The 70,025-nt window shown below is 32.1% G+C and overlaps 7 protein-coding genes, 1 long non-coding RNA gene and 1 other non-coding gene across 13 annotated transcripts; 6 read left to right on the top strand and 3 right to left on the bottom strand.

The window, feature by feature from the left end:
* Nucleotides 1-5,116: 5,116 nt before the first annotated feature.
* LOC110617331 (phosphatidylinositol 4-kinase gamma 7) lies at nt 5,117-8,451 on the top strand. The gene is made up of 2 exons (XM_021760057.2): nt 5,117-5,461; nt 5,988-8,451. The coding sequence occupies exon 2, from the start codon at nt 6,204-6,206 to the stop codon at nt 8,145-8,147; it is 1,944 nt and encodes a 647-aa protein (XP_021615749.1). The 5' UTR covers nt 5,117-5,461; nt 5,988-6,203; the 3' UTR covers nt 8,148-8,451.
* A 3,287-nt stretch (nt 8,452-11,738) lies between these two features.
* On the bottom strand, nt 11,739-13,691 carry LOC110618096 (DNA-3-methyladenine glycosylase). The gene is made up of 5 exons (XM_021761142.2): nt 13,212-13,691; nt 12,843-12,900; nt 12,617-12,700; nt 12,404-12,545; nt 11,739-12,311 (listed from the first exon to the last, which is right to left on the bottom strand). The coding sequence occupies exons 1-5, from the start codon at nt 13,594-13,596 to the stop codon at nt 12,033-12,035; spliced, it is 948 nt and encodes a 315-aa protein (XP_021616834.1). The 5' UTR covers nt 13,597-13,691; the 3' UTR covers nt 11,739-12,032.
* Nucleotides 13,692-16,986: 3,295 nt separating this feature from the next.
* On the bottom strand, nt 16,987-17,906 carry LOC110616537 (protein GOLVEN 7). Of its 2 annotated transcripts, XM_021758931.2 has the most exons (4): nt 17,834-17,906; nt 17,616-17,707; nt 17,482-17,516; nt 16,987-17,389 (listed from the first exon to the last, which is right to left on the bottom strand). In XM_021758931.2, exons 2-4 carry the CDS (start codon nt 17,701-17,703, stop codon nt 17,111-17,113), a joined length of 402 nt encoding a protein of 133 aa, XP_021614623.1. In that variant the 5' UTR covers nt 17,704-17,707; nt 17,834-17,906; the 3' UTR covers nt 16,987-17,110. The 2 variants fall into 2 exon arrangements, with proteins under 2 accessions (XP_021614623.1, XP_021614622.1); XM_021758930.1 differs by lacking the exon at nt 17,834-17,906 and having other exon boundaries at nt 17,616-17,804.
* Nucleotides 17,907-20,418: 2,512 nt separating this feature from the next.
* LOC110618161 (alpha/beta hydrolase domain-containing protein 17B) lies at nt 20,419-22,623 on the top strand. Its single transcript, XM_021761243.2, has 6 exons — nt 20,419-20,921; nt 21,010-21,046; nt 21,166-21,402; nt 21,489-21,536; nt 21,623-22,041; nt 22,140-22,623. Exons 1-6 carry the CDS (start codon nt 20,620-20,622, stop codon nt 22,210-22,212), a joined length of 1,116 nt encoding a protein of 371 aa, XP_021616935.1. The 5' UTR covers nt 20,419-20,619; the 3' UTR covers nt 22,213-22,623.
* Nucleotides 22,624-23,503: 880 nt separating this feature from the next.
* LOC110617327 (heat shock protein 90-5, chloroplastic) lies at nt 23,504-30,563 on the top strand. The gene is made up of 18 exons (XM_021760051.1): nt 23,504-23,928; nt 24,116-24,189; nt 24,467-24,592; nt 24,680-24,773; nt 24,862-24,945; nt 25,091-25,234; nt 25,472-25,588; nt 25,866-25,913; nt 26,004-26,078; nt 26,288-26,392; nt 26,477-26,617; nt 26,934-27,104; nt 27,190-27,444; nt 28,432-28,534; nt 28,669-28,843; nt 28,944-29,049; nt 29,896-29,985; nt 30,083-30,563. The coding sequence occupies exons 1-18, from the start codon at nt 23,653-23,655 to the stop codon at nt 30,287-30,289; spliced, it is 2,391 nt and encodes a 796-aa protein (XP_021615743.1). The 5' UTR covers nt 23,504-23,652; the 3' UTR covers nt 30,290-30,563.
* Nucleotides 30,564-31,124: 561 nt separating this feature from the next.
* On the bottom strand, nt 31,125-36,215 carry LOC110617584 (transcription factor bHLH49). 2 transcript variants are annotated; one of them, XM_021760480.2, is made up of 9 exons: nt 35,971-36,215; nt 34,047-35,058; nt 33,748-33,972; nt 33,597-33,662; nt 33,455-33,523; nt 33,079-33,150; nt 32,719-32,919; nt 31,832-31,919; nt 31,125-31,739 (listed from the first exon to the last, which is right to left on the bottom strand). In XM_021760480.2, exons 2-9 carry the CDS (start codon nt 34,977-34,979, stop codon nt 31,702-31,704), a joined length of 1,692 nt encoding a protein of 563 aa, XP_021616172.1. In that variant the 5' UTR covers nt 34,980-35,058; nt 35,971-36,215; the 3' UTR covers nt 31,125-31,701. The 2 variants fall into 2 exon arrangements, with proteins under 2 accessions (XP_021616172.1, XP_021616171.1); XM_021760479.2 differs by having other exon boundaries at nt 35,648-36,214.
* Nucleotides 36,216-41,765: 5,550 nt separating this feature from the next.
* On the top strand, nt 41,766-49,392 carry LOC110617286 (WPP domain-interacting tail-anchored protein 2). Of its 3 annotated transcripts, none has more exons than XM_021759981.2 (5): nt 41,766-42,126; nt 44,925-45,459; nt 45,548-46,683; nt 47,286-47,477; nt 49,011-49,392. In XM_021759981.2, exons 2-5 carry the CDS (start codon nt 44,946-44,948, stop codon nt 49,236-49,238), a joined length of 2,070 nt encoding a protein of 689 aa, XP_021615673.1. In that variant the 5' UTR covers nt 41,766-42,126; nt 44,925-44,945; the 3' UTR covers nt 49,239-49,392. The 3 variants fall into 3 exon arrangements, with proteins under 3 accessions (XP_021615673.1, XP_021615672.1, XP_021615674.1); XM_021759980.2 differs by having other exon boundaries at nt 41,783-42,126; nt 44,859-45,459; XM_021759982.2 differs by having other exon boundaries at nt 41,784-42,126; nt 44,859-45,459; nt 47,286-47,481.
* Nucleotides 49,393-58,689: 9,297 nt separating this feature from the next.
* On the top strand, nt 58,690-59,436 carry LOC122723896. Its single transcript, XR_006351070.1, has 2 exons — nt 58,690-59,302; nt 59,369-59,436. It is a non-coding gene; the product is annotated as an uncharacterized LOC122723896 (long non-coding RNA).
* A 172-nt stretch (nt 59,437-59,608) lies between these two features.
* On the top strand, nt 59,609-59,688 carry LOC122723923. The gene has a single exon (XR_006351118.1). It is a non-coding gene; the product is annotated as a small nucleolar RNA R160 (small nucleolar RNA).
* Nucleotides 59,689-70,025: the final 10,337 nt, after the last annotated feature.

Here is a 70,025-nt window from a genome sequence, read left to right as displayed (position 1 = left end):
TATATAAAATTTATTAATATATTATTTTTTATTATTCATATATTATTATTTCATTATTCATATATCATTATTTATTTTTATTTAAATATATAATTTATATTAAATTATTTTATTGTATAAAAAATATTATACATATAATATAAATATAAAATATTACATAATATAAAATATTACATAAAATAAATATATTAATATAAGTATAATCAATTTAAATTATATAATTATATATATACATTATATTCAAATTTTATCAATAAAATTATGAATAGAATTATACTGATTTATATTTAAATTATATAAAAATTTTAATTTATAAAATTAAGCGAATAATATTAAATAGAAAAATAATTTTATAAATATATATATAAATATATGAAAATAATAATAATAGTTTTTAAGAGATTTAATAATTTAAAAGGATTTAATAGTTTGAAAAGAGTGTATTTATAATAAAAAATAAATATATAAATTAATAATATAGTTATATAATTAAGAAATTAAAATATAAAAATTAATAATATATATGGTAAATAGATTAAGTGAAAGAAATGTAATCGAATTCGGTCTACTTTTTTAATGAATCCGTTCGATGAGCATATTAATGAGTTTATTCACGAGTTTTGTTATTCATGAGTCTCTTAATTAATCCGTTCACGAATTTTTTAATGAGTTCATTCATAAATTTTTTTATGAGTTAACTTATGAACTTTAATGAATTGAATGCTATAAAATTTAAATTTAACTCATTTATTAAATAAATTTAAAATTAAATTTAAAATTTATTTTTTTATAAATTAAATAAAATTTAATTAAATTTTTATGAAATTAAATATCAAATAAGTTAGTAATATAAATTATGTAATTTTCAAAAAAAATATTTGGCATTTGTAGATAACTGAATTGCTCGTCATGAAATGATTAAAGTTAAAAGAATTATTCCTGGAAAGATTGGACGTATTCAAAACCTGTGGGCACATAGCACAAGGAAAATTTATTTATTTATTTATTTTCAGGAACGGAAAAGGAATAAAATGCCAAATGACACGAGTGTCGATAATATTGATAAAGAGTCACCATCACGTGCTCAGGTCATGTGATCTGGTTGACTTCCCCTTGTTAAATAAAAATAAATTTCAAATTAAATTTTCTGTAAAATACATCGTATTAAAATTCAATTTGTTCAGAGAGAAAAAAAAAGGGACAAATTAGATTAGGTGAGTCAGCTCTGAGAGCACAAACGGCGACCGGCTGACCGCCCTGCATGTCTCTTGTGACAGCTCATGCCGACCTTCACGTACTTACCCACATAAGTATTTTATTATTGATATTTCGTTCATTGAAGTCCTAAAAATCATCCTTTAAATACTTCTTACGTTCTATAAAAATATAGTTATGTTTCTTGTTTATTTGTTTCATATTATATACAATATTATAATAAATTATTTATTATATAATGTACTTCTATTTAATATCTATAAAATAAAATTTATTACTTTTAATGATAATTTAATAATAAAAAATATGAGAAAAATATATAGAACAATAATCATAAATTTAATATTTTTTTCCGTATTTTTTATTTATTTTACTTTCATACATTTTAAATTATAATTTTTTATTAAATTTCTAATTATATTCTTTTCATACATTTTGAAATATAATTTTTTAGTAAATTTCTAATTATACTCACATTTAATACTAAAAGATGATTTGAATATTTATTTTAAAAAATAAATAAAAAATCATATTAAAAATAAAATAAAATTAAATATAATTATAATAGTTGATTTTTATATTAATTATAATATAAAAAAAATAAATAATATATTTAAATGAATAAAAATAAAAAGGTGAATAAAAATTATCATATGAAGGTAGTATTTAATTATATTTTTTTAATCATATAAAAATAATTATATGTTTACAAGATGGAGATGGTCCATAGCTTATATGTAGAAGCAAATAATGAAGTAGTTAATTAATTAAAATTAATATAAGTCATATAAGTATATGAAAGTGAAAGGAGTTATCCAGCGTCACAACGTAGCTGTAATTAAGGTAAGTTTAAAAATTATACTCCACTAAATAATTTACGAACACACATATTTATATAGATCAAGAAAAATATCAAAGAAGTTAAATGATTCACCAAACAAATCAAGCATGCAAGATAGAATAAAATATTGCTAATTTCATAAAGATCATGGGCATATTACAGAAAAATGCAGGCAACTAAAGGATAAGATTGAAATATTTATTAAAGATTGAATTTTGAGGAGGTTTGCTATATAGGAAAAGTGGTCAGAACCTAAGGTAATAGTACCAAATAATCCTGATAAAAATAAATCCATAGGGTTTATTCACATAATTACAGGAGGATCAAGTGGTAACAGATACAACATCACGGATATTTAATTTATGAGTCAGATCCTACGCTTTAAAGGAGGTGATTCAGTCCTTAAATGATCCAATGTAACTAGAGAAACGACCAGGTCTAGTGAGTTGGGCGAGAACTGAAAAGGATCATGGAGGGCCTCCACAATTACTTCGTCATGTTACTTATAAATTGGTCAAGTTAGATGACCAAATATTGTTCAATTATTATTAAAAGAATGTTTGTAATTTATGAAGATATTATCAATAAAACTATGATGTATTTTTTATTTTTTTTTGGTATTTAAATCAGAAAAGATGGATTGATAAAAGTTAGGAGGCGACAAAAAGCACAAGACTCATGACCGGGCTAAAACCACGAGGTGGGTATCCGCCAAACTCATGACCGGGCGTTAGTCCTATTAGCAATATTATCTAAGGCATTTCATGTCAAAGCTACAGGGCAAGTATCCGCCAAACTCATGATCGGATGTTAGTCTTGTTATCAATATTATCTTAAGGTATTTCATGCAAAAACTACAAGGTGAGTATCCACTAGATTCATGACCGAGTGTTAGTCCCATTAACAATATTATTTAATGCATTTCATGCCACAGCCACGAGACGGATCTCCACCAAACTCATAATCGAGTGTTAATCTCGTTAGCAATATCATATAAGGTATTTTGGGCCAAAGTCACGAGTCGGGTATCCACCAAACTCATGATCGGATATTAGTCCTGTTAATAAATTATTTAAGGCATTTTATGTCAAAACCACAAAACGGGTATCCACCGATATCATGACTGGATATTAGTCCCGTTGATTAGCAATATTATCTAAGGTATTTCATGCCAAAACTACAAGACGAGTATCCGCCAGGTTCATGATCGGGTGTTAGTCCCGTTAGCAATATTATTTAAGGCATTTTATACCAAAGCGACGAGGTCGGTATCCATTAGGCTTATGATTGGGTGTTAGTCTTACAAGATGGGTATCTGCCAGACTCATGATCGGGTATTAGTCTCGTTAGCAATATTATTTAAATTTTATGCCAAAGTTATGAGACGGATATCTGCTAGACTCATAACCAAGTATTAATCCTATTAGAATTATTATCTAAGAAATTTTTTTATAATAAAAGGTGAGTACCGCTAAACATTCGACTGGGTGTTAGTTCCGTTAATATAATTATCTAAATTATTTAAGTTTTTGGCTTTTGATTTGTAAAAATAACTAGACGAGAGTTCTGGTTATGTTTATTTTTGATGGAGTACCAATTCTACAATACTTGGTAAAAATAAAGATAAAATGGAAAGCCTACTCGTACATGCCATGTATCCAAGATCGGAAAGGCAACTGCCATCTTTGAATCTGAAGAGTCAAAGATCGATGGGGGACCTCTGATATAGCATAATAATCGTTCAAAGAAAGTCATGAGTTGTCACCATAAAACAGGGTCATGTGACATGTGACAATAATTTAATAAGCTGACACGCGATCGCAGATAGTCTCATCCATAAAAAGGAAGAACATAACACTATAATACTCGGTATTTCACAAAAACTCGCCCTCTCTATCGTTAGTGGATATAATCTAACAAATCTCTACTATATCTATAAATACGAAATCTCTTATCCACTATTCGGTATCAATCAGATTTTCAGGAGATTTGATAACTAATTTCATACTCTTACCGTATAAAAATAAATATACATTGAGATAAATATACACATTTTTATACACTCATTTTAAATTCAAAATAATTTATTATATTCATCAATTTTATTATTTTCTTGATTTGAACATTACAATTGTTGCTCATAAACACCCACCATCTGACATTTTCTCTTTTATTAATTAACCAATTACACTTCAGGCCACATCAAATAACCATACTACTATCTGTATCTTATAAATAAATTTTTCTTTATACTTTTGTAATGCATATATCATTTCACCATTATATTTTTAGAATTTTAATATAAATTATTATTTAATTCATATATTTATATTTTTACCTATTAATTTTGTAATTATTTATAATTTATATATATTAATTTTATCTCTTTATATCTCTCATATGTTAAATAATAGAGATAGAAGAGAGTAACAGATAATAGAGGGAACACAACGGATAAGTATAAAGAATAAAATTATAACTAATTATGAAATTAAATACGAAACTTTAGACTAATTTTCATAATGAAAAATTAAATAGTAAATTTATTTTAAAAAATAATATCAATGTGTAAATAAATGTGTCATGAAAGTGAAAATAAATAGTAAATAATTTTTTTTTTCAAAAATAAATTGTAAATTTTACAACAAACACATATATACAATTGTAATTTTACCTGCAAACTAATCTTATTCCCACTAATAAATGGAAGAGAAAAAAAAAAAAACTTCAGGATACTTCCGTACTTCAAAGAAGCAAGCAGCGTCAAATAATCGGCGTTTATTGAGACGAGAAATTGCAAAAGGACAAAAAAAATCGTCTGACTCCGAAATCCGATTCGCTGACACTTCATGTTTTGCCGGTGTCTCCGCCACGTCATCTCCCAATCGCTTATATCCACATCACCTCCGTCCCTCTTCCTCCATATGTTTCCCATCCAGCGGCCTCGATCTCTCACCGCCACAACAATCCAACGGCTCCCACTCCATGTCTAGAGTCTTCCAAATCCCCCAGACAGCAACCTATACAGAGAAAGAGAGAGAATGGAGTGAACAAGTAACCATGGTTAACCCCAGGCTTCACATCTAGTTAGTGAAAGAACGTTCCTAGAAAGATTAGGGCAAGAGAGAGAAATAGGCAGAGACCCGATACAAATAAAGAAATAGAGGAAGGGTTTTTCATTCCCTGTCATCGGCTTTGGGTAATTTCTGAGTCAACTCGAGCGATTCCATTCTTTCTTTCCCTCCTCCTTAGGACCTTCAAAATCGCCTGAATCTGGACGCTTTTTCTTAGAGCATACCGTTCTGGTGATTCTTTTTCCCAATTTTATTCCTCTTTTCAGTTTATTCGTACGGCTCTGTTTCCCTCGCGATTCTGTGCGAGGGTTTCCCAGATCTTGCAATCTCGGTGAGTTATTTGCTGCCATTAAACTTCTTAATGGTTTTCTAATTTTCCATTTACTTGTTATTAGTTGTTTTGGGTTTATGGCGGCTAATGTGTGCTAGTGTGCAAGAGGTTTGGTAGATTAATGTTTGGATTTTCTCTGATTTCTTCAGGCTTAACGTGCTAAACTGAGTCTGTGGTTACTTGTCTAGATTCAATTAAGTTTTGCTTTATCAGGGACCTTTTCTTTTTTTCCTCTGCTAATGCTTATTAGGAATGTTAATTTAAAGAATCTGAATGGATAGAAGCATTCCCGTGAGCAGTGTCATTCTTTGTGAGAAGTAAGGAAATGGATTTCCGATCTTGAGTTAAATTTAGCTACTGCTTTGTAGTCTTTAGACCTGACTTTTTAGTATTTACTATGTAACATCTCCCTATGAGCTAATTGTCACTTTTGTTCCAGTCTTTTCTTTTCTCTTTTTTTTTTTTTTTCTTTTTTTCTCAGATACTTCTGAAAATGGCTTCTTATGGCTTGATCTCTTGTTTGCAGCGACTGCTTTTTTGGTGATGGATACTGCTTTTTGAACTTCTGGTAGAGTTTGAGGCTATCAATTTAATGATTGGTTGCGAATTCTACTATTTTTGGCTACAAGTTCAGTTGCAACCGGCTTTGGTGCTTGGCGCTTTCTTGGGAGGGAAGAAGCACTCTTCCTTCTTTGACGCCTCTGTCCCAGGCTCGTAGACCACAGGATTCTCATTCCATTCCATGTCTCGTAAGTTAGATAGCCCAGTTCAAACCCAGATGGCAGTGGCAATCTTCAAGAGCCCACTCGGTGGGGAATATCACGGGAACAGGAGAATGGAGGGGAAACAACCTGCTGGGAGGAGACGGGTTTTTGTGCAGACTGAGACTGGTTGTGTCTTGGGGATGGAATTGGATCGTGGTGATAATGCACATACAGTGAAAAGAAGGTTGCAAATTGCTCTTGAAGTCCCCACTGAGGAGAGTTGCTTGACTTTTGGGGATATGGTACTGAATAATGACCTTAGTGCTGTTCGTAACGATTCTCCTCTTCTTTTAACACGAAATTGTCTGCATAGAAGCTCATCTACTCCTTGTCTTTCACCTACCAGCAAGGAAGTCCAACAGAGGGATCAGAGTGGTCTTGTTGAGATATTGGGGCAGTCAAATAGCTTTTCCAAAATGAAAAAGTTGGTCAAGGATACTGTCAAGGCGATTAAGATGGGTGTTGATCCAATTCCAGTTCATAGTGGGCTTGGAGGTGCATATTATTTTAGGAACAGCAGAGGTGAGAGTGTTGCAATTGTGAAGCCAACAGATGAAGAACCTTTTGCACCTAACAACCCAAAAGGCTTTGTTGGTAAAGCACTTGGGCAACCAGGTCTGAAACGGTCAGTGCGGGTTGGGGAAACAGGGTTCAGGGAAGTGGCTGCTTACCTTCTTGACTATGATCACTTTGCAAATGTGCCTCCTACAGCCTTGGTGAAAATCACACACTCAATCTTTAATATCAGTGATGGGGTGAATTGCAACAAACCTCACAAGAAGAAGCCGGTGAGCAAGATTGCATCTTTCCAACAATTTATACCACATGATTTTGATGCAAGTGATCATGGGACATCCAGCTTCCCAGTCTCTGCAGTGCATCGTATTGGGATCTTAGATATTAGGATTTTTAACACAGATAGGCATGCTGGCAACCTTTTAGTAAGGAAGCTAGACGGTGTTGGGAGGTTCAGGCAAGTGGAGCTAATTCCAATTGATCATGGTCTTTGCTTGCCAGAAACATTGGAGGACCCATATTTTGAGTGGATTCATTGGCCTCAAGCTTCAATCCCATTCTTAGATGATGAGCTTGAGTATATACAAAAACTTAATCCTGGAAGAGATTGTGATATGCTGCGAAGGGAGCTTCCTATGATTCGAGAAGCTTGTCTGCGGGTCTTGGTTCTCTGCACAATTTTCCTCAAGGAAGCTGCTGCTGCTGGTCTCTGTCTTGCTGAAATTGGTGAGATGATGAGCAGGGAATTTCGTGCTGGAGAGGAGGAACCCAGTGAGCTTGAGGTTGTGTGTATGGAGGCAAGGAGGTTGATTACAGAGGGGGAGGTGCGGTCTCCGCTGTCTGACTTGGAAGACGAGGAATTCCAGTTTGATATAGACTGTGAAGAAATTAAATATGATTTCATTCCTAAGACCATAACAGAAGACTATATGGCTAGAACACCCTCCCAATTTGGAACCGTGACTGCGAATGGTTGTTTCCCTCTTTCAAAACTAGAGGAAAGCATAGAGGAGGAGGAGGAGGAGGAAGAGGAAAAGGCAAGCATTGGAAATGATGTGGGAAAAGTGGGGTTAGCTGTTCTGCCCATTCCTGAAAGGTTAACAACCATGTCAAAGCTTTCTACGTCACTTAAGAATAGCACATTATGTGACAAGAAACAGAAATCCCAGAAATTAGCAAAAGCAGAAAATGGCTACTTTGCTAATACATCTTCCGGACATAGGAGTGCTAATGAGCAGCTTCCTCCAAGCATGACTTTCGTGAAGCTGGCTGACATGAGTGAGCAGGAATGGACTCTATTTTTGGACAAATTTCAGGAACTGCTGTACCCGGCATTTAGCAAACGGAAATCTGTGACCCTTGGTCAGAGGCAGATACAAAGGCTGGGTACCTCTTGCCAGTTTTGAGATTAAGATACCAGCAAAAGGATGAATGAGGATTCTAGGTTTGTGAGTGATGGATAATTAGGATGGATTCAGTTTAGTGGGTTTTCTCCCTGGAAGGTACTGTAGTTGGGATCAACAGTAGGAGGGAACGGCTGTAAATATTGATGGCATTAGCTGAGGACTAAGGAGCCGAGTTTGGTTGTACTTTTTTATGTCTGCTTTTTTTGCATTTAATTTTTTTTCCTCCACTCCTTATGGAGCTGTTTGATAAATAATTTGTAGACCGAAATCCTTAAAAAAAAAAAGGGAAAAAGAATTTGTTGTATATACTTATCACCTGGGTTTTTTTGACCTTGCATTGAATTTGATTATTTCTGTTTTCCTGTTCTGGTGCGTCAATGGCGTAACCACCGAGTTCAAATGAATTATGAGTTTTGAACGTCTTTGCAAAAGGAAATTCATTTTGTAGCCTTGGAAAATACAAGGAAGATGTCAGCATCGTCTATCTGTTATACAACCAACATCTGGCGGCCATCCATAGATTAAGTGGGTGACCAATTACTTTTTGGTGTTGCGCTGACTGAATTTAGGGGATATCATTATTAAGATATGGAGAAAGACATTAGTGTTGTTATGTCATTGTTGTATTAAGGCAGGAGATTTGCAAGGAAATTTGTCCATGCTCACGATACAAAGCAAGAAAAGATACCAACGAACCAGGCACATCAAAATTACTTGTTTGGGGTCCCATTATTATTGGCCATGGTTTGAAGTTGGATAGTAATTGAGAAAAACTTGAATGGGACTGCCGGATTCCAATTTTTTTTATGGTTCTGATTTAATTTAGTCTCAAAATTGTTCTTTTTTAATTTTAGATTAAGAAAAAAATTAGAATGTATTATTATCAAACATTAAGACTGCTTTTTATGAGAACTTTCATTTTGTTGATTAAATTTGATAACTACATATTTAAAATGTCAGATTTTAGTTTCATATTTGTTTGGGAGCTTAATATTCCTCTTCATCCAAGTAAATATGTCAACTCAATTTTGACTCTGCAAATAGTTCATTAATTACGTTGGATAAATAATAGCCTGCGGTTAACCGGTTTGATTTGTCTAAGAGTGAGTAAATTAGTTTGCCTTTAAATTATTTATTGGTTCTTCCCTTTTTGATGATGAAGGGTTGTTGCCCTTTCAAGTTATTAATCGGCCGGGCCAATCACAAACATTGTGTGTAGCATCTCTTTCCCTTTTTCTCTGATAAGAAGCTAGCAATTCTACTTGTCAATTAAGCTCATTCTGGAATTCAAAGCCCTTTTCTTTTGGTTTCAAGTAATTAAATTCTTTTACTATAAATATTTGATACATAAGCTAACCTCAACTTCCTAAAATTATTAGGTAAATTTGAAGATTAAGTGTTTTTTTTAATAATCTAGTTAAAAATGTTCCCATTTAGGCACTTCAATTTTACATGGAACTGCTAATCTAACAACTTTGACAATATTCCTTTTGCACTTTTTTCTTTAAAGCAATGAGAATTTGAGTACCTTGAAGAATCCTAGCTTGAATTGAACAATCCTGCTTTGGAGAAGAGAACTCTGCCACTAAAGTTTTGCAATCCACGGTGGTGGGTCTATGAAGGGGTCACACTGGTTCACTACATTATCAGATACATTTTCTTGCAAGATTTTATGATAGTGATTTCGCAAAATTCACCCTTTGGTTAAGCAAACAGTAAATATAAAATTTATGAATTATTCCAAAAAAAAGATCATTGACTAGCGTTTAAATATCTAAAGGAGATTAAGAAACTATAACAAAAAAAGAATGATAATCAAGTAATGAGTTTAAAAAAGGATTGGAGTTGAAGATAAAATGATGGGTCAATAGAAGAAAGCAAAAAGACACAGGAAAAAGTGGACCAAAATCCTAAGTTTTTGTCTGGCTGTCCCCTTGGTAATCATCCTGAATCAGTAGTATAAAGATTTGGTCGTGGGAGTTGTTAAAAAAGACATCTGACCATGTAAAGCAAAAGCTAATTATTCCATGTTAAATTAGCTAATACATCATCTGTATCGAGAAATGAATTTGCCTCCATCATTGAACTCAATTGCTAGATTTTCTGTAATGTGTTTGGTACAATGAGGTTTTTAAGACCCGGCCAACTCATATGTGAGAATGAGTGGGAGGAAAGCAAAAGAAAGGAAAGGAAAGCTTATATTTAGCACAGTGATAGATAATTATTAGGGTAAGATTCTATGTTTTAATAAGAATTATAAAAATTACATTTGTCTCACATTCTTTTTCTTGATGTTTGAATCTTTAACCTATAGTGATTATATATAAAATTTAATTACATCAAAATTTTACTACATATTTCATTACAGTATTATAAATTATCATGTGAGACGAGTTAAAACATTTTAAAAGTATGATTAGAAGTATCAAATTTATAAAAATGATTAAAACACCTACATATTTGGATTGTTGGCATCACATCAGACCGTATGATGCTTTAAATACTCACGCTTTAACTGGTTAAATTTTTCTTGTGTAAAAACATAAATATAGACTTGATCGACTTAGTATTAAATGAATCAGTTGCTTAACATTAATGAACTAATTAAAAAATCTTTATCAAACGTATAATTATTTAATATAAAAACATATAAACCAAATACATCATATATAAATACAAGTATAAAAAGTCTAACTTTTTTCAAAAACATAACTTTTAATTTGTTTTTTTTTAATCTCAGAACTCTTCACGTAATTATATATATATAAATTTGCCCTTGATATCAATTTTTTGCTACATACGTTCATAATTATAATTGCATTGGTATCAATTTTTTGCTTGTAAAACTAAAAAAAAAAATAATTAATGAAATATATATATATTCTAAAATTTAAAAATTTATTTATAGTATTATTATTAAAATTTATTAAAATTAGAGTAGGATGATAAAAGCCATCATCAAATGGATTGGATTTTCTGGGCTTTTTAATGGCGCCGGCATGTTTAGGAGGCTGAGCCAATGAGGTTAGCCCATAATCCTGCTATGTTGGATCCTTTAGTTTTATGGCCCTTGCTTGCTTTGTCTTCTTCTCTATGTATCCACCATTTCAATGAGCTCAAGCCTGCCTTTTAGTGGAAATGTCAGTTTACTTGTTAAAATTGTTTAATTGAATTATTTTTAATTTTTTTATTTAAATTAATTCCATAATCTTAATTTATGATCTCAGAAAATAAAGAGAATTAATACATTTAAATTTTTATTTTTTTGTTAAATTAAGAAATCATGAAATTTAATGCAAAATTTTAATTTTTAAATTAAAATGAAATTTATATGTTAAGCTTGACAAAATTTTGATATAATTAATTTAATCAATTTTCTAACTTATTACTCATTTCTTAAAAAAAGTTTTAATATTGAAAAAAATAATTATATTAGTAAGATTTGGACTATGAAGCCTCATAATCTGATTTTTTTTTTCTCCCTGCAAAGGAAGCAGTCTTCCTCTTCTCTAACCTTCTGTCTCTTATCTCAATTAAGTTTCTTAATGCAGAATCTTAATTAAGGTTGCCAAAGCTACCTAAGCTTCAAGGGAAAAGAAAGCAATTTGGCTTATATTATCAGTGCAAAGTAATCTAGCATATGATGCATATAAATAATTTTGTTAAATATATACAAGATTAAAACATTTTATCAATAAAAAAATAATAAAGAAAAAAAAAATCACTGGAAGCTAGACCAGTGACATATTTCCCTATCCAGTTTGTTTTCTTACACAGTTTGAGGAATCAGGATGTCGTGTTATATATGTGCTCGGCAGAAGAAGCAGCAGCAGCAAGGCATCACTTTTAGACATTGTTTCTTGAGAGACATTTACATAAGCAGTGTTAGATGTGCCTCCATGGTCTTTCTGCAAGGCTTACACATTCACCATACCTAAAACAATCAACAAGATGGTCAATCGTCAACCCTGCCGCTTGCATAAATGAGTGCACGATCACCGGTCCGACGAACCGGAATCCTCTTCTCACAAGATCTCTGCTGATTGCCTCTGCTTTCGGGGACCTCAATGGAACTTGTCTTGGATGTTTGTATCTGTTTATTGTTGGTTTGTAATTCACATACCCCCACATGTAGCTGCTGAATGATCCAAATTCCCTCTCAATCTACATTGTTTTAACCATCGTTAAATTTTAAATTAAGTCGCGATTCATATGAGACCCACTATAATTATTTTCTCTAGTAAATTGAGACTTGCCTTGCCTATGCATTTGGCATTGTCTATAATGCATCTTACTCTGCTTTCAGCCAACATGATTGCCTTATTGGAGGCTATCTCTGTGATTTCTTTCTCTCCCATTTTGGCTACATCGTTAGGATCAAATCCAGCAAAAGCTTCTCTGTGGATTTATCGCCATTAAATGAATTTTCGATAAAAAAAATAATAAAAGAAAGAAAGAAATTGTGGTACCTGAATACTTGTTTTCTTTTGACAATTTCAGTCCAATTGTAGTCCATCAACATACCAGCCATGGCAAGCAGCTCGAACAATTTGCTGTGTTCATAATTTATTAGATTAATTATATTATATTATCTTTAAAATTAAGTTGGTGTACTTATTTTATAATTATTAGTAGGTAAAACCCTTAATTATTTTTATTATTAGATATAAAATACACAATTAATTAATCACTTACTTATCGTCGTAGACTGGAACTCCCCAGCATTCATCATGAAACTCCACGTACACTTTATCTGTATTGACATTGAAATTTCTTCATTTATTCAGTGCTTTTAATAAATTTATAATTCTTAACAACTGTTGTAACAGCCACATCAGTGATGAGTTCTACTTACTATATATGAAAGCTTGACCAATTGTTAATATTTCCTTTATTTTCTTATACATACTGATTTTACATGCTAACTACTGCGCCAAAATGACAGGGTTTCTGCATTGACTTGATTGATCAGCCCATTTCATTTCAAATGTACAGAGTGGGAAAAATAAGATGGAAAAAAAATCCAAATTTTGATACAAGATGATGGATAATTGTGTTACGTACCACTGTTCTTTGTTATCCAGTTGCACCTCTTCAACTCTCCACAAGTATTCTCCTGATTGCTTTGCTGCTGCTGCTGTTGGATTTGGACATTCTTAGAGACAACTGGGTTTTCTCTTCTTTCCAGTGGTGTGATCAGGCGAAGAGCTAAAGCTATCTTGTGTTCAAGTGGAGTGGAATAATCAGTAAGAGAAGAGTCATTTGAGTTCTGTGACAAAGACAAGGATACTGATGATAGAGATAGTGAAGAATTACTCCTGTGCAACCCAATTGGGTAGATTTTCTTGAGATGTTTAGAGAAAAAGCCTTGGCTACTTGGCTTCTCTTTTTCATTCATGAATATGTTCTTCTCCGCTACTTGTTTTCTTACAGTAATTGCTTTGGACATTGCTAGAGAAGATGGAGAGAAAGCTAAGGCTGTCTGTCTTAAATTGGGTAGATAGAGAAAATTGGTGGGATATGGATGATGACTGATTTGTGTTTAAAACTTGTGTTTTTAAAAAGAGTAATGACAACTGAGAAGAGTTCTAAAACTGCTGCACCTAAGTTGGTGAAGTGTGAATTTCATTATATTTTCTTCTTGGATTTTAAGCAAAATAAATATGAGTAGAATCAATTAATTTGGACAATTTCTTTAACTGATAAAAGAAAAATAAATGATCGTAAATTTTTTTTTATTTTTTGTTTATTTTTTATTTTTGGTCAAGTGGGGTAGAAGGATTCTTGTGAATTTCTTTAGCTTTGCATGTTCAGTACAGTTTACGGCATTATTTGTGGTGGTTGTGTCTCATTAATTAACAAATTATCTATCTTCCAATTATTAGGTTATGTAATAAAACTATAAATATTTGACCAATTAAAATACTTTGATTAATCAAGACAACACAGCTACCAAATATGATTATTTAGCTATTATTTTTTAAAATATGTATATATTTATATATTGATTAACGAGAATAAATATTTTCTTAATATTAAAGGCGGCTAATGCGTTTTTATTAAATTTCATATTTAGTTGTATTATTTTATTAGTAGCGATTCTGACTATAATTAATTAAATATTATAAATAATAATTTTTCATAATCAACTCTCTCGACTTTTAAAGCTGTGTTTGATAATAATTTAAAAATTAATAACACTAATATTAAATATTTGATAAGTAGATTATAAAAAACTATTTTTTATAAATATTGCACAGTGTGTGTTAATCTTGAAGGAACTTTTAGTTGCAGAGTGTTTTTCTGAGCAACAAGGTCCAATGGGACCAAGTTATTCTTAGCTTGGCTTGTACTCTTATGGGTTGAAGCTTTGAGGCTTACCTATTGCCTGAATAGACAAAGAAATCTCATCCCACTCAATTTTCAATTGGATTATGCATGGTTTCTAAGAAATTTTCATTTCAATTTTTGTTTACTAGTTTACATTCAATGTGTATAATTTACCATTTTTTACCCAAAATCTCTGATTTAGAGTTCATAATTTAACTTAGAAAAATGTTAATCGTTAATTAATAAATTTTGCATATTATAAATATTAAATAATAATATTTATTAAATATCAATTTCCATCTAAAATGAGACATTTTAGCAGTTTCAATCTCACCAGAACAGAGAGATAGAGATAGTTCCCCTCTTGCACGTAGCGTGCATATAGATTTTTCTGCCTTAATTTCCTTGATTTTCAAAGTGGTCGGGCAAGAAGGTAATGAGACATATAAGTTACCTTAATCACTTCTCCTGCACGTGTATGTTCAATTTTGTTGGATTTGTTTAAAGCCAAATCAAGAATTTAGTAATAATTTAATTTAATTTAATTTAAAATTACTGAAAAAAAACTATTTATTTTACACTTTTTCATTATTATAATTTTACTTTTCAATTTTAAATAATAAAATTAGTCTTTTTAATTTTATTATGATTTTTAATTAAAAAAAATATTACGCTTATATCCTAATCACATCCCATGTCGAAATGAATTTTTATAATTTTTAATTTTAAATCATCAAAATATATGACACAAAAAAGTTAAATTCTTATGATTTTTTTATGATTATAATATCACCTTTTAATGATAAAAAGTTAATTATTTTATTTTTTCACAATTACCTAATTTTTAAAATTAATTTTAATTAGAGTCATGTATTATATTTATAAAAAATAAAAAATAGCTTTTTTTTTAAATATACCTTGATAATGTGACATTAAAAATTATAAAAATCTATATCACGTGATTATTTTTAAAATTGATTTTGAACTTTAGTCTAAATTCTTGTGAATTTCAATAAGAATTGGAAAATTGTGGTGAATTTTGCAATACCTTTTTGCATCCTTATTTTAATAAGGAATCTTGGTTTTGATTTCTTTCCCAATCAAAAGTGGATTCCCAATCAAAAGAAATCTTAGTTTTATTTGATTTTGATTAGAAAAAATAATTAAAGTTTAATCAAATGGATTAATGAATAATATTATATTATTTTTTATAATATTAAAATATTAAAATATAATTAAAATTAAAATATTTCAATTGAATTTTAAAACACTAAAATTAAGAGATAAAGAAATAAATAAAAATCTATTAAAAAATTCTATTAACTAAATCGAATCAAATCGAATTAAATTAAATCAGATTAATTTAATTTAAATTAATTTTTATTCAAAATTTAATTCAGTTTTTACTGATATGAAAATTTTAATTTTAATTTAATTAAATTTAATTTAATTTAAAATCAACTCTGTGCGAGGGAGGAACCAATTAGATCTCAAAATGTAGCTCGAGGTTAGTCGTATTTATTTTATTAAATTTTTATTTATTTATTTATTTTTTAATAATATGATTTTTTTTTCAAAAAAGCCTTAACATCTGTTATTTATTAAATTTAATTTTGATGTAATAATTAATCCAGACCTATGACTTTAGCTTTCAAACTCAAATTTCCTTTCTATGGCAACTATTTATTAGTTAAAATTTTAAAAATAAAAATAAAATATTTAAAAGGACTAAAGAAAAACTAAACTGCTTTCAAAACTACGGTATCACAAATAATAAAAAACGGTTAGATTTATTTTTTTATTCAATGGTTAAAAAATTTAGAAAACAACAACAATAAAATAATTTAAAAAAAATTTTTTTTTTTTGTTTTTAATTCTACTATTTAATTCACTTTATAAAGTCGTATGTTTTTATTTTTATTTTAATCAACGACGGCTAACTATACAAGTATTATTTATTGTATTAAATTAGCAGAATTCTTTAACTCTAGTCTTTTTCTTAAATTCTTTTTTTAAAAAAATGTTTCAAAAAAGCCTAGATTTAAAAAATATATAGGATTAATTCTGAAAATTAATATTTAAAAGTTGAAAATTAGTATAAAATATCACTCCAACTCCCTGTCTGACTCCCCCAATCTCTATCCTGGCTTTTTATCAAATCCTTACTCTCTTCACAAATCCATAACCAAATTCACAGAATGAAAATACCAAACTATGGAAACTTGAAATTAAAAAGAAAAACATAGAAACTAAGCCGATCATTTTTATGAGAAATTTTATAATACAATCCTCTCTATTCGTCTTTGAAGTCAAATTGGGAATAAACCTTTGATTTCAGTTTGATCTTCATCTTTTGAAATAAAATAAAATTCACCCATTCTATTTAAGTTCAGCCTACACATCTCTGCAAGTAAACATATACAGTCTAATCCAGTTCAACCCAAACATCAAATAATGAATTAATCACATGTCTCTGCAAATAAAAAAATTCAACCCATGACACAAAGTCCACGTGTTAGTATCTTTATACGATAACAAAGTTAACAAAAGCAAGACATGTAGGCTACAGAGAGAAGAGGGAGAAAAAAACATACAAAAACTAACAAAAGCACATTAATATATCAACTTTTTCATCAATTGTTTTTAGGTGGGTGATGTCTAGGAGCATGGTAATCGGCGCTGAAAGCTACAAAACCACCCTCATTATTTAGCTGTTTACTTCCTTCATTTTGATCAACAGCCTTATTCTTCTTCTTGCCTGATTTTCCTGCAGCCGCTATTTCTTGATTTGCACTTGAAATCCTTAAGCTCTCTGCTAGTTCTCCACTGCCTTTAATGGCTACCCTCTTGACGATGAGTTTTATGGGAACCATTTTCCTTCCTCCAATTGCATTTCTTCCGGAAAATTCCTCCTATATAACAAGAAAACCAGTATGGCATGATCAGCATAAACTGAAAAAAGATCATTTAACCAAAAAAAAGAAAAGAAAATATATATAATTACCTTCTCAGTTGAAATAGCAGCAGCATCTTCTGCAGCTGTATTTTCATGTCAAGATTTTAATAAAGAAAATCAGAAAAGGCTGAAAGAAACGAAGTGTCGAAGAGTATTGGCTGGGTTTTTGCATGCTTAATTACCTTGACTATCATCACCAGTGGAGAGCCATGCAGAACTGAGAAGAAGCACTAGCAAAAGGCATATAAACTTCAAACACACAGCAGCCATATTCCTGTTTAGATTCAAAAAACAGGAAAGAAATAAATGGAAGCACAATATCAGAGATTTATAGAGATCTAGATGATGATTAAATCAAGAAGGGTCAAACTATTATTAGCATTATAGGCCCTATATATACCCAAGTCAAAGCTAAACAAGAACTATGGTCCCAACATTCGCTTTCCCATGTTCAAGTAGGCCAAAAAAAAATAAAAAACAGAAATTTGCATGAACCCTCGAGCCACCTCATGTGTCAAATGAAGCGTTCACTGCGAAAATCTCAAAGCATAATATTAAAAAGTGGATCATGATGGCGGGCGAACCAACATAGATAGCAGGAGTATTGAGGTGATTAATGCAGTAACGTGCAATGCAAGATATGAGTGTTTTGCGCTTGTCTGCCGCCATTCAATCAACGAGAAAATAAAAGCTTATTTTCCTATGTGTTTCTCACATATATATAGAGAGAGCTAAGAGTTAGCTATTGCTATTGTTATTGCTCCCCACATGGCTTGAACTTAAATTCTAGGCCTTGCTCGTGGTGTGTGTGTGTTTATATATTGCAGCTCTGAAACCAGAGCTGGAGTAGGAGAGAAGAGGTCCCCAGATTTTGTTTAGAAATTAAAAATTCTGAGCTTTCTTATTGTTAGTGCTCTTGAAGACTGCGATTGCATACAACTAACTTCAAACATCTTTTCTTGAATCGGAAATTGTGCTGTAGCTAACCCTCTAGCCAGAACCATTTTCTTCCCACATATGTCCAATTGTGCATGCACCATATTCAAATATCAGAAACATTTTCTCTCGCAATTTTACCAAATTAAATTGAGCATTAAGTTTTGAACCATTGTCCTCTTCATATATGATGGACCAAAATTCTCCATAATCCGTGCAAGAGACTCTTTTCCTCCTTTCAGCAAAGTCAAGAGAGACGATTTGAAATTGAATTGGAGATGAAGTTTGGTTTCTTGGGCCTGAATGTCTCAGAACCCAGTTAAAAACAGTTTGTACTCTTGTTAAATCTGTCTTCTCATTCTAGAGATTTTTCTGTCTCCAGAATGAGAAGACATACTCCCTCCTCTCACAGTAACTTTCATTTTAGAATTTTTTTTTAAAAATTATTTATCACTTTAATAAATTCAAGATAATATTAATTTTTATTTTTTATATATATTTTTATAATTAAATAATGTTGAAATATTACTTAATTATTTCATATTTAACTTTTCACACTTCTAAATGCTATTTAATTTAAATGTAAATAAAATTAATATATAAATTTCATATAAAATATTATTTTGATATCGAAAATCTTGAATCGCGTTGACCCGAAATAAATAATGTCATTTCAAATTAACTCTGCATATTAATATTAATTGTGTAAGTAATTAAGACATATCATTTTTTATTATTTTATATATCCTGCTATTTAAATTAAATAATTATATCATTCAATTTATTATTTTATATATTCTGCTATTTAAATTAAATAATTAATACATATCATTTTTTATGTGTTTTGATTAATAATTATATGAAATTTATTTTATTTATTTCATAAAAATAAATAAGTTACATAATAAATTAAATAATTCCCTTCTCTCAAAATTGTTATAATTAAAATTTAAAGTATACAAGAAATTAAACAAAAATAGCCATTAGCAATTTAGAAGATGCACGTGTTGAGATATTGTAAGTGACAGCGTAGGATAGCAACAATGTTTAAGGAAAGTGATTAGACATTTATCCATTAAATAATTGTATAGTCATATTTCTTATTTGGATTTTTTTAAAATTATTTTATTTATAGAAATATTTAATAAATAACAATAAAAAAAATATTTGATGCTTTGCTTTGTCATTCTCAATGCCATTTTTGTATACTGTGCAAATAATTTTGCCAATTGAACTCCATGGAAAAGGAATATACAGAGTGGTAATTAATGACTATTGACAACTAGGACTTTGTACAAATGATGTATTTTGCAACCTATCAGAAAAAAAAATAAGATAAATGTCCAGTTGGATATTAAGGTGTGTTTTTTTTTTTTAAATTTCAGGTATGTCTAAAAATCAAAATTTTGCAATTTTTTGATTGATTTTATGATTTTTTTTATGTTAAATAATTTCCAACGTTTTTTTTTATTGGAATTTGATTTTTAAAATGATTATAATATATATAATTGTAATCACAAACATATCCTATTTAAATTATCATTTAAATTTTAAAATTAATTATTATTAATATTTTTTATAATTATAAAATACATATATAAATAAAAATTAATTGGATTATTTTTGTGACAATATTTATATTTATTCAAATACAAACATGAGAGGCACTCCAAGACTTAACCTGGTGAAAAGTGCATCCTCTAACTTTGAAAGGTCTAAAATTGGACTCTCCCAACTCCATTTTCAAAAAAAAAAAAAAAAAATACAAAAATGAGAGGAAGAAAATGTAAATAAAATTTACATTTAAAAGGAAGGGCTCAACTAAGATTTACCAAATTGCCACACAACTCGCATATTTCTTTATGGGAAAAGAGACAAGGGATGCAATAACACTTTCCTGGAAAAGGAAATTGCCATTTAATAGGCCTAAAATTTTCCCTTTTTTCTATATACAGCCCATAATTCATTCCTCGAATTTTGTTCTTTCTATAATTTTATTCTCTCCAGTGAACTGAACATAATAAAACCGCATGAGTTGCTTTCATTTTCTTGAGAAACAAACAAGAAGAATCGCCAAAACCAAAATCTAGAAATCCCTTTTCTCTCTCTGCTGCTCCCTTTTTTCTTTGTTTTAAGTTTTTTTTTTAACAAAAATTGGAACTTGACCATGCAACAATAATACTTGTATATTCTCACAGCTTATACTATAATCACAGACCATTGTACTTCTACCATTCTTTTGGGGTGATTATGGGAACAGCAGCGTCGTCAATGGCGGCCAAATTGGCCTTCTACCCACCAAGTCCACCGTCTTATAACATAGTAATTGATGAAGAAACTGGGAAACTGAGGATTTCAAACGTCTGTCGGAGAGACGACGTGGACGTGTTGAAGCTTTCCACAAAGAAAAGGAATGAGATTGTTGCCATTTACGTGAAGAACCCATCAGCTTTGCTGACTGTTCTATACTCTCACGGCAACGCTGCTGATATTGGCCAGATGTATCATTTATTCTCTGAGCTTAGCTTGAACCTAAACGTTAATCTTATGGGGTTAGTTTCTTCATATGTTCTTGTCCACTAATGAAATAAAATAACCATTTGAGTTTGTAAAGGTCATCAATGGGTTCTTCTTTTGCAGGTATGATTATTCTGGGTATGGACAGTCTTCTGGAAAGGTATATTCTTTTTTTTTTTGTTTTTTTATGGATATTTATTCAATAATTACCCGAAAATTCATTAAAACAAAGGAAAAAAAAGACTGATGATTATGTTTGATGTATTTGTGCACAATTAGCCAAGTGAACAGCACACATATGCTGATATCGAGGCTGCATACAAATGCCTAAAGGAGACTTATGGAGTGAAGGAGGAAGACGTTATATTGTATGGTCAGTCAGTAGGCAGTGGGCCTACTCTTGAATTGGCTACACATTTGCCCCAATTAAGAGCTGTTATTCTTCACACTCCTATCCTGTCTGGGATTCGTGTCATGTATCCTGTCAAGAAAACATACCGGTTCGATATCTATAAGGTTTGTCACCTGGATGCTCGAGTAGAGAACTTTTATATTATTTCCTGAAATGTAATAACTTTTATTTTCTTGTGTTTTCATTACAGAACATTGATAAGATTCCGCTTATTAATTGCCCAGTTCTGGTAATCCATGTGAGTTCCATTTTGTTTCCTGTGTATGGTTTTGATCGCAGCAAGTAGGGTTATGACAATGTAATTGAACTGCTGATCGAATTCAGGGAACTGAAGATGAAGTCGTGGATTTTTCCCATGGTAAGCAGCTGTGGGAGCTTTGTAAAGAGAAGTATGAGCCCTTGTGGCTCAAAGGAGGAAACCATTCTAACTTGGAACTCTACCCGGAGTACCTGAGGCATCTCAGGAGGTTCATATCCACCATTGAGAAGCTGAATTCACATCTTATAATTGCATCTGAACAAAGTTCAGATCAACCTAATCAGCCTTCGAATTCCCCACATGACAATATGGAAAAATCAAGGCCAAGCACAGATCACGGAGATAAAGGGCCTAGTACTGGGCATAAAGAAATAACTGGGCTAAGCACAAATGGCAGAGAGAAAGGAAGAGCTAGCAGAGACAGGAGAGAGAAGTCAAGAAAGAGCATAGATCGAGCAACCCAAGCCAGGAACAGCTTTGAGCGGTCAGTTCTGAGAATCCTTTGTTTAATTTCCTAAGTTTATCAGTCATTTGAGCAGGCTGTGCTGATTGTTGGCATATATAATTGTTTGGTTATGGCAGGTTGGGAGACATGTTTAAATCTGTGGGATTTTGCAATGTTGATTGTTTGAAGCAGACAGCTTCCAAGGCTTGAGATTGAAAAGTTATTTCTTGTACAAATGGGTTGTAATATGTCCTAATTCTCTAGTTCTCTGTTTGTTTTTTGGGTTGGCATCTTCACTTTGTAATACACAAGCAAATAATTTAACTGGCCAAGCTCTTTTTCAGTCTTCAAAATTCTTGTCTGCCAAATTGCCAATGAACATACATAAAGCTTCTACTCTTCTATGTTAATTGTCTTGGCTCTGTTACTCGATCATCAGCAGACTGCTTATATCTGCCAGGGTGAGAGAGGCTATAGATTCCTCCAGGAACAGATGGAAACTGGCAAACTCCCATGCCCTCATAGGAAAACAACTTGCATGTTTAATGGCAAGGAAGCTTGCTCATTCTCCAAGGAATTGCCTTCCATCTATTGTATCCTTTTAGGAAACCTATATATATTACTTGTCACTAAAAATTGTGTAACGTTTTTATGAATAATAAGTAAATTAATATTTGTTGGTAACAAAAAATTTTTATTTATAATTAATTAATGATAAATTTAACAGAAATATTATTTTATTAACAAAATAAGAATTATGAACTAAATTGCTTACTTTTAAAAATTAAAGATTTTGATAAACTAAATTACCCCAATAAATTAATAGTATAAACTATTTATTTGAATTCTTAAACATTAAATCTATATTTATTTGATATATACTATAGTTTGAATTTTAAATTTGAAAATTTCATTCTCTTAGTTATATCATTCGCCAATTTTTTAAAAATAATTTTAAAAAGGTAATCCACCAATGATAAATTTCAGTAAAGATGTTATAGATGACGTTATTTTAAACACACACAATTTTTTTTAATCTGAATTTTCATATATATAGATAAATTTTTAATAGGTGAAATTAAATTAACAAATTTTTAATATAATTTCTTGAAGAACATATATCAAGAATAATAATAACCCTAAAAGTTACTATTCGTTTTCAAATCAAGAAATAGGAAAAGAAAAATACCGCGACTAACTTTTTTTTACCATGCAATAAGATTTGGATTAAAAAATTTATAAATAAATTCAGAATAGTATAATTAAAAAAATATATAAAATGGTTCTAAAAAAAGTCATTTGTCAATTTTACATAATTAAATTGATAATTAAGTCGTATTTAAAAAAAATTGAATATGGGTAAAACAACAAAAACTATCTAGAAATTTTATTCTTTAATAAACGGAAGATGGAAGAGGATATTGTTGATGCTGACATGGCACCATCTAGGCCTTACAATTCCAAACAAAAATGTCCCAACAGAAAATCCGCACACTGGTTATCATTTCTTTCTGGAACCTTCTTCTCTTCCCCTTAAACCCCTTGAGGGTTTTTAATTTTTTCCACCGTGAAGTCAGCGGTAGATTGATAGCCCAAGCTGTATACCTTATAGCACCCAATTGAACTCTACGGCCGCCTATCTAGGGCTCAATGGCTCCAGTTCTCAGCAGAAGCTTAACTGCTGCTTCTTTGGTCTCCCTCCCCTCTTCCACACCCTTTTCACGTAAACACCTTGGCAGCAAGTCCTTTGCTCTAAGAAGCCCCTTTTTGCCACAGAATAATGGTCTCAAAAAGGGCTTCTCATGTACTGGTCTAAATTGGAAGCTTGAGAGACGAAATAATCGAATTGCTGTCAGGTGCGAGGCTGCCGTCGCCGAGAAAGAGGCCGCCGATACTTCTGGAGAGAAATTCGAGTATCAAGCTGAGGTGGGTCTCTTTTATATTTTATGTTTTAGGAAGTTTTGAGTTTGGATTTCGGTTTTTGGTCTTTATTTAATTTATTTTATCTGGATTTCTATGATTGTTACATTATTGAAGTTTTCTAATGTTATGTTCTGCTGCGAGTCAAATTTTTGTTCAAAACACTGCTGATTGAGGAGTTTAATCGTTTCAGGTTAGTCGCCTGTTGGATTTGATAGTTCACAGTCTATACAGCCACAAGGAAGTATTCCTTAGAGAGCTTGTGAGGTGAGCTAGTTCCCTGATTGCCACGAGCTTGAATTATAATAATGTACCTTACTAGTTGCTAGGTCCAACGGTTGTTAAGTTGATTTCCTCTTACATCAAACCTTTACATTACATAAAAAAGTTACTTGTCCGGAAAAATTACTATATCTTTGGTCTTTCCTTCAAGACATGTATTATTCCCCTATCCTCACTTTCCTTCATTATCTACTGTGCATAAGCCAGCCAGTGGTAGTCTCTACTTATTGATTGACTTGGTTCTTTTTACTTTTTGCTCCAGCAATGCAAGTGATGCTTTAGATAAGTTGAGATTCTTAAGTGTGACCGAGCCATCTTTGCTTGGAGATGCTGGTGACCTAGAGATTCGTATAAAACCTGATCCTGACAACGGCACGATTACCATCACGTATGCCACCATTTCCTCTTTTACAATTGTTGCATCCAAGTAAAACAAGATTGACAAGTTGATTGGAGTGATTTTCTGAATTTGCAGGGACACAGGCATTGGAATGACGAAAGAAGAGCTTGTTGACTGTCTTGGAACTATTGCTCAGAGTGGCACTTCAAAATTCCTTAAGGCTCTTAAGGTATCTCTTTATCCTCAATGTTGAATTCCAGCTCTTACCAATTCTTAGACTCTGTGAATATAGTTAAGTTCTCCCTCGTCATCTACAGGAAAATAAAGATCATGGGGCAGACAATGGTTTGATTGGTCAATTTGGTGTTGGGTTCTATTCAGCTTTCCTTGTTGCTGAGAAGGTGCAGTCTCATTTCTATGATATATTGATATGCTGCAATGTGTTGGTTACATATGAACTTTGAAGTTCTTATTGAACCTTGAAGTTCTTATTGCAGAACCATTTGTTTTCTCTGAGGATTGTTGTTATTTGTTATGTACAATCAGGTTGTTGTGTCTACAAAGAGCCCAAGGTCAGATAAGCAATATGTCTGGGAGGCAGTAGCTGACAGTAGCTCGTATGTGATTAAGGAAGAAAGTGATCCTGAAAAGCTTCTGCGTCGAGGAACGCAGATCACACTTTATTTAAGGGTATTCACGCTCTTGTTTGTTATGCATGATCCAAATGTAAAAATTATGCAGAGCGAATACATTTTTTTTTCCTTATTGAGACAGAATAACAATAGTTTCTCTTCTTGCTCTCTTCCTCTTTCTTTCCCTATACCTACTTGCATACATACACCCAAATTGTAATAAATGTAGGCACAATTATTGGATGTTGCTTTTTGTATGCTACATCAGTCTAATTATATCCTCTGTCTATTATAGGAGGATGATAAATATGAATTCTCAGATCCAGCCAGAATTCAGGGTTTGGTGAAGAACTACTCACAATTTGTTTCTTTCCCTATCTATACATGGCAAGAAAAATCAAGGACTGTTGAGGTTGGTACATCTACATCAAATTTCATTCTTGCTGCATTTAGAAGTTATTGGAGGGCTTGCATATAAAAAATATAGTGGATGGTACCTTTTATTTGAATCTACATTATGTTCTCAGTTCTTTACAAAAAGGCTAGGTATTTTCCTTTTTTCCTCTTAGTTTTTATCTTTTTTGTGTTTTGGTGGGAGGTGGGGGAGGGGGGGAAGAAGGGAAAGAGATGCTGGGAGGGAGGGTTGTTGGACAGCGGAGCAACTTTATTTCACAGGTTAATTTTGGCAGGTGGAAGAGGAGGAAGAACCAAAAGAAGGAGAAGAAGCAAAGCCAGAGGTAAATTAACATATCAGTTCTGAGTATCTTCTGTGCCTCAACTTTCTTTCTGACTATTGAATTTAAGTCAGATTATCTACCTGTGTCCAGGATGAGAAGAAAAAGAAAACTAAAACTGAGAAGTATTGGGATTGGGAGTTGGCCAATGAAACAAAGCCAATATGGGTGAGTACATGCAGTGACTTATTCATGTGTATTGAATTATGATTATGCATGTTTGTTTGTGTGCACATTAGAGAGAGAGAGAGAGAGAGAGAAAACTGGTTCACAATTGCATGCCTTTTCTTTCTTTCATGTTTTTTTTACTGTATGATTTGCATATTGTTTTATTTATCACCATAAATTCTATTTTGATTCTATCTGGTATTTTGCAGATGCGAAACTCGAAGGAAGTTGAAAAGGATGAGTACCATGAGTTCTACAAGAAAACGTTTAATGAATTCATGGACCCAATTGCTTACACACATTTCACCACAGAGGTACCAATTTTTTTTTTTTTTTTTGTGCATCTTAGTTGACTACATATTGGGCTAGGTATGAACTTCTCTTGGAAATTTTTGCAGGGAGAGGTGGAGTTTAGGAGTGTTCTATACGTACCTGGAATGGGGCCTCTTAATAATGAAGAGGTTATTAACCCAAAAACAAAGAATATACGTTTGTATGTGAAGCGTGTATTTATCTCTGACGATTTTGATGGAGAGCTGGTAAGTGCAGCCATCACTTGATAGCTTGAAATCCTAGAGGGCTGCTGTAGTGCATAGCTTTCTTTTGGCATGTGCATGTAGTACTGTAGGTTCATGCTTAGCTATTGTAAGCAGAGGTCCAGCATGTGGGCTGTATGCGTGCCACTAACTATGTAGACTTTCCTGCAGTTAGAAACTCACATTATTAATGAACATGAGGTTCTTACTTGTTATGAACATGGATGCATGCCACTAATTATGTTCATGTGAAATCAAAATCAGTATAAGATTGTTATAATTTCCTCAGAGCAATAGCTGAATCTGATTTTTCTGGCAGTTTCCACGATATCTAAGCTTTGTGAAGGGTGTGGTTGACTCAGATGATCTTCCTCTTAATGTCTCTCGAGAAATTCTTCAAGAGAGTCGAATTGTAAGAATTATGAGAAAGAGACTTGTTAGGAAAACATTTGACATGATTCAAGAACTCTCTGAAAGTGAAAATAAGGAGGTTGGTATCAGTTAATCCATGTACATCTTTTTTAAATTTATCTGGGTTTAGCTAAGAAATCAGGATATTTTTAACTTGATTTCAGGATTACAAGAAATTCTGGGAGAATTTTGGCAGGTTTCTCAAATTAGGATGTATTGAAGACACTGGTAATCACAAGCGCATAACTCCTTTGCTGCGGTTCTACACCTCCAAAAGTGAGGATGAACTCACGACCTTAGATGATTATGTTGAGAACATGGGGGAGAACCAGAAGGCTATCTATTACCTGGCAACAGACAGCTTGAAAAGTGCCAAGAGTGCTCCATTCTTGGAGAAGTTGGTTCAAAAAGGCATTGAGGTGTGTTCATTTGTAGATTTCGGCCATCCTATCCCCTGAATACTTTTAAATAGATTGAATACATGTTCTTATGCAAGGGTAAAGGAAAACCTCTCTTAATTTGAGGTGATTACAAGTAAGGAAAGGATGTTGATTATGACATAATACTCGGTGCACAAATATACTAAAGCAGGGATGAAATACATTAATGTTGCAGTAGTTTAAACATCTTTGCTGACCCTTTTTTGGTTTGAAACTTTGTTGACTGATTGATGAATCTAATATTCATGTATGTTGGTGAAACTGATGCTTACTGGGCATGTTCACTTGCGGAAATTTGAGAGTTCTCTAGAATATTTTTCTAAGTATGTTGGAAAATTAATTCATATGTGCAAATTTTTAAATTTTAACTAAGTTTTGCAAAATAGTGTTAAGTTGTTTTCTCATGTTAACAGTCTATACAGCCACAATGGAAAACAATGACTTTTTCTAATTTCTATAATCAAAATTGTAGTGCAACTTCTGTGTAACTAAAAATGAATAAATTATGTAGGAATATATTTATTTACAATTATAAAAAAATTAATCATATTATTATGAAATAAACAAATAAAACATTAAAAAAATTTAAATGTAAAATCAGTTCTCAACTTTTTTTTGTATTGTTTTGTTTTACATAAAAATGGAAATTGCATATTACTTAGAAAATAGAAAATGAAAACAAAAATATTTTCTTCATAACTAAACATGTCCATAGTTTCCCTGATCTGTTTTCCTTTTCCGCTCCCTTTGGCCTGGTTGCCGTTTGAGGTTGATGCAATGATGACGCTTTGCTTTGTCATAATTTTCTATTCTCATTGTAAAATTGTCTTAGGCCGACTGTATCAGTAGACAACTGATTGTTCTCTGTTCTTTTTGTCTTAGGCCAACTGTATCAGTAGACAACTGATTGTTCTCTGCTCTTTTTTCTGGATTCTGATGTGGTTTTATAACTTAAATTATCTTTAGGTACTTTATTTAATTGAGCCCATTGATGAAGTTGCCATCCAGAACCTCCAGACCTACAAAGAAAAGAAATTTGTTGATATCAGCAAGGAAGATCTAGAACTTGGTTAGAACCTACTGCTTCTGCAGTATTATTTATAGCGCAAATCCATTTTTCACCCTGTGCTTGTTGCCCTTGATCTTCCTTGGGCTCTCATGTGCAGTTGTGCATTCTTGCTAATAATTTGGGTTTAATACCAGGTGATGAGGATGAGGTCAAGGAAAGAGAAACTAAACAGGAATTCAATCTCCTCTGTGATTGGATAAAGCAGCAGCTCGGTGACAAGGTTGCCAAAGTCCAAGTTTCAAAGCGTCTAAGCTCATCTCCCTGTGTGCTTGTTTCTGGAAAATTTGGTTGGTCAGCCAATATGGAGAGGTAGGGATGGTTATAAGAACATCAACCCTCCAACCTCGATTATGCTTAGAATGAAAGCCCAAGCAAATGTGGATCTTCTTTTAACATTTCCCTTTTGTAGGTTGATGAAAGCACAAGCTCTTGGAGACACTTCCAGCTTGGAGTTCATGAGAGGAAGGAGAATACTGGAGATTAATCCAGATCACCCCATCATTAAAGACTTAAGTGTATGCCATTCTACTGCCTGATGGTTGAAGCCATGATATTTTGCGTTATTTCTTTATAGCAGAGGTTTATCTCTTATAAATAATTCATGAAGGAATGGAGAAATAATGTGGTAAAGCAGACTAAAAAAATAGTGACATTGAAGTGTATTTCAAGTTGGTTGAGTTGAATAGGAAATAAAATAATGGAATATTTTGTGGCTATAATACTCCTAGTAGTTTACTGTTAAAGTAGAAAAGAATAACCTTACAGGAGATAGTAAGACTTCCTTTTGATTAGTTACTAACTTACTTAAATTAGGCTGTCCATCTCTGTTATAGTAACAGGCAAGGTTTTTTCTTTGCACAAGTTTTATTTATTCTCAGTTTTCTTTGAAGTGCACTTTCTGCACTTGTATTTTTTTGGGACACAAATGACTTGACAAGTAGATGATTAGATGCTATAGTATACTTGTTAAGAGTTATGAATTGAGGGAAGAAGCAGCACCTGCGCAAAATGAGTGAATTATGGTCTCATGCCATCCCTCTCCATCAGTTCTGAGGAGTCTTCAGGAAATTGAGGTGCTAATGTTTGCGTTGGTAGTTTGAGATGTACTAGGTCACTAGTAGTCAAGAGTCAAAGACTCGAAGAGACTTGTCAAGTTGATTAGTTTTATCCTACACTGAATTTTCTTAATGTCCTGAATTGCACTGCTTGGGATATTGTGATTGACGTTCGATTTTTATAATGCTAAACTTGATATTGGATGGAAGTACTGTTCTGTATATGAGATTGTGGATGTTGAGACTGAAGCTGAAATTTATTTTAATTTATTTGGTTTATTTTACAATGGTATTGCTACTTAACAGGCTGCATGCAAGAATGCACCCGATAGCGGTGACGCCACTAGAGCTGTTGATCTTCTATACGACACAGCGTTGATCTCCAGTGGATTTGCGGTAAGGATGATTGATTGCCCTTCTCTCTTCTCCTTGGTTGGTGTCCATTAGTGTACGTAGTTTTTCACGCTAATATTTTTTTCCTATGTTATTGCAGCCTGACAGCCCCGCTGAGTTGGGTAATAAGATATATGAGATGATGGCTATTGCACTTGGGGGGAGATGGGGCAGATCTGAAGATGATGAGGCAGAGACAGTTGACAATAATGCTGCAGAATCTGTTGCCAATGCTGATGAAGCTACAGAGACGGAAGTAGTTGAACCATCAGAAGTACGGGCAGAGAGTGATCCTTGGAATGATTAAATATTTAGATATTAGAAATTTTTTGGCTATTATTACTTTAACCTCCGGGGAAATAATGCATGCAAGAGCGGTTATGGGGGAAGAGAGTAAAGAGCGCAGGTAAAGTTTGTGGTGGGAAAAAAAGAATACAAGTCTTTTTGTTGACGATTTATAGTTGAGGTGTTGGATGTTTGCCGGTGTTGGAAAACATTTTTGGCAGAATTGCTCTCTGTTCTTCCTATGAATGCCATTCATTACAATAACAAGATACCCTTTATCTTCTTAAGCTTTCAAACTTGCTCTCAAGTAACTTGACGGTTTTAGTCACCATTTATTTTAGAAAATATTTTAAATATTTTTTAGTAAAATAGCTTATTTTTTAATTTTAATTTAAAAAATAAAATTATTAAAATATTTATGTAAAGATGTTAGTGTATTTTCAAAGAAAATAATTTAATTTTTTATTTAATTTAAAAAATATTTTTCATTAATTAATTTTTTTTTAAATTCTAAATACTAAAAGGAATGAAAAATATTTTTTATGAATTAATTTTTTTATCATGTAATTCGGTGATGGGATAAAATGAGTATGAATAAATTTGAAAGATTTTAGATTTTTTTTTTTAAATTTTTAATTTTTAATTATAAAAAAAATTCGGGAATGAAAATAAGCTTCTCAATGGACAGTATGTTTTTTTTTTTAATATTCTTTTTATTGGTAGTTATTAGGAGGGAGGAAAATTAAGCTCTGATCACTTGGAGCTTTTCAGGCATCAAAAGATGGCTATTCATATAAGTTTTATTTTTTATTTTTACTAATAAACAACAGAAAGTCTTCTACTTTATACCAGATAAATGAAATAAAAATAACTAATCTGACATATATCAATCTAGAAGAACACTTCGTCGTACTACTAGGCAAGTACCTGAATCACACGACCAGATAAAGATTACCAACATGGTTTCCATTGTTCTATAAATTACAAAGCTCATTTCAATTAAGAAAATACGTGATATGAGCTTCTCTATTAGCCTATATTCATCAGAGGTATCCTTGAAGTATCAACCTATACATTCTAGCATCACATCATCCAATTCCATGACAGCCATTTTTCCAGCTTTCTGGGGAATCTAGTAATTAATTAAAGGACATACAATAGAAGCGTGGAGATCAATCTGACATCAAATAGGCAATAATCATCAAGGCAAATGGATGTCAATCTCCCTGTGTAGGTTATGCAACTGACCTTCTAAGCTCTCAAACCTTCTTCGCTTTCCACATGCAACTAAACCCTCAAACCTTTGAAGCTGGCTTAGAAGCATCTCTCTTTATCAGCCTCCTTACATCGAAGAGAATCTAGTTTTGCGTGCTCTTTATCCTCAATATTAGTGGTGCAGCCATACTTCATTTCACATAAAAGTAAGCTGAGTAATCAAAGTTCGGCTTTCATTTGGCCTTGTGGCAGTGATCCTGTAACAAAGATGACAACTTTGTGTTCAGCCTAGAAGCACTTGGCATATAGCATTGGAGAGGTTATTAGGCACAAATGGACAAGCTAATACCATTCATATCTTGGCTATCTTGTGGAGCACTGGTTGCATAGCCCATTTGGACAACATTGTGGAGCTCATAATCCCATACATTGGGAAGCTGTCAAGTGTATTAAAAACCAAATGAAATGTAAAATCAGCACATCCACATTCAAAATAATGAGTATAAAGCCTAGTTTCATTTGATTCGGTACTGTATCTACAGAATTTAATCCGCACACCGATATTTTGCCTCACCATCAGAACTGTATAGTATATACAACATAAAGCAAATAGAAACATACAGAAAGATATAAATTCCCAAATACCCCCCTTTAATTATATGTTGCAAAAAACAATTCCCAGGCAGAGTTTTCAGATTCGACAAATCAATCAAGTTCACACTGATTAACTAGTCCTTTGATAACCAAAATTTTTCTATCACTACCTGCTAATATTTCACAGGAAATTTCACTATTCAGTTCCCGTAGTATAGGAGAACTCATTAGTTCGTCCTCCGATTTTGAAAAATATATTTGAACGTCTTAAGATTTTAAAAAAATCTACTGATTAGCCATTTTGTTAGTTTTAAATGTTATATTTTTTACTATTTAGTCCTTATAGTATGGAGAAACTCATTAATTAATTCTCAAATTCTATCAAAATGTATACTAATTAGTCCCTCTCCCGTGTTGAGAGCATTTTATATTTTTCTGCAATATTTAATGGTTAAAATTAATAGAAAGACTAATTAGTAGAACTTTTAAAGTTTCGGAGACATTTTAATGCATTTTTCAAAACCGTGGAACTAACTAATGAGTTTTCCTATACAAAAAGGACCAAGTAGTAATTTTCTCTATTTCAAAATGCCAAACAATTGAAAATGTCATCAGGAATCCAAAAATGGACCAACAAATTACCTGAGTAGGCTCCTTGAATACTCCAGTCATTGGTGTCAGTTGGGAACTAATGGCTCTCCGGAGCACATCAGAATGGTTCTCCATGCCAGGAAAAGAAGCCTGGATAAGTCCTGGTTGAGATGCATTAAACGGGGGATAAACCATAGGCACCTCTGGTGAGAATTCCAGATTAGATGAAGGAACCACCCTCGAGTGAAGGATCTGCACGTACAGGCACAATCCAATATATTACAGGGACAAGATAATACACATACAAGCCTCACACGTTTACACACACAAGCAAATTTCCAACTGGCTGATCCATAAGAAACACAGCATATGCTGAACACAGCAAGTTAACTAAACTTTTATTTCACTTACATCTTTTGTGATCATTCCTTCTATATTGAAATCCAGCCTTGGATTTACTGTTGCCAGTTTCATTGATAGAAACTGAAAAACAAAAATAAAAATAAATTCAGCAAAAGCGCACAAGTTCCGAATAAAGAAGTACAATCTGAATAATAAGTCGAAATATTTTGTTAATTTTATCAGAAGCATGGTCGTGTGCGAAATCCCATAAACTAGCATCCTTCCAAAGCAATCCATGAGATGGGTAACAAAATGTTATCCACCTCAACTATCCGAACATGATTGTCCATGAAATTGCATTATTTTTCTGATACAGATGATCCATACTAATTAGGAACTGCCCAAACATAGGAAGGAAAAACGAAAATGGAATTTGACTGCATACCTCAACCTGCCGTTGCAGAGATTGTACATAGTTGATGATTTCATCTAGCATCACTGCCTTGCCAGTAACCTGCAAAATTCAATTGATGTTCATTATTATGTGAACAACTCAACTTAGCCACACTCCCTAACCAACAACGAACCTTGCTGCAACCAGGTACAAGGTCTTGCAGAAACTTCATCCTTTCACTAATCTTTTCCCTCCTGACCTGTAGCCAGAATCAATTAAGTATGGCCCAAACACTAGAATGAAACTTGCTTCAACCTGAGTAAATACTTGATGCAGAATCTTACTCTTTCTGCAAGACTATGGCTATTTGTGGCTTGACCTCTTCGAGCTCTCACATGAATATATTCTTCTTTTGGTGAATCTGAAGCTTGAGATCCTTGTTTACCTTGTTTCCCAGTGGTCTTATTGGGAGTTGAAGTTGGACTTTTGTCCATCTGTTGAACTTCAGGGTTATCCTTTGCAGCTTCGACAGATTGTTGGGCTCCCTTGCCGTGATCAAGGTCGGTATCCTACAGCAGAAAAAGCAGCTATTTAATCCAAGTGCCAAAAGAATAAGAAAAAAGTTTGCAAACAGAGTTTCTACCTGCCCATTTCTTTTCCTTTTCTTTGAGCCAAGGCTTTTAGCAGACAGTTCTCCACCATTTCCTTCCAACATACATTGCTCTTTTTGACAGCCACCACCACTGAAGTCTGCTTCCTCAGACTCATTACCAGACCCACCAGCGCCTAGTTTTCCTTCATCATGAGATCTTACAAGGCTCCCAATTTTCCTCCCATTCTTGAGTGGGCTCCCTTCAGTAGCCACAGGTTCAACTGATAAAGAAGTAGCTTTAGAGGTGTCACCCATATTCATAACATTCTTATGACCTTGTCCACCAGATACTGATTTCAACCCAGTCCCCGCAAAAAACTCTTGTGGTCCTTGCATCATTCCCCCACCCCTAGAGTAAAGATCCATCGGCTCAGGAATTCCATAAGGATTCACCATATCACTAAAATTGCCGCCATTGAAGCAGGAAAACCTAGCAGCACGCTCAATGAATGTAGAGTCCGCAGGAAACTGAGATAAGCTCTCTGGGAGCACCCCAGGTGCAGTAGGAAAGAAAATACCATCTTTCAGCATGGAACTTGGTGGATTCCACCCGATATCTGGCGCTTTATCAATACAACTTCTCAATGACGGGGGACAGCCTTTTCTAATTCCTATTGGGTTTGAAGTGCTTGCACTATTTTGGACACCAATATCACAAAATCCCAAGTTCTGTGAATTTGTGGTGTGGTCCCATAGTCCTGGACTAAAAGAGTCCACCATAGGAGCAGAAGAACAAGAAGTGCCAACTAGATCTCCTCTGCAAACTGGCATCTGATTATCAGTGGAAACCAAACCCAGAGATGAATTTGCGATACTGGCACTGCTAAATCGCCAGTCTGAGGGCACACCAGCTGGTAAATGGTAGTCTACATGATTATCATTCCTCTTATCAAGCTCGAGTTTATCTTTGTCACACATTTCCATCTATTCTTGACAAGAATAGAAAAAGTAGCCAACAATAGATGCCTTCCTTCAAAATTGTGTTTGAGCTACCAGTAACAGTCTATAAATTCAAGAAACAACCAAAAGTAAATTTCAAAATTAATCACCCACAAGATATCCTAATTGCTAAAAATGATCAAAGAAGGGAAAAGTACAAAAGGAAAAATAAATCAAAAGAAGAGCTTATCTAAAAATTATTATAAAAACAACTTCATAAACAAGCTTCAACTGATACCACAAAGTGTGAACTTAGGATACAAGAAACTTAACGATTCACAGTGAGGTCAAGATAGTCCTTCAAAAGCTCAATTCCCATCAAATTATAAAGAAATTATCTAAACCCAATAATGCTGTAACTAAAATCCCCAGGTTCCAGAATATGTTTCAAAGATCACAGAAATTGAATTGCTATCAGCCTACAAGAAGTGAAATTGAAGGGACCAAAATTACAAGAAAACAAGCACCTTCAAGACAAAAGATACTCAGAAAGATAAAGTTCAAACAAAGCTGCAAAAGGTTCCAGTAGAAGCAGTCAAATAAACAAACAAAAGAACATTGATTTCAGGACTACAAATAGCCCATCCAAAACCCTAGTCAGAGTTGAGAAGCAGGGAGAGAAAACCCAGCTAAAAGTAGCAAGAGATAGATACCCATTTCAGATTCTTTTCTACTTTTTTGTTACTGCTGCTATTCTTTCAAGCCCTTTTCCTACTCAAACAAAACTTCGTTGAATTTTTGGTCTCTGTTCTCAGTGTTCTGTTCGAAACCCTCTGTGCTTTTTTGGCACACACTCTGCTACACACTGCCACAAGCACCAACCCACACCCCACACAAATAGATATACATACACGACGAGAAATACAGAAAGGCACAAAATTTAGCCGCAGAGATAGAAAACTTGAAGATGGGTAACTGTGGAATCGAAGGGAGAGTGAAAGAAAGAAGAACCACGGCAAAGGTGCTAGATTTATACCCACGCTTGCATCAAAAAGAGAGCTTTGATGATTAACCACCGCCACTGCTACCTTAAAATGATTAAAAATTCCTCCTTTCTACTGTTTCTTCGCTCTCTTTATATTGATTACTTAATTTTTTTTCTTCTTTTAATCAGCACTTTGCTTATTTTAGTGCATAATTATGCTTAGTGCTAGCTAGCAACTGACATTGCCAACTCTCATTGTGCATTTTCTTTTATCTTATTGTGATTTTTTTACTTTGTCCTTTGGATTGTAATCTTGAAAGATGAGCTTAAGATCTTTAATGGGGTTTGTTTGGTCAAGGACCCAAAACCTTACCTTTACTTCATTTTCACACCTATTTCTGAGAGACTGTAATTAAGAAACCTTGGCGTAGAGATCATGTGGTGGGTATTATTATTGTTAATTTCTGTGAGAAAATCTATGTTATTACAGTATTTTATGTTTTGAATTTGAGAACTGACCTCATTATGATGACTTCTCTTATCTACCATTTTGATTTTTGAGTAGCTGTTTTCTGAATTAGTTTTATATAAAATTCAAATTTTTTTTAAGGACAAAAAATATTTTGTCATATTAAAAACAGTAACATCATAAAAAAATTAAAAATTTACTAATTTAATCTTTTTATTAATTTTTATTTTATAAATATTAAATAATAATTTTTTTAAAAAAAATTGGATCGTTTTTAAAAATAAATTACACTATTGCTTTATTTGTTTTATTTTATTTTTCTAATTATGCGTAATTAAATACGTAATAGATTACACGTGTACCAACCATAGTGTTTCGAAGCTTTTATACATTTGTTTATCACACAAGTTTACGTATTCTTTCATTGTACGTGAAGTTACAACCAAAAGCTTTTATAATTAATTTAATATGCACAAAACATATATGCAATTTAATATTTTAAATAAATAAATAAATAAAGACTACGTTACAGAAATCTTTCTTGGTCAGCAGATTGCTTAATTATAATAAAAATATGAATTGTGAGTTTGAATCAATATTGATGCTCAACTCAACTTGTCTAATCTTCTCTTTTACTATTAAAAATTGTCCCCTTAAGTGCCCCAATTTGCTTGTTAATCTATTTGTATTAATTGTCTTTTTTTAATAAATAACAATTAATTAGATTCTGTTCATATTCAAAAGTAATTGAATTTAATTTAGTTTAATTTTTTAATTTTTTCAAGATTTAATTTTTATTTTTAAAAATTTCAGTTATAAATCGATGACCGCCGGATTTTTTACATCTGAAACAATGGTCCGTCCTAAAAAAGAATGCAGAACCAAAACCCATCAGTTTATTTTTAAGTAGACTGATCCAACACCACAAGTTCTAATCCGAATACGTGGGACAGGTCAGATCCCATATGAGCACAAGTCCAACAGGAGGCAATTTAGTCCGGTGATATGATGTGAGGGAAAATAGCTGGTCCAATCACTTCGCAGCTCTATCTGCATGCACCGCAGGAGAACTAATAGCTGCCTGGCGTGATGAGAGAGTCTGATGCCTCCGTACGTACTAATCTGAGTGGCAGAAACACGTAACAGTGTAACAGATAAGCGGTTAAATGTTACTAACATATAAAAAAAAAGGAATAAAAGGGAATGAACATCTCTTTCCCTAACTAAATTTATACAACCACTGTAAATTCTATTTTATAGATTTCAGAACATTATAAACTAAATAAAACCTTTTGACAGTGTATGTCGTCGCAATTTCTTCTCTAGTCATGAGCCACTGCTCCAGAGAAGCCATAGAAATACTTTAGATAAATGATTTAAACGTGGATCGAAGACTCGCAACCTCATATTCATGTAATCGTATCCAAAGCTAGCTTAAAGATTGAGAAAAACTAAAAAAAAGGTGGGAGGTAAACATCTAACTTAACAAGGAATTAATTCCATGAATAATAATAGACTGTCTCCTTCTCATGTCATTATTAGTTGGCCTTGGGACTTGCAATCTCAAACACCTAAGCTTTACTAAAATAATGGAATCTCTTCCCACTTTTCTTTATTAAACCCTAATCTTTGCTTAACCCTAGGATTTAGAAAATAAACCATGTAAGAGGGAAAATGATTTGTATTGATTGGGTTGGTTTTACTAGGTACATTGGATAAATGAAGATCAATAAATCTCAAATAACAAATAAAATTGAATTTTGGTATTTTGTATTATGTAATAACAAATATTTGAAGATGATTAAAATAATGGACAATGAAGGGTCTCCTTTTGGGAAAGCTAAAAATAAGCAAGGGCTAGTGCTACCATTACCATATTCAACATGGGATGAGAGTTGGGGATTCCATATCTCTTAAACAGAAGAATCATTGATTACGACAAGTACTAATAATAAAGTGGTGAGCTTTAATCAATTAAAGTAAGCACGTTTGAGATTTTAATTATATTATGCCAATCTATTACTGTACTTAACCATTTATTACATTCACTGTATGTTTATATATATTGGTCGTACCCAATCTTAATTATCATGCATCTTATATTTTACTTAAAGCATGCTAAAACATAATAATTTAGCTGCCTACAAACCCCTTCTTTAATATATATTACTTCACAAAGCATAATTAAATTAATCGTTGCGCTTTTATATTTGGATTGCGATCGAGCCCATATTAAAGGCGAAGCGATAGCCCATTCAAATTCTATATGCAAGTAGGATTATTAGCTTGCAGTTTAAATTTCATTCGGATAAGCCAAATTAAATCCACGTAAAAGAAGTGCAGCTCATTTAAAAATGATGAATTCATAGGGCAGTCGATCCTAAATATCCATAATCGTATCTGCACGATACTAAAAAATATTAAATAATCGTCTGATAATGAGAAAATATATAATATATTCGTACATACGGTTCTGAATAGAAATAACAAGATGTATGGATGCAAGATAACAATTATGCGCCGCAAAAAGATAAAAAGAAAAGGGATAAAAAAGAGGAGAAAGAGTGTATTAGACTAATTAAGTTCACACATACATACTCTAATCCTATCATTTATTAAATTTTAATGATCATCACTTATAAAAAAATTATTAATTATTTTATATATTTAATATTGTATGTATGATAAATATAATCATTATTATAAATTTAAAAAATTATTTATTAGAATATACTATTATACATTATGAAAAATTGAAATTTGTGGGTGGAAAGGAAAGATTAGAATGTTAGATGGGTCTACAAAGTGCATGATAAATCGGCTTCAATTTTGTATGAATTTCATGCAAACATCATTGCAAAGAACAATGATGAGGTGCATGTTGTTGAGTGATTGTTATCAAACTTTTCTAGTCCTTTTTGTTTCACTTTTCTCCAAAACCCTAATTTCATAATATGATCCAACCTTTTTTCTTTCTTTCTTTCTTTATCAGAAGATGCCTCTTGAAAATGCAAGGACCTTTGCCACTCTCTCCAACCACCCAAAATAAATAAAAAAAAGAAAAAAAAAACCCACTCCCTCTCCCATGTGTTAGTAAGAAAGTTGAGTTATTATGGGACCCCTTGGCCTTGAGTGGAAGAATTGTGATAAAGGAATAGCCTACTATTCCAAACTCTTTGTCCCCTCAAATATGCATATGATTATCCAAATATCATATGAAATAAATAAATAAAATAAAATATTGATCTCATAGTACTATTGGAAGTGTTTATGGCATTTCCTACATTGATTATGCCTTGGTAGGTAATTTGTCAAGTCTCGATCATATGCAAAATTCATTGTCTGAAAAAAAAAAATTCTCATTCGGCATTATTCGGGTGGTAAAGAAAAATATTTAAATGAGTTTTTGTAAAATTATACAAAATTTTAAAATAAAATCTATAAAAAATTTGTATTTTTTATTTTATATATTTATATAAGATGATGCATTTTTTATAAAGTAATTATATTATAAAAATCCTTATTTTATTTTTTCTCTTTTATTTCTTTAGATAAAGAAAAAAAAAATCCTCTTTCTAGAATTGTATAGCAATACAAATTAAGGTTTATTTTGTGTTTTTTCCCATAGAGTCTATGGTGCTAAAGTTGAGTTGACCATGCACAGATTTTGTGCAACATGAAAGGGCATGACAAAACTTGTTGCCTTTCACCCATTTCAGAGAGAGTTGAGAAGTTAGATTAATTAGTTAAACATCCATGTCTAAGCAGGAAATGATCAGGACGGATTTCCAGATTAGGGTTTTGTATTTTGTGGGTGTATTATTATTTAGGGTTTTGTATTTGTGGATTTCTAAATTAGGGTTTTCTAAGTCTTGTCGGCATTCCATAAATGGTTTTGACACATTGATCTTCACAAGGTAAAGTTTAAAAGCCAATGTCGTGCATTTCTTGGTATCTCTTTCACTCTATGTAATCCACGTGCTTGCATTTCTATATGTTGGTTTTTATTTAAGTTGAAATTTTTAATTAATTAATTTAATAAAATTTAAAATAATAATAATAAAAAATAAATAAACATTCTCTTTTTTAATGGTAAGTACATCCGAGTAAATATGATAGTCTCAAATAAATTCTCCAATCCTCGTTCTCTAATTAAAAAAAAAAAATATATATATATATATATATAAAATAATTATAAAAATAAAATTTAATACAATTACTAATTTTTTTATAAGATCAATTTAAGGATAAAAATTTTTATTTTAACTATATAAAATATTTTGAAAGAAAATTAATATAATTAATAAGAAAATAATTATATTTATAATAATTAATTTTAATTAATAAGAAACAACGTTTATCTTTATTTTTAATTTTTCAGGGTACATAGTACAGACCTTTCACATATGAAGGAAATGGACCACAAATCAAAGGTTAGGTAGTACTTATGATGGGCCACGGAAGCCCACAATTATCACGCCTAACCAACCGTTGATGGATTGGTGAGTGGTGATGGTCCCCTTTGGGCTAATTGGTAGCGATCCTGTGGTCCATTGCCTAAATTGTCCCACCATCAAACGACGTTGATTATCATTGCCAAATGATGATTGCCAAATATTTCCTACCATTGGTCGTTGCTTTGTTCAAATGTTTAATGTCATTTGTCCTTTCTCTATTTTTAACATCAACCCTTCTTATTATTATTATTTTTTATATTTGACCAATTATAAGCTCCCAATGCATCTAATAATGCACTACGCCATAAATTTTATATCTAAATAATTATTTTTATTTTTAATTTTGAAATATTATAAAATTTTGGAAAAACCCAATTTATTTTGATACACAATCAAAATAAACCTTGTAATAATTTTGACTAATTTTATATCTAAATAAAACACAAGCTAAACTTGATTCATAAAATGTTCCATCTTACTTGTCCCTTAACCAAATTAAAGCCTTGGCTAGAAGTAATACTGCCCTAGAGTGAAGGAGTGCCCTTTGCAAGGTACCCACGTGCATTGGGTGATGATAGAACTGAGTTTCGAGATAGATGAATGAAAAGGGCCAAAATGGACAAGCCCAGCATTGACAAAATCCAATGTCCATTTCTCTTGAAGCCCACACCACAGTGCTGTTTATTATACTCACCACTACCCAATTTTTTGGATGAATTAACTATTGATTTTTAAAATAACGTGGATTAATTAATGAAAATTTACAAAACAAGCCGAGTATTATTAGATTTTAAAAAAATAAAGATTAAATAATTAAATTTATATAGTAAAAAACTTAATGACAATTAAGAAAAAGAGTTTTAAAAGCAAAAACAGTGTTAAATGGGTTATTGTTTTATTTCGTTAAGAACGTGACACTTTGTACATACGCACAAGTTTCCTTTGGCAGGAGCGTCAGTACTTGCGCAATAATTCAATCATGGTTCTGGCGCTGTCTAACGTGCGCCACCCTGGGCCTTTCATTGAACTACCAGCAAGGATGGCTAACTTTTTACGTTGACTTGCCGGTCCTCCGCGGCTCATTTTAGACTTAATCACTCAATCCTTAATCCACCCACACACACACACAGATCCCAGTAAATCAACGGTTTTATGAAGTAAGAGGTAGTTAAAGACTGCAACTTTTCGGTTCTTCCCTCTCTGTTGGAGCTGGAAGTGGATCGACTTCAATTCCTCTTTGTTCTTCACAACTCAGAAAGACCCATCAAATATTTCTCTCTGGTAAACTGCTTTTTTAAAACCCCAATTCACTGATTAGCTGTACATGTTCATAGTTCTTACTTAAAAAAAGAAAAATTCTCTCTGCTGTACACTGCAGTCTTCAGCTATTTTTCACCACATGTTCATTGTTTATTTGATTTTTTTTTGATACGTGGGTAAGTGGCTTTTTGATGAAATATGAATTCTTTGGACTTGTTAGACTTTTTACGTAGTATTTGTTGGATCTTATAATTTTAACATAAGAATTTGCTTTACTTAATTGTTATAGTTTAATGAGTTTTTGGAGTTCCCAGAGATCCTAGCATAGCTCATTAGTTATAGAGTTGGTGGTTTGTTTGTAATCATGTGGTAATAAAGGATGGGGATGCAATAGTGGAGTTCAATTTCATTTCAAACTAGTTTATGTCAAGCGAGATCTTCCCAATGAACTGAAAATAGCCAGACAATTAAGTTTTTGAATGTGAAGTAAAAGGTAGCAGGAAACTGGAAAAAATAAGGACTGGTTTATTACAGTCCTGCAAATGTAGGAATTAAGGAGTTTTAATTATTACATCTGAGGTGGATTGACAAGGTCCCAGGCTAAGAATCACATCAAGGGACGATCTTAAAGGAAAGGGGATAAATTTGTTCTTTTCCTGAGCTATGGCGCGACTGTGACCTTGACGAGGGAGCTCTAACCTTTGCAAGCTCAAGAGGGAGCTAGCAACCCTAACAAAGAAATTAAATTATGATCTGAATTCTTGCACACCTTCTCATTCACTTTGTAGCTTTAAATTATATGCTGAAAGGATATAATTAGAAATTACAAGAGATCTGGCATTGAATTAATCTATTTATGTTTCTATAATCTTGGGATTTATAAGAACTAATTGCTGGTAAATCCATGTAAGTAGGGAGATCTTCGATCACGCTTGTTTTCATCTAATTAGCCTTCCTCCTTTCCCTTCCTTATTCAGTCAGACACCAAACCTCCTTTCACCTGCTGGCATCTGACTACTTGGTTCACTATTTTATTCAGTTGGTCATTTGACCTCCCATCACTTGTAACACTTTCTGTTTATCCTATTTCTTGTGTATCTTCCCCCCCAATGCTAGTCGACTGTGAAGCGTCCTGTATCAATGGATGTGGTTGAGTTTTGTGGAAATGTTTTCATTATCAGTAGTCAAAATCCATAGATGATGGACTGTGAACATGAAATATAAGAGGGGGTTAAGTGAGCTTCCAGTGATCAGATGCTTTCTAGTTTGCTGGTTGAGAGTTCCCTTTTACAAAGTCCAAGATGAAAAGAAAGAAAATTCAAAAGTTATGTAGTAAATCTTGATTCTTGTATATAGGAGATCTGCTGTTGGCATGGTACTTCTATTCCAGTGTTTAAAGGTAGAAAGAACAAATTTGTGTGTTGGCTGAAAGGATTTCAAACCTGTCTAGTCTTTGGACCGGTGAAGATAGAATAGTTTAAGGTTCAAGGGGATTCAACTTATATACTATTAATCATGTATACTATTCAATAAATATCAAATTATGAAACTATATCAAATTGAATAACTCGACCTATTTTGTAAGCAAATTATTAAAATTACAAAGTTCTATTTAAAATTACAAGTAAATTGACATATATTAAAATAATTAGAGTTATTAGAGGAGTATTCTACAGCAGAAAAAGTTTAATTATTTTAATGACATCATTAAAAGCTAAGATATATTTTATATAAAATAATTTAATACATGTACATATATGGATATTCTAAAAAAAAAGTTCTTAAAGCATAGAAGTTAATTAAGCTTCCTCAAGTTCAACTCCTTGTACTAGCAAAGGAGTCATCTTTTTTTTTTTTTTGGTTTCACAGGGACATGTAATCTTTTAAGAAATAATAATACAAATAGTGTATTTTCATAATATATAGTTTGCTATATTTTATAAATAATTTAATATTTTACTTGGAATTTAGATTATACATATTATATATTGAAAGAAAAATATGAAAAGTTTTGGTGTAGTTCAAATGGCAAATAGCTGTAAAGCCTACCATGAGCTTGTGGTTCGAATTCTTGCATTGGCATTGACTTTTTCATTATAAAAAACAAAACAAAGAAGGGTTACATGTCAAATTGATTTAGTGTTGCCCTCCTGAAAATCCCTCCAACCGATTAAATCCGGTCCAAGTTGATTGGTTTATTAATTATTTGGCCAATCCAGAAGGTTTTGTTAAATCTGTTCTGGGTTGACTAATTTCCTTGTTGGTTGGATGGTTCAAAGGTTTTTAAGTTTTAATCGGCTTTTAAAAAAATGTTTTTGAGGGATAAATTGGACCAGCCAAGGGAGTAGTCCCAGTTTTCTAGTCGAACAGGCTAGGCCGGTTCGAATTTGGATGCTATGGTTGGCAGATCCTGATCTCATACCGTTAAATGAATGGATAACATACTAACTCATGTCAGGATTTTTTTTTTTCTTTTTGGTAATGAGGGAATGCTGCAGCCTGCATGTTTGCCCGTCCATTCTGACATTACAAGGCAATGTGGTCAACCATTTTTCAGGGAGTCTTTTTGATTCAGTGATAGCCAGAAAGTCTGATGGTGCTTGTTTTCTCCCATTTAATCTTAGTGATTTTAAGCATTGCCTACTATTTGGATGAAGTAAAAATAGTTGTATCTGCTTGGGATTGCATGATTATGCTGTCATTGCTTATAAACTTTTTATTTAACCGTACCCCTCCTCCCTCTCCATTTGCAGTTAGTAGGAACTATTATGGAAGACCTAATGAAAAGCTTATTTCTGGTTCTTTCTTGTCGACAAAAGCTTAAGGAATTGAACAGCAGGATGGATGACTACTCTATTGACAATCCAGAATCTGACAGAAGACATGAAGGATTTTCATCCCAAGGAGGGGGCATACGGGATATAGAAAGTTTCATGGAAGTTCGAACCAAAGCAGATGCGGACTTGGCGTATTCGTCTGAGAAATTGGTAAACTTGCATGGCCTTTTAATTCATCTATTGGCATGGGATGATGATCTAGAGGTAGTGGCCATGGAAAATAGTTACATCTCAACAACATCTTTTGAGAAGGCACTGGTGTTTGATCTTCTATCTGGTATTTTTGATTCTGAGGTAAGAGAGGTGGAGAATTTCATGGATAATATCCAAGCAGATATTGTTGATGCTCGTCATAAAATATTTTCAAACAAACACTCAACAGAACTAGTCACAATCATGGGAGAGAAATTGCATGATACTGAGGAATCATTGTACAAAACTCAAGAGCGGCTTGCAGAGGTGAAGAAGCAGTCAATCAAGTTGCAGAGCGCCTCTCCAACTTTCAGACTTGAGAACTGTAAGTTACATTTATTGATTTTAAAACCAATATTTAAGAATTTTCTACTTTCTCATTATTTACCTGTTGGAGACTTCCCCATTGACAGGGAAAGAAGACAAGTCCTTGGAGTTTTCAGCCAACAATCAACTGCAACATATTAATGCAGATGCAAAATGGAGGACAGCTGAACAAAAAAGAAATATTCTAGGAATGTTGGACAAGTCTCTTGCACGAGAAATTTATCTCGAGAAGAAATTATCTGAACTAAGACAGAGCGAAGAACAGCTGAAATTAAAGCTGCATTACACGGAACAAGTAACTTTTCGCATGGAGGAAGCTGCAGAAGTCGTTTGGGGAAGGTTTTTAGAAGCAGAAAATGCTGCAGAGGTGCTCATGGGGATCTCAAAGGAATTGGTTGGTCGAATTCAGATTGTTCAATTTAATCTGAATGGTTCACTCCAACGAGAAGCTGAATTAAAATCTGAACTTGAAGATTGCAGAAGACAGTTAGATGCCAAAAACACTGCTTTGAGGAAGCTTGAGATTAGCACTGCAGAACCTGTAACCAAAAGCTTGGAAGTGCCCACTTTGATGGAAAAAGTAAATTCACTTGAGGAACAGCTGAAAAGATCTGAATTATGTCTAAAGCATGCAAATGAATTCAATGAAGATATTCAAGAACAACTTAGTGAGTTAGAAAATATAGTTGAGACTCTGAAAGATAACATCTATGAAGCAGAAAGTAGGGCTGAGATTGCAGAGGCCAAAGTTACACAGTTAACAGATACAAATTTGGAACTGACAGAGGAAATTAATTTTCTTAAAAGTAGCGCAGATAGTAATAACAAAAAGGTGAGCTTACTCGAGAAGCAGGTAAGGGAATTGGAAATCCAACAGCAGCATTCAAAGGTATCTTCTGAAGTAAGTCAAGAGCAACAAAACATGTTGTATTCTGCAATATGGGATATGGAAACGTTGATTGAAGATTTAAAATCAAAGGTATCCAAAGCTGAAAATAAGACCGAGAGTACGGAAGAGCAATGTATAATATTATCTGAAACAAATATGGAACTTGGTAAAGAATTAAGTTTCTTAAGATCTAGAGTGAAAAGCTTAGAGGTTGCTTTGGATCAAGCAAACAACTCAAAAGCAGCAGGTGCAAAGGAAATTGATCTGAAGACAAGGCTTATCATGGATACGGTAAGGCAACTAGCCAAAGAAAGGGAGCACATCCAAAATCAGGTATTAACTTAGCTGCATGTTTACTACAAGCATTCTAACTGAACCTGTAACTTTATAGTGCTTGTTGCATCATTTGCTTTCAAATTGATGGTAGGAACTTAATAATGTATTTGGACATCTGCTAAATGTTTCATTGCCTCTCGTATTATTATTGTTAATAGGGTTTTCAAAGGCAGCATGTAATACCCTAAAGCTTTTACTGTGAATGTGATGGTTCCCATTAGCCCTGTTTATGGAGCTTTGAAAGCTAATCAAATCAGGAATAGGAACCCTAACTAATTAGGAATACTAAATAACCTAAACTAGGAAATAATAATAATATTAATGGCTAAAAGTAACAAACTTCCTAGATTTCCTAATTTTATGATAAACAAGATCCCTAAATTTTATTAGGATCCTTATCTTCCCATACTGCATTAACTAGCCTTAGCTAATTGACCTTTAGTATGCAAAACACAATTGCACCGCTGATTTCATGAGATATCTACCTTATTTGGCCTTTTCTCTTCAAATAAAGTGTAAGTTTATGCTGCCATCTACAACAGACTTATAGGACTAGAACATTCATCTCCATTTTTGCTGATATACCATGTCTTGTGCAGCTATTTTCTTTGACGAGGGAAAACAAACTATTGGTGGAGAAGTTAAGAAATGCCAAAAGTGAAGCTCATACAATTATACACAAATATGGAGATGTGGATGTTAAAAAGGTGCCCTTTTCAGAAAGCAACTTATCTAATGAAACTTTTGGAAAAGCTTCTGAGGAAGCAATGTCCTTATCTAAAAGTTCCCAGGCAGGTACTTTTTGGGATCTTATCTGTTTTTATATTTATTTATTTATTATTGTTATTGTTATTATTTCGTTTATTAGATTATGTTGAAAATGAAGGTTTTTAAGTTCTTGTAATTCTTTTGTCTGACCTTAGCTTGAAGTTGAACCGGTCCTTCCATTTTCTTTTTTACTGAAAAAAAAATGAATTATAAGAGATAAGGGACTGAATGAACCGTGAAGTGATTTATGCATATGGGGTGGGAAGTTTAAACATTCTTATACTAGGATGTGGTAAAGGATCCATATATCTGGCAATTTATTACCTTTCCAAGTTGTGAATTCTCGATGCAGACCAGGGCCTTTAGATCCTTGAAAACCTTAGGAACTGCTATTACTGGTCTCATCTTCAAAGTGCTGTTTGATTCACATGTGGATAACCTTTGTTATACATTCAGTTCTCACTTTTGCAATCTTAGTCTGAGAAGGTACAAATGGCAATCCCATGAACATTATAAATATATACTAACTTTTTTTGGGGGGAGTTCACATGTGAATTTTCAGTTCTTTCCTCTAGAGGCTGGTAGAAAAGGCTGAAGAGCATCTTACAACAATTATGTACATTGTATATAAGAGATCAACCTCTTCTAAAAGCCACTTGCATAGAGTCTTATCCCTGCCTTCCAACTATCATTCCACCCAAAAAAAAAAAAACTTGTGCTGCTTCGGTTGCATACCCTGGGTTTGAAGGGAAAGATTTGGGTGTGGAATGATTGCTATAACTTAGTTACCCAGAAAGAATTACTAAAGTCCCACTCGAAAATCATTACTCTAGTGAATGGCAGTTGGAGTGACATTAACAAGTTTTGGAGTAGGAATAAGTTATCTTTTACTAAACTAGTTGATGCCTTCAATTTCATGTGGTTGATGAGAGTTTGATATTTCGGCAAAAAACATGCTCTTATAGATCCTCCCTGTTGATGAACAGGCAATGTTGTTTTGTGTTGGTTGGCTTCAGATGTAGAATACAGAGACTGTATGAGAGAGTGGTTACTGTAACTTGTGATTGACAGACCTTGGCTCCTTAAGATTTTGACTTTGTGGTGTCCCATATTTTCAAGAAGGATGTTGTTATTAGGTAATGATTGCTGGTAACAAAAGAAATGAGGGAAAGGATTCTCAGTCAAGCTCTTTTCCTTTTAAGAGTATTGGGATATGTGACCCGAACTAAGTCTACCATATGACTGAGAATAGATATAGATAATTAAAATTGTCATAGGAATAGATATATATATATGCAGAGAGCATGTCAGTATACCATATGCACAAAATAAGTTCCTTAACTCAATGGATTGCTTCATTTAAAACCATCATTATGATTAGTCTCCAAAACTGGCCTTTAACCTTCATTTCTTATTATCAACTGAAGTTGCTGCTCTTCACTTACATTCTCTACTCTGCGATTTAAAATTGTAATATCTCTACTTGCTACACCTTGTATTACTGTGTGTTCTGGCTCGAGAAGCGTCTTGGATATATTCATTCTATCTCTGAACAGGTGGATAAAGCGATTGAAGATGCAAACCCACATGAGATTGAAGAGGGGAGTTCTCATCATCCCACAGATGAAAGTTGTGACTTGGTTTCGAAGCTTGAAGTGGATAAGACAGAGCAGGCAGGCAAGACTAACAGAGTACTTAATTTTAAAGCAATTCTTGTTGCAGTAATTGCAGTGGTTGCCATATATTTGTTGCATAAGGAACCTCTCCAATTTGAGAACTTCTGATTGCTAACTAATTTTTATGTTGTAATTGGGGTGTTTTGCAATTGTGTTTCATTGTTGCACTTGCACATAGTTGTTCTTTTCAATGCCATTCATGGCACCAACATATGAATCACTTGTAATGAGACACTTTATCATTATAAATTCTTTGATTGTATTTTTTTTTTCTTTTAGTATTTGGGAATGGAAATTTGGTATTGAAGAAATTTGAATCCTTGTATTATACAGAAGTAGAATAACCACATATAGAAATTTGAATAGTCAACCCATTCAATCTTTTTTTATTTGAGAGATTTACAATTTAGTTTCTAGGTATTGCCATTATTAACAAATCAGTCCCTACATTTTCAGAAACCTATTAAAACTTCATTTTCTTTCTGTCAACAAAATAGTCATTCTGTCATCTTTTCCGTTAAAAATAAATAAAGGATGAGAGGAAAAATTTTTAAAATCCAATTTTGCCCTCATATAAAATCTCTTATTTAGTTCTTGGATATTGCTATTATTAACAAGTCAGTTTTTATATTTTTAAAAATTTATTAAAACGTTCTTATATTTTCTCATATCTATTAAAACATTCTTATCGTCAACGAAATAGTCCCTTCTCCTCAACGAAATAGTCCATCCTCCTCCTCCTTAAAAAAAAGAAAAAAAAGAAGAAGATGATGATGATGGAGAAAAAGAAGAAAAAGAAAAAAAAAAAAGAAGAAGATGATGAAGAAGAAAAAGAAGAAGAAAAATCTCATCCTCCTTGAAAAAGAAGAATAATAAGAAAAATAAAAAAAGAATCAAAGAAGAAGAAGAAGAACTAAAGAATAAGAAAAACTAAAGAAGAAGATGAGGAAGAATTAACGAAGAAGGAGGGAGAGGGGGAGGAGGAGGAGAAGGAAAAGAAGGGAGGTAATTTGGCCTTTTACTATATTTTTAATGGCAGAAATAGACGGAAAGACTATTTTATTTACGGAGAAAAAAAATAATGATATTTTAATAGGTTTCTGAAAATATAGGGACTAATTTATTAATAATGACAATATCCAGAGACTAAATTGTAAATCTTCCTTTTTATTTCTCTTTGATCTGCTCTTTACGTGGCTACTAGTGAGTGATTCAATTGGTGGCAACTCCTCCCCTTTCTTTTCTTTTTTTTCTTTGAAAATATTTTTTTTTTAATGATACAATATTATAAGTATTATTATTTTAATATAAATTAAATTATATATCTTAAAATAAAAATAATAAAATCAGTATTATTTAATTTTAATATAAATTAAACTATAAATTCTAAAATAAATAGGCCATTGTTGAAAAATACTTAAAGTAATTTAATTTTTACAATAGAGATATCGAATTACAGTAAGTGATAAAATTTAGACACAAAAATAGTAAATTTCCTAATATTTTTAAAATGGGTTTTATAATTTAATTTAAGAACTAAATTTAAATTAATGAAAAGTATTGTTATAACTCATAAAAACTAAAGTTAAAAGACACAGGTAAATTTTAACTAAAAATTTTATCTATTAACTTGTAAAATTAAATTTATTATTTATTTTTCTTAGATACTGGATATATAGATTATTAATTAACTTGGTTTTGGTTCTTACAAATTTAAATTTGAATAATGGTCTAACACTTGATAAAGTAATTATATTTATTTTTTAGTGCAGATTACATTTTACATTGATCATGTGTTAAGCTGAGGTTTGCCTTCACAAAAATAACTTTAACTTTATTTGGGTCGATTTTTCTAATTATATAATTTTTTTTCTATTTTTTTCTAATCCTTTAATATGGGAATTCAAAACCCAAGCTATGTTTTGGCAGGGGTTAAATAGATTATATATTATGGGATTAATAATTAATTTTATTGAGTTATTATTTAATTTTGAGCTCAAATTTATATTAGTTTAATATACTGATTTTTTTTTTAAAAATGAGAGAAATATCATTTAACTTAAAATGATCAAAGAAACTATATGAGAAGGAGAGATATGAGCTCAAACTCTTTCACCTGATTCAGAATGAGCCGATATTATTAGAACATGAGCGACATCATTCGCAGACCTGTGAATAAAACCACATCTTACTTCTTCATAATTGGATTGAAACAATTTATAATTTTGAACTAAAAGATCAAAAGGTGATAAATCATCTAACGAAACATTGTTAATGAACATAACAAAAACCTGAGCATCCGATTCGAAAAGAACTCGATCCCATCCACACTCTTTAATCCAGCTCAACGCCTCTGGAAAAGTCATTGCCTTAGCGCACTTAACCTCCATCTGACTGCAAAAACAGCCTGCTTTAACCGCCATAAATCTACCATCAGCATCTTGGACTACACTGATTTATTTCATTTCCAATATTAAATCCAACATTATGAAAAACTATTTCATTAGCAATTAACTCTATTTTATTAACTCCATGTGAAAAGGTGTAATTCTATAATAACTCTAATCCCACTTAATTAATGTTTTCTTTCATCAAACCGATGAGAAAAAGAAGACAAGCAGGCATATACATTTTCATAGTCTTTACCTATATTACTTTTAATCATAATGTATATTATTTTTAGGAAAATTTATTATTTATATTTTTATAATATAAAAAAAAACTCATTTATCAATTTTAAAAAATTTATTAATTAATTTTAATTATTAATTTTTTATCATTAATAAATTTTTTAAAACTTTATAAATTTTTAAATGTATTTTCAAAAATCGATGAATTAATTCTTATTTTTTTTCAATAGTTTTATATCAAAAAATTAATATTTTAAAATTAAAAATTACAAACATTTATTGAGCATAGCATAAAAAAGAGAAAAGTGTTAAAATATTAGTAAAATTTAATTTAATAATATTAAATTAATTATAAATTATAATATTTTGAATTAGTTTAATAGTATAAATAAAAAAAGAAAGAACAAGTAAAAATCATAAAAATTACAGTATAGGAAACTTTATAATTTAATTTTTATTTTTAATTTATTTATAATTTAAATGAATTTAAATTATATTAAATATATTTATAATATAATCGAGTTTAAATTTGAAATTAAATGAATTTAAATTTTAGTTTTTTAACTGGAATTTGAGTTAGCTTGTTAATATGATAAACAAGTTTATTATTGAGTTCGAATTTAATATTTATTTTATGAATTCAGTTATAAACTGAGTCGAGTTCGGAATTCGAACTTGATCTTTTAAGTTTATTTTTTAATTAAATTGCATTTATTAATATTTGACTCCGCTCGACTTAATTCGATTACAGTCCTATCAGAACTCGGGAAAGAGAACTTGCTTGATCTATGCAAAAAATTTTCAAAAATCTAAATGCACGGACATGGACATAGTAGGAATCTGGAGTGATGAACAGGTCTAAAAACCTGATGAGCCAGGTCAAAAAGAGGTTCATAATTTGACAGATACATGATCGGAATGAAGCATTTGTCTCTCCCTCACTCAAATCGAATCAGGTTATATTAGTGTTCGACTAATTTTGTCTTAAATAAGTCTCAGCTTCCCAATGGCCCAGTCCAATTAAAGTAATGGGCATGTAGCTTCGCTATATAAAGATCAGCTACTAGCTAGTGTCTCCTCACCATAAGCCTTCTTCTTCTTCCCATAGATTTTTGTTCAGAGAAATCAAGAGAGATGTGGCCTTATTGGGTTTACGTTGTAGCTGTGGTAGTTGTAGGAGTCACACATTGGATTTACAGGTGGAGGAACCCAAAATGTAGTGGCAACTTGCCTCCTGGTTCTATATTGGCTTCCCTCTTATAGGGGAGACCTTCGAGTTTATCAAGACATGCAACGCACTGGACGTCCCACCTTTTATGAAGAAGAGAATAGAAAGGTAACCACAAAGAATTCATAATATCCATCAAATTGTCGATTAAAATCTGTTAGAATTTTTTGCTTCAACTTTCCTTGTTCCTTTGGTTTTAGATATGGGCCGCTGTTCAAGCCCAGCTTGGCTGGTCGACCGGTTGTGGTGTCATCGGACCCTGACTTCAGCTATTACCTCCTTCTGCAAGAAAGGAAGTTAGTAGAACGATGGTACTTGGATTCCTTTGCTAAGCTTCTTCGCCAGGATGTATACGTCCATCATTTCAGTTCAGTACATACATAAGTATCTCAGAAACTTGATTTTGGGTTACTTTGGCCCTGAGAGACTCAAAGCTGACCTCATGCCTGCTTTAGAGAATACCATAAGCAGAAGCTTGCAGGATTGGCCTAAGCAAGTTCTGGTTTGGTTCGAAATGGTAATTTTAGGGAAGTTAATTTCCTGAAGAGCACACTTGCAGGAAAAGATAATTCTCTGAAAAGGCAGGAAAGTATAATTTGAATGTCTTTTGGCATATTAAATTTTCAAAAAATAAATAGAGTGTGACTATATATAAAAATGACATAAATATTTCTATTTTAAATATATGTATAATATTTAAAATATATCATTCAATTTAATAGAAAAAATTATATATTAACCAAATACTTAAATCTTGAAAAGTAAATATTCAACTCACATAATACTCAAGATATAATTTTTTTTTATAATAATAATAAAAATTATCATAAAATATAAAAAATGTTTATATTTAATTTAATTAATTTCTTTCTTTATTTGAATGAATATATAACTTAAATAAAATTATATCATGAAATTTTTCACACTATCATTATCTATCAAAATATAATCTTTAATTTTCTATTAATTTTTATCTAAATGCTTAATTATAAAAAAATAAAAAAGATAAAATAAAAAATAAGAATAAGTAACTTAAAATTACTTGGGTTGGGGAGGGAAATTGTAGAGGGAAAGTAGCAGTTCATAATATTTTTCGGAAAGTTCTCTATCTCTTGCTAAATAACCCCAACCAAACATAGCCTAAGTAAATTATTAATTACTCTGAGCTTTCTCATTAATTATTAGGTGACTAATGGCAACTTTTCATGTTTTGTGAACTGCAGATGATATTTGATTTCACTGCGGGAGGATTGTTTGGTTATGAAGCTGAAAATTCACCAGTAGAAAATTTAGCTAAAAGTTTCACCAATTTCTTTGAAGGACTTATGAAATTCCCTTTGAATATTCCAGGCACATCTTTTCACAGATGCATGAAGGCAATTAATGAAGCTGATCTTTCATTTATAAATATCATAAAATTTCTAAAGCAAGCAAATTCTGATTTATACAATTTGAACTGCATGTATACGAATTATCATGTGCAGAACCAGACGAGAATAATAAAACTAATAGCAGACATGTTAGAAGAAAGACGTATAGAGAAAAGAGTTTTTGTATTATTTATTGAACGTATTACATGAGCTTATATAATACAAGTCTACAACTAACTAAATACAAGATAAGCATACAGCTATAACTCAAATACTAAAAATAAGTATACAGCTATAACTCAAATACTAAAAATATAGATAAAACTGTTATAGTTAGTCTTTATCCTTAATATCTACAACTAACTAAATACAAGATAAGTATACAGTTATAACTCAAATACTAAAAATAGATAAAACTGTTATAGTTAGTCTTTATCCTTAATACGCCCCCGCAAGATTGAGGCGCCATTGGAGACTCCAATCTTGGTTCTAAAGTAACAAAACTGAGTTCTTCCCAAAGCCTTTGTAAGCACATCAGCAACTTGATCTTTTGAACTTATGTGAAGAACCCTTAACTGTCCAGCATTAATTTTCTCGCGAACAAAATGGTAATCCAGTGCAAGATGCTTCATCCTAGTATGATAGATTGGATTGGCGTAGAAGTAAGTCGCACCAAGATTATCACAATGAAGGACTGGTGGTTGTGATATTGGTGCTCCCAAATCTTGTAATAAACTTTGAACCCAAAATACCTCTGCTGCAGCATTGGCTAAGGCTTTGTACTTAGCCTCTGTAGAAGATCGTGAGACAGTCTTTTGCCGACTAGATTTCCAAGAGATAATATTAGAACCAAGATATAGAACATAAGCAGTTGTAGACCGCCCATTATCAAGGACACCACCCCAATCAGAATCAGAGAAGGCAAACAGAGTATGAGTGGAATTTCGATTGAGAAATAAGCCATAATGTATGGTTCCTTTGAGATATCGCAAAACACGTTTCAGTGCTTGAAGATGAGTTTGCATCGGTGCATGCATAAACTGTGACAGCCGATTCACTGCAAAAGAAACATCAGGACGCGTAATTGCCAAATATTGAAGAGATCCAACAATTTGGTGATATACGGTGGAATCAGTCGAACTAGAACCATCATTTAAGATCAGCTTGTCTCCTGTAGACATAGGAGTATTCACCTCTTTAGCTCCAGCCATATTAAATCGGTCTAACAAATTAGCAATATGTCGATGTTGCGAAAGAAATAATCCTGCAGCTGTAGAAATTACTTCAATCCCCAAAAAATGATTTAATATTCCCAAATCTTTGATAGAGAACTGAGCAGATAGCTTCTGTACACAGGTATTCAGAAAATAATTGTTATTACCTGTAAGTACAATATCATCAACATATACTAGAAAATATGCAGTAATCCCATTGGAGGAAAAAATAAACAAGGACGCATCAGCATTTGATTTGCGAAAACCAAGTTTGAGCAAAAAAGAAGTAAGTTCAAGATACCAAGCTCGTGGAGCCTGTTTCAAACCATAAAGAGACTTCTTCAGTTTGCAAACATAATCAGAAAACTCAGGTTGCACATATCCTGGAGGTTGCTGCATGTAGACATCTTCATAAAGTGTGCCATGTAAAAAGGCATTATTTACATCCAATTGCCTTAACTGCCATCTTTTAGAAATTGCAAGAGTAAGAACTACCCGAATTGTGACCGGTTTTGTAACCGGACTAAATGTATCAAAATAATCACGCCCAAGTTCCTGAAGAAATCCTTTGGCAACCAAACGTGCCTTGTACTTATCAATAGTACCATCCGGTTTACGCTTAATTCGAAACACCCATTTGCAACTAATAAGATGATGTTTGTCTCTCGGAACCAGCTCCCAAGTTTTATTTTGCAAAAGAGCATTGTACTCTGAATCCATCGCCTGCCGCCAAAGTGAACTTGCCAGAGCTTGTTTAACTGTTCTTGGCTCGAGTGTATCCTGTAAAGGATATTTAGTTGTAAGATTAATAAAAGAAGAATTAAAATACTTTGAGTTAGGCTTCCTTTGTCGCTGCTGCCGTTGTACAGGAGCTGGAACTAAGTCTTGTGAAACAATCGGTAGTGGCAAATCTAAATCAGCAGTAGAAGATTCAGTCATCAAAGGTTCAACTTGTTGAGTCTCAGTACTAATTAATGGCATGGCAGATTGATCAGATTCTGCTGATAATGCTGTAATAGATTCTGAACCAGTACTCGAAACCAACAAATCAGAATCACTTGGAATAGAAATTGCCAATGGAACCGAAGCAACTACAGTTGGTGCAACAGGTGATGAATTTTGTTGTTGTGCCGAACCTGTACAAGAAGCATCTCGAAAATAATCTGTAAATTGATGAGAACTAGTGCAAGTTTCAGATGGAAAAATATGCTCAACAAATTGAACATGACGAGACAAATACAAACGATTAGCCTTTGGATCGTAACATTTGTATGCAGATTGAGTTGGAGAATATCCAAGAAAAATACAAGGCAATGAACGACACTGAAGTTTAGAATTATTATATGGTCTTAGCCATGGAAAACAAAGACAACCAAAATATTTCAATCTCTTAAAATTATGAGACATACCAAACAATCTAGAGAAAGGTGTTTGAAACGAAATAGCGGACGAAGGCAACCGATTAAGCAAATAAACAGCAGCCTGGAAAGCATGAGACCAATAATTAGAAGGTAAAGACGAAAATTGTAACATAGCAAGACCTGTTTCAACTATTGAGCGATGACGACGTTCAGCAGTACCATTATACTCTGGCGTATGTAGAGGTGTTGTATAATGTGAAATACCACAAGACAAAAAATGATGCTTAAGCTTTTAATACTCCCCACCATTATCAGTGAACACATAAACAATTTTAGTGTGAAAATAATTTTCAACCAATTTCTGAAAGTGGATAAACAAATCATGAGTATCAGATTTCTTCTTCATGGGATATAGCCAAACATACTTAGAATAGTGATCAATAAATGTAACGTAATACTCATAGCCATCAATAGATTTTTGTGTAGGATCCCAAACATCGGAATAAACAAGTTGCAAAGGCTTATTACTAATAAGAGAATTCTCAAAAACGGTAATTTATGACTCTTGCTTATAGAGCAGGAAGTACAATGAAAACTAGAAACATAGTTAGACATAGACTGAAGACCAATATTTCGAAGTACTAACAAAATTCTGTGCTAATTTAGTCTCATTGAGAAAAACAGCAATCGGTTTGGTTCCCTTAGAGTTCTGTGCTAATTTAGTCTTTAAGGACAAAATTCTAGAACGAGAAACATTAGCAAAACTCTGGTGAAGCCGATCCCATGCTTCTTTGGCAGTATTGGCTGAAGAAATCAATGGTTGAATAGTATCGGAACAACTTCCTAAAAGAGCATTGATCAAGATTTGATCTTGTCGAAACCATAAGGCGAAAGCTGGGTTGGCTGTTTTGTCTTTTTCAGAAAGAAATTGTGATGGTGCAACCCGTGAACCATCAATAAAATCAAGTAAATCAATATCAATTAAGGTTGATTGGATCTGTTTTCTCCAAACAGGAAAATTCTCCTGAGTAAGTTTAATAGGAAAATGCGTTGGAGCATTTAATTGAATAATAGTAATAGATGACGAAGCCATTAATTAAAGTTTAAGAAAATTGGATTAGAAAACTCGTGAGAGCAGATTGCGGCTCTGATACCATATAGAGAAAAGGGTTTTTGTATTATTTACTGAACGTATTACAGGAGTTTATATAATACAAGTCTACAACTAACTAAATACAAGATAAGTATACAGCTATAACTCAAATACTAAAAATAAGTATACAACTATAACTCAAATACTAAAAATAGATAAAACTGTTATAGTTAGTCTTTATCCTTAATATCTACAACTAACTAAATACAAGATAAGTATACAGCTATAACTCAAATATTAAAAATAAATAAAACTGTTATAGTTAGTTTTTATCCTTAATAAGACGACGATCTCCAAGGAAGCAGAAAGAAGATCTGCTTGAGCAGGTTGTGGAGGACATGAAAAAGGAGACATTCTGGACAATTTGGTCAAAACACAGATTTTTTTTTTTTTTTTATAAAATTCACCAGTGAATTCATTTATCCTGCACAAATAATGACCATGTTTATGTTTAAATGGCAGAGACAAACGGTTAAACAAAGAATATCAAGGGACAAAATTTTCATACGACTATTTATCTCGAGATATTGAATATTCCTTGTTCAAGACGTGGAAATACTTTTAAATGTGATTACCTAACGCGACGTCGTACTTGTCACGAAGTTCACCTCTCACCCCGCCATCCACACGTGGCTCTTCTTTGTCAGTTCCAATAACAAACAATTAAAACCCTAATCCCAATTAAAGCCCTAAACCCTTGAGCGCACACTATAAAACCATCTTAAGCCACAATTGAACAATGATTGCAGTTAAATATGCTCAGAATTTGCTCTTTAGATGGATCAATTTCTTGAACATCTGGAAATATCTGAATTTGAGGTAATAGAATGACTGAAATAGCAAGTGATTAGTAGTTAAAGTTTCTTCGCAAATGCATGAACTAGTTGCTTGATTCTTCAAGTTACAGGCTTTCAAGGAATTAACGAGAAAAGCGTATCATAAGCTGCAATTTAAACCAAAAAATTTGCAGGCAAATCTCATAACTACCTGTGCGGTTTATTTGTGATTATGTTCCAGCGCAGAGAATATATTAGCTTTAAACAAAAAGCAAGTTTATTCTTTTTGAAATGTTTTCACAATCGTTTTGGTCTTTCTGTGTTTAAGCCTTTTGAAAAGCAAAAGCAAAGATATGACTTTCTTTGAATCCGAATATTGGCGTGGAATCGCATCTCGTTTTATTGGTATTCAAGGTTCTCTGATTTTTGAGAAAGAAAAGGTTCTCTGATTGCTTTGCTTTCCTAGTTTTATGCTTTCATTTGTTTAGATCTGAAATTTAGAAAAGGTTCTCTGATTGCTTTGCTTTCCTAGTTTTATGCTTTCATTTGTTTAGATCTGAAATTTTGAATTGGGGTTTTAAGAATTTATAGTCTATATATGGTACTGTAGCTTGTTGATTGTTCTAAATTCAATTAAATTAGCTCTTTTTTTTTTCATTCATGAAAAATTAGCGTTTTATGGAAGCTATGTGATAGGCTGTATTGCATAGTATTAATGTGTTTGGGCTTATTTACTGAGGCAAAGTAAAAAAATGATGAGATCCTAATAGCTGAATTTCATGTGGAATCCTTATATCATAATGGTCTTCAAAGTTCTCTGATTGCTTTGCCATTGCCTTGCCTCGTTTCAATTTTTCCTGAAACATTGGTTTTAAAGTTTGTTGTTGCCTATTGCTGTTCAGTTATGCCTCGCCTCAGGCCAATCTTGTAGCTGTAAAGAAGCCCAAATTTGGTTTTGCTTCTCACACAAATTCATCAAAACTGTTATTTGCCTTGTAATTTATGATTCTCGTCCAAAAAGGGGTTGATTGGTGTGATCTGTAGCTATTGACTACTGTGCTTCTTTCTGAGTACACCTGGTGGATACTTGATGCAAAATTTTTTAAGGCTACCTAGGTAGGTATGCAATCTTCCTGAACCTTTTTAGACGATTCCAAGGATAATTTCGATCTTGGTTCCTTTAATTCTTTTCCTTCCTTTTTTTTTTTTTTACCCTGGCTATATAATTATGGATTTGGGAAGTGACGGGGTGCAAGGGTGCGGAGAGGGGGGCCTGTGGGATTCTTAAAGCTGATATTTATGATGCTTCTTTTTATCCAAGGTTAACGTGCTAACATATGGGGTGTTAGAATAAATGTGGGCATCAAAATTCTTAGCGTGTGATATATATAATTTTTCAGGCTATACGAGCATGATGCAATATTAACATCTCTTTTAGTTCTTTTGAACTAGTCTTTTTCACATGGCTAGTTGAGCAAGAACTTCAAAGAACAGATGAAGCCTTCATATTCAAATGTTGAATATAATACATTGATATTTTCTTTTTATACCATTGACATATTTTGAATTCATAACTATGTATTTATCAGAAAAGTAATATAATTGATCATTCAATAAATATATATTAAACATACATTTCCGATGATCTTTCATTCTATTATCAGTTTTAATTATTAACGAATATTTTTAGTTTGATACTTAAAAAAAGTCAAATTAAAACTGAAAATAATAAAATAAGATAAATTTGTATAAATTATCCGGTTCTATTTAGACTTGTATGAATAGTCTAATAAGCTATTCAAGTGGGATAAAGAGTAGAGATTTCATGGGCTAACAATGGAAATGTGAAAGTTTCAAAAGAATAAAATGATGTTAGGGTTTAGGTTAACACTTTGAAAGATGTAGGGTTTGAACAATATTTTAAAGCAATTTTTTTGCCCTTTTATTGGAATTGACAATGTATAAGAAATGTGTTAAATTTTTTTATGTTTTATCAGTATTCTTCTCTTTTGACTCACAACTTTAACTTTTTGGGGATTTCTATGGGTATTTGGTCTACAACAAACTAACCATTACTTTGTTCCGTAAATTAATCATGTTTTCAAGATATTTTATATTTTATTTTAAATTTTTCATTTTCATAATCAATCATATTACCGAAAAATAAAAATAATTCTAAAAGAATATATAAATATAATATTTTTGAGAAATATTTAAAAATTTACACATATAATATTTGTGTTATAGATATTATAAATTTATATGCAATGATATATATATTTATGTAAAGTAATTATTTTATAAAAATTATTAAATTAATAAAAAATAATACCATATCAAAAATATTAACAATTTAAACTATAAAGATAAAAGGTATATAAAATGACATTTTTAATTAATAGTAATGTTATTAATTTAACAAAATTTTTAATATATCAATTTGTATAAAAATATACTTATATATTAGCAACATCTATTTTCATTAATTTAATATATTTTTTCATAAAATAATATTTTACGAAAAGAATAATAATTTTAAGTAAATTTATTATAAAGTTTACTTCATTTTTGTAACAAAGTAAATTTAAGTTTTTATACTCTTTACAATTATTTTTATTTTCTGTTAATATCAAAAAAATTTTGTATGGGAAACCAATTCATTTTACGAAAAAATTAAAATATAAATATAAAATTTCCGTAAAATATGATAAATTTACATAACAAAGTAATGATTATAAAACAAAATAACCACATAGGCCACTTTAACTTTTATCTCATAATATTTTATATTTTTATCATTTTATTTCCCTTTCTCTATTTCCTACTTCTTCAATCCCTTATTTCTATTTAAAAAAAAAACAAGTAGTTAAACTTCTAAAAATATAATTTCTTCTTAAAATATTTTTTATAAAAAATTATAATTTATTTAAAAATTATTTAATAATATTTAAAAATTATTTAAATCGTAAGTATTTTTTTTAAAAAAAAATTAAAACTATTTATAAATTAATGTATAATTTATTCAAAAATTTAAGATTTGAATGCCTGATTTGTCTCATTGGTAGTGGACATGATAATGACGTCAACAAACTCTGATACTCATATTTAATTAGAGTTTTTTAAGAAGAAAAAAAAAACCTAATGATACAGATTTCTACACCTGGACAATCAGAAAATGACAACTCAAGGTGCTGATGGGCCATTTGGGATTTCTAAGGGTTGATTATGAGAATCATCATTTATAATCCTAAATTAATCTTTTAATTACACATCCATAAATAGTGCAATGTTTCCTTATCTCAAGATCTTGTTTCTAGAGATGAAGAAAGAAATTGATACTATTAATTAGGCCATTAATTAAATATTAGTGACCAAATCTTCATGTTGTATATGTCTTTCAATACAAAAAAACAAAAGAAGTTTACTATGTAGTTAGTTTACGAATATTTTCATTATGAATAAATCCGTCTCTTTGCATATTTTTAAAAATTTATTAAAATATCATGAATGAAATTATTATTTCATTCTCATTTTCGTTAAAAATAAATAAAAAATAAAAAAAATTTTAAAATTTAATTTTATTCTCAAATAAAATTTTTTATTTAGTATTCGAATATTATTATTATTAACAAATCAATTACTATAATTTTAAAAGTTTATTGAAAAATTTTTTTAAATTTATTAAAATATTTTTTTTTCGTTAACGAAATAGTCATTTTTTTTTCTTTTTTAAAGAAGAGAAATATTACTATATTTTTAATGATAAAAATAGACGGTATAATTATTTTATTAAAAAAAATATTTTAATAAATTTTTAAAAATATAAAATCTAACTTATGAATATTAATATTCAAAAATTAAATAGGAAATCTCCTCAAATAAAATTATGAAATTGACAATAGTTTAATTCTGCCTCTGACCCGAACAAACACCGTGACCGACCACTATCTTCGTAGTGCCCAATTCTCTGGAATCAAAATGGAATGATTGCCACTTATGACCATTTATGTATGGCCTTGGTGTGCTCTGTGAATTTGCTCTTAGACAAAATGCCAATTCTTAGCTCATTTGGGCAGGCCATCTGGTCAACGTTGATGTATGCAATGGAATCATTCCAATTTTTCCCACTACTTGATTTTTTGACCATTGTAAGGAAACTGTAGACTCTTCAAAACCAAATTAAATTAAAAAATATAAATGTTCTAATTATAAAATTGTATAATATATATTGTAGAAAGTAAAAATTCTTTGAATCGGATAAATCAAATCAGTAATAAATGATAGCTAAATTGGATGAAAACAGCTAGTATATTTTTATTTTTATATTTTAATTTAAATTTTATAATAAATTTATTGTCTTAATGTTTATAACGGAGTGTAATTGTAAACTAAATTAAAAATTAAAAATTAAAATTGATAATTTTATACACATTTTATATGTCATGTGGAATAGCATTAGTTAAACATTGACTTTTTATTTCGATCGATAAACAGTAACTATTTTTAAATAGCAACCAAGTATTTTTATTAAGAAGTTGACTTAACTGCTATTGTAATTTCATTTTTTATTGATAAATTGTTAAAATTTCATTTATTTTTTTGTTATCTCTTAATTTTGACTTATTCAATTATATGTCATCCATTAATTGTTTGTTTTTGTTTACTTATTTTTAATTATTTCAGTTTCTATTTCTGTTGTATTTAAGTTAATTTTACAGTTAATAAAATTCAGACATTGCACAATATTCTTTTTTTTGTTTTATTTATTTATTTTTTTTTAAATTATGGTATTAGAGCTCTCTTCTTAAGGGACATGTGATTAAAAGAAAGTTTCTATTTCTTTTTTTACTTTCCATAGATTTAACAGAAGTTCCATTTACTTTACTAGCATCACCTGTCTTTAATGAAGAAGGTTATCATGTTTGGGCAGCAAGAATGGAGGTTCATCTGGAGGCAAATGATCTCTGGAAAGCTGTCAAAGAGGACTATGAGATTCCTCCATTACCTGCAAATCCAACAATGACGCAGATCAAGAGTCCCAAGGAGAAGAAGACAAGAAAGTCGAAGGCAAAAACTAATTTGCTGCAGTCTCATAAAAAATTTTTGTCAGAATTATGACAATGAAGTCAACTTGAGGTGTACTCTTTGCCATTGTTTGACCTTAAAGCTTAAATGTGATGACCACTTTGTTTTTCAACCAAATTCTTGAATTTCAAGAACACACCAGCAACTTCTGTTTTGAACTTGAGAAAATATATCCAACACATTTTGGAATAATTATCAATAAAGATAAGGAAATACCTGCTCCCATTTAAAAATGGAGTTTTGTGAGGTCCTGCTATGTCAGTATGTATGAGCTGCAATTTCTCCATAGATCTCCGGGTTGCTTTTTTAAATAGAACCCTTGATTGTTTTCCTCGTTGACAAGTTTTGTAATTTGAAATTTCAATGTCAAGTTGAGATATGTGAGAGGAACACTATAGATTATGGGATCAAGTTCAGTGCTAGTCAAGGTTGTATTTTGCTGGGCTATTCTGATAGTGATCATGGTGGTTCTAATGAAAAGAAGAGTACTTCAAGTTATTCTTTTAATATGAGGTCAAGGATGTTCTCTTTGTGTTATAAAAAACAAGAGGTGGTTGCTCAATCATTTGCAAAAGCTAAATTTATTATGGCTACAGTTATTGCAAATCAAGTCTTATAGCTTAGAAAGGTGTTGTTTGATCTAAAGTTGAAGTAAAAGGAGGGCACAAATTTGTTTGTGGATAATAAGGCTGCAATAGCTATCTCCAACAATCCTGTTTTTCATGGAAAAACAAAACATTTTGACATCAAGTTGTTGTTCAAATGTGCAGAAAGAGAGTTCTGTGAGTCTGAAATATTGCAAAACAAATTTTAATGTTACATACGTCTTCACTAAACCTTTGTCAAGAAACAAATTTGAGTCTCTAAAAGAAAAACTTGGAGTTTGCAGCATCAAAGCCTGCTGCAATTTCATTCTTAGTCAATAAGTTGCTGAAATTTCGTTTATTTTTATATTGTTTCTTAACTTTAACTTGTTCAATAACATATCATCCATTAGTTGTTTGTTTTTAATTTAGTTATTAAACATGGAGACATATTCTATGTAGTTGCTTGTTTTTAGCTTAGTTGTTAAATACGAAAACATGTTCATGTAGTTATTTGTTTTTAACTTTTTCAGTTTAAATTTCTGCTGTATTTAAGTTAATGTTGCAGCCAATAAGACTTTGCAGAATATTGTTTTTTCTTACCTTATTCAAATTTTCTACCAACAATTCTCAATTAGCGAACAAAATTTGGAATTGGAACACCATGATTTTGACAAACCATGGGTTTAGTGAATCTCTTATACTTGGTTATTGATGAAATTAACATCCTAATGGAGAAGCCAAAAGCTTTGAAGTTGACATGCAAATATGCTTACGCCAGTTATTTGGTTAGGTTTCAAAGATGGTGATGATGATGATAAGCACATTGCCTCTGTCGAGTATATGGATGCTGTCATTAGAGAATTGGCTAACTAATGGTGGGGCAATCCCAATGAAGTAATAAATAAAGTGGCTTGGATTTGTGGTTTGTTTTTGCTACTTCCAAGAATCCTCATCAATCATTCATTGTTCTTTCTTCTCTAGAGTTTCAAAAATGACTATTGTTTGTATTTTTACAGTGAGAAAATAAATGATTTTTTTGTAATAATTCACACAGATTATTGGAATTTCAATCAATGCAAAATAATTATTCACTGGTTGCAGGCTCGACACACTCCTTTGAGAGTACTAGGAAAAATTGTATGATAGTGACCAATCCTTTCCTCCAGAAATATCCAATGATCGTCTGCTCTTAGACACGTGTTGCCATGGTCATTATTAAACAGCAGTGATTAATTAGGAGAAGATAATGAAAGATTGTGAGCTAAACATTGCCAGATTCTAAACAACTTTAAGCACATCTAGTAGTGGATTATGACCTTAATTAATTAGCATACGTAAGCTCAAACTAAACATGCGTGCAAGTTATATTCTATGGTATTTGTTAATTCTAAATGCAGCATCCACCAATGTTATTATCATAATAATAGATATGAGAAAGGCATTGGGTTTTTAAAAAATGCAGAATTTGGCAGAAGAGGAAGATTAGATGAATGATATATGGTGATGACGATGAGCTTATCCTCTTTGAACCAATCATTCTAAAGTTGGGATGATCTCATAATGGGGAATTTTACTCGAGAGAAAAAGAAAGAAAACGAAAAGTTGGGTTGTTTGAGTGGGGGGAAAGTGGAGACAATGCACACACGGTACAGGTTATGGTACCAAAAACTTTCTGTTCTGTGCTAAATTGCTCTCCATGAAGAAAAAGCTTGAAAACAGACAGAATTTGATGTTGTCACCTGTGGTCTTATGGAATGTTCAAGAATGCTCATCTCATCTGGTGACACGTCAAAGAAAGACAATATCCTGCAGCTCTGTTTGGTGTATTTCAATTTCTTTCTTTGACAATACTCCTGTAGGAAAAAAATAAATTGTAAAAAGTTGATAATGCAAGTGACGTGAACTGCTAGATGGTCATATTCATCAGTAATAATGTCTGCATGTATCATAATGGAACATTGTAGTACGACTGCAAGTTACAATAGATTGACATTATTGTTAGTGTTGCTATCGAGAACAATACTTTTTAAGTATTATGCATCTGGATATTTATACGTATGTATGTATGTATGTGTACGCGTATTCATACAATCGAGCAAGTGAAGGAGAGGGGAAGATGAGAAAATTAATGGGGATTCTTTTGGAATGAGTTGACAGGCAGTACGAATATTGGTGGAGGGGTGGTGGTGCGCCAGGCACCCATGGTTGTAAGAAAATATGGACCCAGAGTGTTATGTGAATGACCAGATGCTTCATCGTTGTGTGTTGTCTTACTGAAATTATGTTGGGAGGTGTTAAATCCAGTCCCCCTCCGTACCCAGCACTTTCGTCACTTTTGTGGTGTCCTCCCCTTGTGTGTCTGCAACTTAGCTATGGCTACATTTAGACTAGGCATGTATGGAAAGGAGTTGTGGATAAAGAAGAAACAAGTGCATCAATATAGTTGATGATGACGATGATGAATATTTTTCTTTCTTTCTTTTTCCTTTTGTTTTTGTTGTTTTCTTCAATTGGTAGGACCCTGAATTAGTCCTCCCACCAACATCAGTTAATGATTAATCAAATCAAAGCATCTTCATGAATTTTAGCATTGCTCAGTACCTGCTGTGGTTGAAATTTTGCAGGTGCATGCCTGTTAATGGCTTAGATTTCAATCAATCTCTTGATTACTTCAGAATGTGTTGTTATTTTTCTGTGCAACACCAAAAGTGTTGTCCATTTACAAGTACAATAATGGTATTGCTAAGGTAGAGTTGTTTAGCTGAATAATTTTATATGAGAAAAATCTCCTTTGCGACCTTGTCTGGTCACCAAAATCATCTTACCAATGCCCATTTCAAAGAGGAAAAGTAAACAAGAGAGTATTTGAGAGACAAAATCTTACAGAATTGCCTCACATATTGCAGTCAAGTTGACACTCATTTTCTGCCTCCTGTACTGATAAAATTATTGGTTGGCAGGCAAATTTTAGCTTCCTCAAATAGCATGTACAAACAAGAGCACCCACATGTTATCAATTCCAGAAAATAGTCCATCTTAGTTCTTATGTATTACTTCTCAAAATACTCTACTCTCTGTCAATCATGTCTTTATCTGTTTAACTTATTTTGGCAGCTTTTAGTGCTCTACAAACTTACTTTCACGTTATTTTTCAAACTTTCTTCAATTTTATGCTAGTTTGACTAACTGAGTGTCGAGATAAGTAGTTCGTCAGGTTGAGAGTTTGATCTTTATAAATATAGCAAATATTTATTAGGAGCATTTTATTTTAGTAGACCGACCAATGCAAACAAAATTTATTCCTAATTCAAAAAAAAAAATTAGCTAGTATGGATTGATTCCATTTCTCTCAACTTGAAAACCCTAATGAGTTGTACTTAGCTCCGTTTATTTTACGAAAAATAGAAAATATTTTCTATATTTTTTTGTGTTTGAAACATTCAAAAAATTTAATTAACGGAAAATATTTTTCTGATCAAAATAAAAATTAAATTATTTTAAGGAAAATGAAATTCTCTTTTGATTTTTGTATATAAATTTATTAATAAATTTTATTTTTTAAAATTAAAAGAAAGGAATGAAAAAAAAGTTATCTGAATTATTTTTCGTTAATAAACGAAGCGTTCGTGGTAAACCATAACATCAAGTGCAACTTCAGTTTAATGTCTGTGGCTTCCCTTTCTCTGTTGCACGCTATAATTCTCTTACACAACCTTTTGGTCTTCAGAGATAAGAACTGAGATGACTGTCTGTCTAGCATCTAGTGATGAAGCCGTCACCAAGTTTAATTTGTACATGACCACTTAATATTTTCCAAGAGGCTCAAACTGGCCCAAGTAACTTTTGGATTCATTTTTTACTTGATCAAACTGATTAACCCAAGTTATTTAATAGTTTCGTGCGAACTATTATATACAAATTAATTTTTTTCAAATCTACCGATATAGGATGTATCAGTTGCCGCAATTCCGCAGGGCAGTTGAGATTAATTTTCTTTAAATCGACGGATGTGGGACGGATCAGCTGCTGCAATTCCACAAGCAGCAGCTGAAATCAATTTTCTTTAAATCTACAGATGTGAAATCAATTTTCTTTAAATCTATTGATGTGGCACGCATCAGCTGCCGCAATTCCGCAAGCAGGCAGCTGACCGTTACAGTCGATCCCGTTAAATTTGCGACGTCCTCATCAATTGCTAACTGGGACCGGACTCTGCTAAATTTGCGATGTTTTCGTCAATTGCTAACTGGGATCGGACCCTTGAATACTGTGGTTCGCTAGTACCTCGAATAGCTCCATCCCGTCTCTTACAAGCCCACTAGCTCTCTTTAGCACGTCCTCATCGCAACTGAATTGGTTACAATTGATAACTAGAACCGAATCCTTGGATATTGTGGTTCGTTAGTACCTCGGACGGCTCTGCCTCCTCTCTTACGGATACCCTTTTCCTCACAGGCCCACTAGCTCCGCATAACGATCAGGCCCAAATTGTCTCAAATAACTTTTGGACCCACTTTCTATTTGGCCCAAAATAGTTAACCTATAAAATTATTTAGTGGTTTCGTGCTAGCTATTATATACAAATCAATTTTCTTTAAATTGTGGAACGGATCAGCTGTCGCAATTTCACAAGCAGTAGCTGATCGTTACATATCAACTAATTTAATGTCAGATCTTCATGGCAGCCCTTATCCATATAAAGTGCTACATGCACAATGATCAAAATGCACCCATTAAAGGCAGCCATATTATATCAAACACAAGTTTAATGAGCTCGGTTTCTTTTATGTATGGATGAGTTTCATAGAATCTTGTCCTTTAGTTATTTGTTATTCTGATCTGCAAAGGAAGTTCAGAGCAAGGGAAGTTCTATAGTGGGGAATCACCTAAACCAGCATAGTTTATTAGCAAAGCTACAGAAAAAGTTGAGGATAGAATATTCAACTCTATTAAACAACTGTAATGTGAACATTTGCGTTTGCAATTAGTTGCCTCTTGAGATTATGCCAAGACTTTTATATGATCTAATATTCTGTTTCTATTAATCTTCTTGTTATTATAATCCAAAGTGGGCCTCAAAAGGGTTCTAGATTATCAACATTAGATAAACAAAGAGAAGGAACTGGTTAACCTCTGTGAGATGCTGCCACCTTTGTTCTGATCATGGGGAGAGTATATTTTATGATAAAGGTAGTTTTGGTGCTTAGATGGAGACGTGCCTGCTTCTGATATGCCATGAAAGAAAATCAAGAATTGATGATCGTGAAGGGGCACTTATTCCCCAACATCACAATGAGGGAAATCAACTTTTACATGTGATTATCTTTGATGATGTGTAATTAGTAAGTGATCATATGGCTAAGCTGCCTTCCCTTTACTAGTAAGGTCTGATAACATGTGTTTACAACCTTAAAAGAGTCTTCCAACTGTTCAATATCCAACGTTTGTTGTTGGTTCCCAACTGCTAACTGCCAACCACCAACAATCTAAC

Source organism: Manihot esculenta, chromosome 6 (genome assembly GCF_001659605.2).
Source record: "Manihot esculenta cultivar AM560-2 chromosome 6, M.esculenta_v8, whole genome shotgun sequence".
In the NCBI taxonomy this organism is placed as follows: Eukaryota; Viridiplantae; Streptophyta; class Magnoliopsida; order Malpighiales; family Euphorbiaceae; genus Manihot; species Manihot esculenta.
Note: the sequence above shows the minus strand (reverse complement) of the source record. Positions and strands in the feature narration are given on the sequence as shown.

What these genes read in the sequence shown, in the direction of transcription:
- LOC110618096 (XM_021761142.2), bottom strand. Translation starts at nt 13,596, where the DNA reads ATGTCCAAAGCAATTACTGTAAGAAAACAAGTAGCGGAGAAGAACATA. An exon ending in CTGGATAACAAAGAACAGTG is followed by an intron (nt 12,901 to 13,211) that starts GTACGTAACACA and finishes ATGTCAATACAG; the next exon opens with ATAAAGTGTACGTGGAGTTT. An exon ending in ATGCCAAATGCATAGGCAAG is followed by an intron (nt 12,312 to 12,403) that starts GCAAGTCTCAAT and finishes AAAACAATGTAG; the next exon opens with ATTGAGAGGGAATTTGGATC.
- LOC110617584 (XM_021760480.2), bottom strand. Translation starts at nt 34,979, where the DNA reads ATGGAAATGTGTGACAAAGATAAACTCGAGCTTGATAAGAGGAATGAT. An exon ending in AAGGAATGATCACAAAAGAT is followed by an intron (nt 32,920 to 33,078) that starts GTAAGTGAAATA and finishes CTGTACGTGCAG; the next exon opens with ATCCTTCACTCGAGGGTGGT. An exon ending in TATTCAAGGAGCCTACTCAG is followed by an intron (nt 31,920 to 32,718) that starts GTAATTTGTTGG and finishes TACACTTGACAG; the next exon opens with CTTCCCAATGTATGGGATTA.
- LOC110617327 (XM_021760051.1), top strand. Translation starts at nt 23,653, where the DNA reads ATGGCTCCAGTTCTCAGCAGAAGCTTAACTGCTGCTTCTTTGGTCTCC. An exon ending in GAGAAGAAGCAAAGCCAGAG is followed by an intron (nt 25,914 to 26,003) that starts GTAAATTAACAT and finishes ACCTGTGTCCAG; the next exon opens with GATGAGAAGAAAAAGAAAAC. An exon ending in ACGATTTTGATGGAGAGCTG is followed by an intron (nt 26,618 to 26,933) that starts GTAAGTGCAGCC and finishes TTTTTCTGGCAG; the next exon opens with TTTCCACGATATCTAAGCTT.
- LOC110618161 (XM_021761243.2), top strand. Translation starts at nt 20,620, where the DNA reads ATGGGAACAGCAGCGTCGTCAATGGCGGCCAAATTGGCCTTCTACCCA. An exon ending in CTAAACGTTAATCTTATGGG is followed by an intron (nt 20,922 to 21,009) that starts GTTAGTTTCTTC and finishes CTTCTTTTGCAG; the next exon opens with GTATGATTATTCTGGGTATG. An exon ending in ATGGACAGTCTTCTGGAAAG is followed by an intron (nt 21,047 to 21,165) that starts GTATATTCTTTT and finishes GTGCACAATTAG; the next exon opens with CCAAGTGAACAGCACACATA.
- LOC110617286 (XM_021759980.2), top strand. Translation starts at nt 44,874, where the DNA reads ATGGAAGACCTAATGAAAAGCTTATTTCTGGTTCTTTCTTGTCGACAA. An exon ending in AACTTTCAGACTTGAGAACT is followed by an intron (nt 45,460 to 45,547) that starts GTAAGTTACATT and finishes CCCCATTGACAG; the next exon opens with GGAAAGAAGACAAGTCCTTG. An exon ending in CCTTATCTAAAAGTTCCCAG is followed by an intron (nt 47,478 to 49,010) that starts GCAGGTACTTTT and finishes ATCTCTGAACAG; the next exon opens with GTGGATAAAGCGATTGAAGA.
- LOC110616537 (XM_021758931.2), bottom strand. Translation starts at nt 17,703, where the DNA reads ATGGCTGCTGTGTGTTTGAAGTTTATATGCCTTTTGCTAGTGCTTCTT. An exon ending in CACTGGTGATGATAGTCAAG is followed by an intron (nt 17,517 to 17,615) that starts GTAATTAAGCAT and finishes ATGAAAATACAG; the next exon opens with CTGCAGAAGATGCTGCTGCT. An exon ending in CTGCTATTTCAACTGAGAAG is followed by an intron (nt 17,390 to 17,481) that starts GTAATTATATAT and finishes CTTGTTATATAG; the next exon opens with GAGGAATTTTCCGGAAGAAA.
- LOC110617331 (XM_021760057.2), top strand. Translation starts at nt 6,204, where the DNA reads ATGTCTCGTAAGTTAGATAGCCCAGTTCAAACCCAGATGGCAGTGGCA.